Source organism: Notothenia rossii, assembly GCF_949606895.1.
Source record: "Notothenia rossii genome assembly, chromosome: 1".
Lineage (NCBI taxonomy): Eukaryota > Metazoa > Chordata > Actinopteri > Perciformes > Nototheniidae > Notothenia > Notothenia rossii.
In genome coordinates, this window is record NC_136912.1 from 50,111,091 (window position 1) to 50,183,179 (window position 72,089).

The following is a 72,089-nucleotide window of genomic DNA, read 5'->3' on the forward strand; positions in this document are numbered from 1 at the left end:
AATATTATGAAAATATCATGGAGGTCAAAATATGAAAACGGTTACTGTATACACCAGTATGTTGAAAGAATCCTAGTCATAGTATAGTATTTCATATATTTAATAAAAAAAGAGTCACAGTGTAGAATGTCTGAACATTTATTTTAAAAGTATTGTATGTCAAAAGTATCTTGAAAAAAGTCCAAGTATAGTATGTAGTTAAGAAATATATTATATAGTTTGTCTGTAATGTCAGTATAGGATTTATAAACATATTAAAGAAAGTCATAGTTTGTCTAAAAGTTCTTGAAAAAGTCATGACATTGTGTGTGTGTGGAAATGGTTTTGAATAAAACACATCATGTTAAAAAGTCAAATTGTATCAAGTGCATCAGACAACTCAAATTACTCCATTCAAACCATATTTCTAAATAAGTAAAGAAGGGTTATAGTATATAGCCGGGCTATTTAATAGTTTTTGAATGGGGTCAGTTGATGAACTGATCCAAAATAAGGGCTCAAGAAACGAAATATGAGCAATCATGTTAATAGCTACAGATAAAGTAGTGTACTACAACAACAACAACAACAACAACAACAACAACAACAACAACAACAACAACAACATAGGATTGCTTATATTGTATGTTGTAAAAGCATGACACAAAAATCAGGGAACCACATGCCCAAGGCATTCCTACATTTAGATGACATTCAGAACTCAGTACATGTGAACCATTAACTCATTTAACTATCAACATCAATGTAAGTGCAGACACCAGTGCAAACTACACTAAACTAAAAAACAGGCCTGTGTGCATTATGGTTTTGAATAAACACATCGGTATTTGAAAAAAAAGTCAAACTATAAAGTGCATCAGACAGCTTAAATTACTCCATTTGAACTATAGCTAGAACTTCACTATTTTTAACTGAAGTAACTTAACCTAAGTGAAGCCAACCTAAGGAGTGGGCAATACAGTCACAAACTAGTTTACTTTTTAACATTCTACTCAAAGGGCCTGTATATATATTACCTCTGCCAATCGCATAACCCTGGTATATGTCAAATAGTCATTATAATATTTTCCAATGTATCAACAACAAAAACTAAAAAGTACTAGTATGGTATATCCAGGTATCATGGCCTATTTTCTTTAAGTATTTGCGGTGGGGCATCTTGGATATGTCTGGACATATCGAACTACTTGAATCTTGGAACTGTAAACTGTGTTCATTATTCTCCCGTCCAGGAGAGAAGCTTTAAAAGGAGACTAAATGGAGTCTTTGTGAAATTGGGTACTTTAATTAAAAAAGGCGCGTGTTGGTCACAAGCATGATATTGTTCAGTCAGACAAACAGCTGTGATCCACTCCTCGTTAGGGAAGAGAAGAGACCCGATCCCTCGTCCGGTGCTGTTATATATCCTCTGCTGGCTCCTCCCCGCGAGCCGGCTCGCCTCGCCTCTAATGTCCGTTGTTGCATTTAAACAGAGGATTGGTACTTTTCACCTTCAACATATGCTTAACACGCCTTTTCTCCTCATATTCTCTTTCATCACTTTTCATGTAACACATTCTAAACGCTGTAATCAATACTCTAAAACATACAGAAAATGCTTCACGGCTGGTTTGGTTTCTGGATGTTGTCACATGCTACTCTCGTCTGTAAACAATAATGTACTCAAATAAACTGTACTTTCATTTAATATTCAACATGGTAGTATCTCGACATCTATAGTTGTAGTGTTAAATCAGTAGGTTTCGGTTTGCACCACTCCATGTCATTTCGCTACTCAATTCACCTCTTTAGGAAATCGTATATTAGCCACATGCTACATGCTAACCGTAGATGAAGGATTTTCAGAATAAAAGCTTAACTGCTTGTGCACAAGAATTTCAGGTTTTTCAGAATAAAAGAGCGTTTAAACTGACGGTATGTTTAAGCTACATTATACCATCAAAACATTGATTTTAATTTCTAACAGTAGTGATTAGTAAAATATGCATGAATAATACAAACAAAATGTTAACTAGGTGAAAAAAGGTAAGATAAACTTGTTGAGAGCTAAAACTAGTCTTTGCTGTTGCCTCAAAGAGGAGCAGGGGGGAGAGGAGGGAGACAGGAGAGGCCGATTCAGGAGCCCAGACACACTCACAACTATAAATGAACCAAAAACAAATAAATAAACAAGTTTCAATGTTTTTTCATATTGGATATTGTATGTTATTGGTTATGGCCATGTACTTATGATTTAATGATTATTTAAATGTATACATTTTTGTTTCATATGGGTGTAGTCTCTTTATTTCCCCCTCAAAATGCACCAGATTGATGCATTTAAGTCCAACATTTAAAAAAAAATCTTACCGGGGGACCATGCCCCCGGACCCCCCTAGAGGATTTGAGGCCCGGCCCCACTGTTCCCAAATAGATTTGAATTTGTTTTTAAATAGTAACCCATCTCCATATGTTTCTTTTTGGGTAGTAGATTTAAACTAGAGGGCTATCACTTTGTGCAGCAACGCTATTGACAAATAAATCCAGCAAAATGGCACAAAAAACTGGTAGTGGCCTCAGGGACGAGGAGTCATTTAACCAGCCAGTAGGAGTCAAGCTTTACTTTCTTTTATATCCATAAAGAAAAAGTAAATCTGTTTACAGTTGTTTCATTATGGATGTTGAGAGGTATCCATATATCTCTTCATTTTGCTCTCAAAGTGCACCAGATTGATGCATCTAACTTCAATATTAAAAAATAAATGTTCCCGGGGGAGCATGCCCCCGGACCCCCCTAGACTAGAGGGTGTCAGGTCCACTCCCCACTTATAAAAATAGCACTTTACCACTGCACCCCCTCTAATCTCAGATGCACCCTGAGTCATTTTGTTTAAGTACAGTGAGCCTTTCTAAAATATACAATAAAGAGACAAACCCACCAGCATTATAGGATATACTATGACTTTGTGCGAAATACTTGTTGCTGATTTAGAGTACTGGCACCTTTTTTATTCCAATTCAAGCACTGACTAAGAGTGAACTAAGAGTAACGCGCCGTTGCTATGGATTACGTCGATTCTCGTGCATGAGTTTAGAAGCGGTCAGTACGGTGATTGGTTGTTCAGAGCAGGCGGTCACGGTGAAACTCATCCGCAACATCCCACAAACGAGCCCACTAAAACAAGGAAATAGCCTAGGCTAGAAATGTATTCCTATCAAATAGTTATGGACAGTGCAGTTAGCAGAATACACGCATGATGACAAGTTTGTGCAGACCACGATAATGACGTTGTATATGCACGTTAAAGAGAAAGAGCAAAAAATAAAAATACGTAAATTGCATTCAATCAAGGAGGCAATTAAAAGCACCCCACAAACTATTATCCAATGAGCATATTTCCAGCACTTAGACACTTTCAATAACAGCCCATACCGCCGTTAAAGCCCCTCTATCATGATGAATGAAAACAATCTGCGTGTTGATGGAATGTACTTTCTTTCTATTGACGAACACGTCCTCATCTTTTGAGGGCGCAATTATTTGTATGTGCGTCCCGTCAATAGCACCGACCGCACCGGGCATACCTGCAATTGCCATGAAGTTGGCTTTGATCCTGTGTAGTTGTTGATTGTCCAAAGGAAACCGGATAAACTGTTGGATGATATGTGGTCTAGAGAGCGCGTTGATGGTTTGGTTTATGGCACGGCTGACTGATGGTTGCGATATTCCTAAATCGTCGGCATTGCAAAGTTGCATTTTCCCTGTTGCTAAATATCGTAGTGTTGCCAAACATTTTATTTCCGGACTAATCGGGTTATTCCTGTTAGTCGGGGATGTTATTGCATCCCACACTAATTCCACAACAAGTTTGATACCCTCACGATTTTGCCTATATCTCTTGATCAATTCACAGTCTTCCATTGTCTCCAAAACATTTCGTCTTGCAGCCATTTTCAGATTCTTTGTGAATAGGTCTTACTGAGTTAGGAGTCCTCTCGAGGACTTTTAAGCTCTCCTAAACTTAGGTGCTACTTTTAGGCCTAAAATACTTTGTGAATTGCTCTTATAGAATACAATTAGGAGTCCTACATTTAAGACTGACACGCCCATTATGTTTAGGAGTTTCTCCTAAATTCGCCAGTTAGGAGCTACTTTTAGCCCTAAGATCCTTTGTGAATACGGCCCCAGGTGTTCAAATGAAGAAGAATCAGGGATGGGGATTATGGTAGCTTTTATTTCCTTTCTGATAATAGCAGCTATACCACCACCCCGCCCTTGTGGGCGAGGTTTGTCAATGTATGTGAATCATGCTGGGGTGTTTTGATTTAGAGAAAAATAGTCCAGGGGTTTTTGCCATGTTTCGGTCAGATATAGAAAGTCCAGGTTATTGTCTTTAATGAAATCATTCAGAATGTGGCTTTTATTGTGGATGGAGCGTGTGTTGAGCAGGGCTGCGCTGAGGTGACGTTGCATTGGGGGGGGTTGTGTGGACCGGGGGAGTGGAAAGAGATTGGTCAGATTCAAGTGTTTTTTGTTGTGATGGCGTAGTGTGGGCGTGTGACAGGACGGGATGGAGTGTGGAGACGTGGAATGAAATAAAAACTTACAGCCAGAGCCTCTGTGTGGAGGACGGAGTTTGCGGAGTATTTCATTATCTGCGAGGATGTCCATGCAGTCCGGAGGCAGGCGGTTATTAAAGGAGTGGAGATCTGACAGAGAGTAGAGCGGTGGCATGATCAAGTGAAGTGGCGCTAGCACGGAGCTAGCTAATGCTGGGGACCTGGGCAGCAGAGACTAGGAGCCGGATGACCGTGGAAGGAGGGGTGTGAGTCCAGATAAAATGAGAGTGATAATCCACAGCATATCAGGAGAATGATTCCAGTGGTTTCCGGAGGAGAATCGTACGAGGGGCTGACAGCCTGGTGCAGAGTGGAAGCCGGGTGACCAGCCTACTAGTTTGTTAGCTAGCTTGAAAGCCACCGGCTGTAGGCGGCAGGGAGAGACGATGTCAGCGGGAAAGCCGGCTGATCGCAGCGGGATGGGAAGACCCACACGAGCCGCGGAGTTAGGGTGGAATTAGGGTGGAGTTGGGGTGGAGACAGAATTGTTAGCTCAGCAGACTTCAGGGAGCCGAGGAGCATCTAGGTAGCAGCCTGCTAGGTCCGATAATGCTAGCTAGCTAGCGGGCTAGGGACCGATGAGCAGGAAAGAGCCAGCAGGTAGGAGATGACAACACAAAGATCTGTGTCGATTCGATATGGAGATGCTGCTATTTTTGCTGATGACTGACGTTTCAAAAGTAGAGAGCCAGACAGGAGAGGTTCTGATCTGGACTAAAGAACAATATTTGGGGCAGAGGAGCGGCGAACAAACAACGCCAGCATCCTCGGCAACCCGGGAAAAGATAGACACAAAAAAGAGATTTGGGGGAAGCTGGGTTAATCGGAACATGAGAGTACACAGGTACAAACAGACAGAAAGACGGAGTAAGCGAGCAGCTAAACTAACGTGTCTACATGCACTCCCTTAGGATAGGTTGAGGGAAAAGGGTAGCAAGTAAGAAGTAGGAAACAGGTGGAAAGGCACATGCAGGGAGAAAGGTCCCCACTGGAACCTTAATTGGTTAGAGGTAAGGAGTAGTGTCTACGTTCCACACTCCACATTTGTTCTACTTCAAAAATAAAAATGCAAGAGCATTTGCAGTAACTTCAAGCCTTGATCTCCTTTTTTATACATTTGGGTGATGTTTAATTTTTTCAAAGTTGAGTCAGTAAGAAGTTTAAGGAAACTGGTGAACTTGTCATTATAATAAGAGTTAGAAATAAAAAACACTAGTTAGTATGAAAATGTAAGTGCAATTGCTGCCTTGTCAACATAACATAACTTGAATTTGTGAATTGGAAACAAATATAGTTACAAGTTCTCCTTGCTTAGAATTGGGAGTTAAGATAAGGTAGAATTTAAAGTTGATTTGACTAGATCATGAACATTTCTTGATTCACTAATGTAGAATTGTAAGTTTTTTTAACTCAAAGTATTAAGTTATAACAATGGATGATCATTAATAAAACAAATTGTATAACTTAACTTAGTGAGTTGAAACAAAGTACATTTTTACTTTAAGTCAACTCATGTATATAAGGCAGCTCTTGAACTTAGCTTTTTAAGTTAAAATACCCTGTTTATTTTTACAGTGTACTGTAGGTTGGTTTGCGTATTTATGTACAGCCTTTTTCAGTTTTGTGTGAAGATTTTTGTTGATTTTGAATTTTTTTTTTTCTACAAAAATAATTCAAAGGACTTTTTGTTGAGCTAAAATAAACTCATTATTATAGCCATTTTAACTAGTAGAAAACATGCACATTGTGGCATAGTTTCCTTTGTTGTTGTCTGCTCTTGGCAGTGAATACTAAAGAAGGCCATTGTGTTAACTGATTATTTTGTAGAAGTCTGTTGAGTATTAAACAATTGCGTGGGTGTGAGGGTATTACAATGAATTGGTTGGTAAGTCAGAGATGTGCAACTATATTTAACTTTTTGTTTTAAAACATTTTTTTATAAATTATTATGGGAAGTGCCCTTTTTCTCACTTGAGCTCCTGCCCTCCAAAATGTCTGAGCATAAAAAACTGTTAAGATGATGACCTTGTATGCGTGTATTTTTTTTTTTTAGTGATAGTGGCATTCGTTCCGGTGCACTCCGACAGCACTTAGCACTAGCCTACATGTGTAAATGACTGTTCATGGTAATTTGAAAACAACGTTTCCATAGCAACAACAACTTCCTGTCAACAGCATAAACTTGCCTTCAAAATAAAAGCATCTAAATAAAACAGGAAGTTAACCTAAATTACATTTAAGACATATACAACTGCAACGAAAGTAACACAAACAATGTCATATTCTTTTTCAGTTTCACAGAACACAAATTGGGTTATTTACACATCATGCGCCCAGATGCTATGAATCTAGTTCAGGGGTCTGCAACCTTTTTGACCAAAAGAGCCATTTTGCTCCTTTTTCCCAAAAATTTTTTGTCTGGAGCCGCAAAACATATTTCATAGCTTGATAGCTAATAAAGTTGTATTTATTGTTATATCAGACAAAAACTACAGTTTTCTTGCATTTATTAGGGTATTTATTACATTATATAAAACTGTTAACCTCTAATAAGAAACAAAGAACTCCTATAAGGAGAATTAAAAATAATACACAGGCCTACTTTAAAATAAATTAAACACAGCACTTGGGGAGTCCTCTGCACATTTGAAGGAAACATTTTTTTATTAAAATGGGCCCACTTTGAAATAAATAAAACATATAGCTGCACCCTAAAAAGAGTTAAAGGTAGGGTAGGTAAGAATGGAGAAACCAGCTCGAGTGCGCTAGAATTTGAAAATACACAACCGGAAAAAATATGCCTCTTCCTTCAGACTTCCTCACAGAGCCCCTCCTCCAACACACAAGAACGCGCACATGACCAATGAGGGCACGAGATAAATGTGTGCAGAGATGGAAGGCTGACAGGCTGACAGGCAGGTAGGCCATCCAGTTATTTTAGCCGGGCCGGCTCAGAAGATTGGTCGTGCTTTTTACAGCGCTACGGCTTCCAGAGATTAATTTTTGTATGTATTTATTGTCAAAGCATTTAATATATTCATTGCTATCGGGATGTTAAGAGCATTCCATGGAATATAACAAAAAGTGTTTTCTGAAATAAATTCCATACCCCATTGAATTATGACTGAAGATCGTCAGCTGTCTTCCTCTCCGTGTTGTTCCCGTTGTTTCTCGATACATAAAGGCTGCAGTGCAGCACCTTTGACAACTTCTCTACATATCAAACATACCGGTAAACCAGCATCGTTTGCTGTGAAAGCATATAACTCTGTCCACACAGAATTAAATCCTGTGTTCCTCCGGTACTTTTCTTTGATTTATCCATAGTTCGCTCATCGAGCCGGGGCTCAGGTTATTCACCCGCAGGAAAAGTCGCTCGCGCGGGACCGTAGCAGGATGTGACGCATATTTTAGTTGACCTAATTAAAACCGTTTAGTTTTTTATTTATGTGTCACAGTATCACCTCAAAATACAAGATACGAAACATTTTCAACCGTGCAACAAAATATAAATAGTCCTACAAATACTTTTATTTTATTTCCTTCTTATTTTTTGTCTAAGCTCAAGGGAGCCAGAGCAGAGGGCTTAAAGGGCCGCTTGCGGCCCGAGGGCCGCGGGTTGCCGACCCCTGATCTAGTTCAACCTATCCTGGATATGTTTTGAATTATCTGGTTGACTTAAAGGTGATCTATCATGCAAAATGCACTTTTGTACGTCTTTTATACATGAATATGTGTCCCCGCTGTTCCAGGGAACTCACCAAGTGTCAGAAAACACAACCCTCTCTATTTTCCTCCATACCCAAATCTCTTAAAAAGGGGCTGCAACGGATCTGATACAGACTGATCCAGATTTGAACACTTCTATGACGTCACTGAAGTGGCGCTACGGCTATTGGGCCAACTCCACCAATCAGGAGGAGACAGCCAAGGACATTGGAGACGCTGTAGTACATATTCCAGGCCTGTAGATGGTGCTGTTCTCACAGAATCAGCCCATGAAAAGACAGTGTTAAATTGAGCGAAATGAGGAATGGCTAAAATACATGATCTGTTTGGTATTTTGAAAAATAAAAAGTATAAATATGCCTTATATAGGTATGGTCCTACACTATATTATTCAGATATAACATGATAGGTCCACTTTAATCCAAAACAAAGCCGCTCTCGCTAAACTGTCCTGCAACGCTGGCTATCAACTTGTTTGCTCAAGCCAGCCGTATCCTATCTAGTTAGGTGCGCGTTCACATAAAAGGGGTGGTATTTGGAGCATTCGACTAATCACAAACATGGACAAGGCTAGAGCAGCGTACTTCACAGCGAATGAGCCGCTTTGAGGACTTCAAGCACATCATAAAGGTTAAAAGCAACACGGTTGGGGCTGCCAAAAGTCTCCAAAGCGGTTGGCAACAAATTGCTGACTCCGTCAATGCGTAAGTAAATTACGTCCTATGTAACAGCGTGCACAGCTGCACATCTTTAAAAAGTGTATTGGACGGCAGTCATGTCACGCTTCCAGATTAATTTGGTAGTTTAGCGGATAAATAGTCATTAAAATACCAAATTGATCATTGAGTGGCAGCCTTTTTGTCTTTATAATATCATCGGCCGAGGGTCACAAATGGACTTTAAGCCTAATATTTGTTTTAATCCTTTTAATTTATAGCATTGTTTTTAATTCAAGCTGTACATGACATTTTTTGTTTCGTTTTTCAGATGTAATCCCGGCGGCTCCAAAAGGACCTGGGAACAGACCAAAATAAAAAATAAGAACATCCTTCAATCTGGTAAATGTCCCTCTTGAGACTGTTGAGATCATCATATCAAGTGAATACTTAAAAAGAAAGTTAGTTATAATCAAATATGATCAATCATATTATTGTATAAACCTATAATGAAAATGCTTGTTGATGGTTTTTGAATATGTATGTATTTTTACAATTGTATCTGTTGCTGTGTTGATAACTTCGCGTTTTAAAAAGAGGGTGTTGAGATCTTCATAGTATCAAGTGAATACTTAAAACGAAAATTAGTTATAATCAAATATAATCAATTACATTGATTATAACCCACAATGAAAATGTTTCCTAAGTTATGTTTTTCTATATTTACAGTATAAATAAAGTGGTTTGTTAAGTTGAGTGTAAGGCCTATAATAAGTTATGGGTGTCACTGATAAGGGAGAAGGCAGTTTCTTCCCTCTCTCCCTACAGCAGTGCACAAGGAGGGGGGCTCCTGACTTAAGGAGAAAAACATTGAGGCCTCAAAAAGGTGGTTATGTCATAGCTGAGAATAATATTTAGTAATTTCTGCAGGGGTCATGTCCTTTTTTACACAAACATGGGAAGGTGTGTCTTATGCCATAGCCAATAGAATATGTCCAGTCCTGTACATCAGTGCCCATACCCACTTGTTTTCATTGGTTGGGTATGGAGGAGGTGTTTTTGGGGTTTTCTATCCGGTTTTTGGAGCATAAAGAGACTGGCTTTTTGGAGAGAGCGAGAGAGAGAGAAGGGGGGGGGGGGGGATTCCCCCGGTATATTCTCTCCCGGTAAAGGCTCTGTCCCTCAGAGCTGGGTTTTTGCTTTCGGTAAGGTTCTCTCGAGCTGTGTAACTATTGCTTAAATCTCTGTGTATTGAATGCTGAGAAAACTTCTTAGCCAAAACATTCTTTAAATGTGATGAACTTCTTAGCCAAAACATTCTTTAAATGTGATGGACTTCTTAGTCAAAACATTATTTAAATGTGATGGACTTCTTGAACCAATAATTAATAAATGAGTTGGAATTCTTAAGCGTACCATTCTTAAATGTGTCAGGATTTTAGAACTAATTAGAGAACCTTCGCCACCACGAGGAAATTCCTTTTGAATTTTGTCGGAAGACTTTAATGGGTGAACTATGAATTAAGGTTTTAGATTATAAAATAACCCCAGCATGATATGTTTAGTATGATTAAAATGTTGTAAAGAGAGAAGGTAAAAACCCTGTATTAGTTTGGACCTATTTTTCTTCAAATAAACTGATCCCACCTTTTGGATTGGGAAAACTTAAAAGACATCAGTGCTCTCCTCTCCTGCTTCAAAGGTAAGATTGCACCCTGCCACACTCACATTTAGGTAGGACCACACCTCATTTACTGATATCAAAATCCTTCGGGATCGCTTAAACAGATTTAAGAGAGTTGTCTGAATTGAAACAGCAGTTAATTGAACCTGGTTCTTCGGGGAGTTAATAGAGGTGAGATCTTGCTGACGTTGGTGGATCTTAGCCAACCAGTAAACTTACATAGACTCAATAACTTCGGTTAGGTCAATTAGTAGGTCAGAGTAATTTCCCGGAATAAATTATCAGGACCTCCCAGCTCCCAACAAGACCTTGAAAATACATATACGTTTTGTATTGCTTCAATTGGTCTGTGTTTCATAACTGTATAGGAAAGCGGTCACATTTTTCCCAATTCTTGCAGCCAACAAGAAAAAAAAGGACCAGAGGAAGACAGAAGGGGGTTCTCCTCCAGCTGAGTTCACCCCTGCCGAGGGGCTGGCCCTCAGCAACAATGAGGGTCGGCCCTTGATGGTAGGGGTGGAAAGGGGGTTCTCTAGAGACCCTGGTGGCAGCAGCTCCCACCACCTTTGTATACAGGGTAAGAGTCAGGGAGCTTTAAGCAGCTGGGATGCTATAAAACACAAATATATATTATATGAATTTTTTGGGGAGTAAGTAACATGTATTTTATTGTTCTGCTGATGATGGGAAGAACGTGGTGTTGCTGCCCCCCCAATCAACCACTATACCTCATATAGAGGTAACGTAACCTTTGGTATGTCACCTTGAGCTGAATATGGATAAAATAGACAATTTACATTGCTTCTTTTTTTCAGGGGGGCCTAGATGAGGATGACACACTGTCAGAGAGCGCAGAGATGGTGTGGACACGTTGCTTTAATTGATTATTTCTGTTTACTTGCACATGGTGGTGGTCTGCACATGGGACAAATAACTACTATGTATTGAAAAGATATTTGCTTTGCTCAATTTGCAGAAAGAATGAACTCTTCCTCCCCCGCAGCTACAGGTGGTGATTCCTCCCCGACAGCAGATGCTGATTCCTCCCCCACAGCTACAGGTGCCGATTCCTGCCCCACAGCCTGGGCCCTAACAGATATTGTTCTAAACTGTATTAAAGTAAACATGTATTATTTTTAAACTGTATTGAAGTGAACATGTATTATTTGGGACTGTTTTCAAGTAATCCTATATATATAACCTTCTCACTTACACTCACTGACCCAGTTACCAGCACATACACATATTCTTTTCAAGGTTCTTTCTGGGGCCAATATATCTTTGTACAATGTTTGATTGTCTGGAAAAGAATAGTTTGTGTGAAATATTCCTTGGGAAAGTAAAGGAGTGAATTCAGGTGCAAGATAAAGATTGATTCTTTCCTTGTTTACTTCCGAAGCTCTCACGCTCTGTTCAGAAATAAAATACTTTTTCCCAGAACTCTGATTCGCTGTATTGGGCCCGACCAGAAGTGAATCCAACCAGTAAGAACACCTAGGGGAGTGAGCAGCCGACACAACTCCTCCCCACGGACTCTCTGATTCGCTTATGAGTTAAATCGACCAATTCGAGATTTGGGGGGGAGTGCTCTGTTAGGGGGTACTCTGTAACTTGTATTGGTGTTTTTTTTTACCATTAAAATCAGATTATTGTTATAACTTTTATTCCGGTGTTTTGAACTCCTTCTTTTATTGATCTGACCAGGCTCATCTAACGGACGACGCGGAGCGGAGGTTGGCTTTAAGCCACCACCACTGTGTTTGCTCCTACAATTCTGGTGACCCCGACGTGATGAGTGCTGGTCTCTAGAAGGACCACTGGCAGCCAGCGGATGGAATTTATTCCAGGGGAGGACACCCCGACACCACTGACAACTAAACCAGGGTGCCCTACATAGATACAAAGGTAAGCAGATACCTGTTGATTACCTAAATCTGTTATTTGGCTATACTACAACATTTTTTAGTTGTCAGCGGCGTTCTCAGTGTTCTTAGTCACGGTAACAAATACAATACATATTTTAGTTAAGTTATAAGTGTTTGTAAGAGTCGGGTAGCGCATTCCCGTACCTTAACTCACTAAAGAAAGTGCTTAGAGTCGGGTAGAGCATTCCTTTACCTAAGGCACCAAGAGAGTTATAAGTTATTAAGTGTTTGTAAGAGTTGGGTAGTGCATTCCCGTACCTTAACTTACTAAAGAATGTAAAGTGAATCAGCGAGGTCCCCGTGAGGTAGTCTACTCCTGCACGAATGTATAAGGGAATAAACTCTGTGTGATTTTTTGCGTCGAATCTGTGTAATAATTGAGAGGAAAGAGCAGAAGTATATAGTTATTGTCGACAGGAGACAAAGTTTGCAGAGCTGAGAGCTTTATCAGACAGAGGAAGCTCATTCTTGGTCAGCTGCTGCCCTCTGGTGGCGAACAGGGTGTATAACAATATTCTGTGTTGTTTGATGCTGGAAACTTTGAATTTTGGATTCAGACTATGTGCACGTCTGAATTAAGGACAGGGCAGTCAAATAAATAGAATAAGGACATTAAGAGTAACGACAAGAATTGTCCAGTGTATTAATAAATAGTATAAACCTATATCAACCTAGTCAGATAAAAAATACGAAGTCATAATGGAATGAGAATTTGAATGAGAAGAGCGTGAGTTAGGAGCTTACGAGAACAGTGGGTTCAAGCAGAAAAATTTATTAGCAGTGGGATTAAAACGGCGGATCGTAAAAAGTCCTCCATAGATCTCAGTTTCCTACTCAATAAAATGATAGCAGAAGACAGAGAAGGAGCCAACGAGACATTCGGATATTTGTCTGTTGATTGTTCTGTCTGTTGGTTGTCATTGTTGATTAGTAAAGGTCTTGTTTTATGTTGATAGATGTTTTGGTAATAATCTGTTGTGAATTGTTGAAAGAAGCCCCCTTCTCTTGAAAAGGCTGAGAGCTCCAGCCGGGGGGTGTCAGTATTTGTCTGTGAAAGTATCCCCCCCTCTTTCTGATTCTGTAGAAGAGGAGATCCTTTGTTTTATCAGCCACAAGAGCAGCAGTGTGTCTGCTTGCTCTTTTCTCTGATGCCTGAAAAAAGGAGTGGGTTTAAATAAGGAGTAAAAGATCAATGAGTGATCTGAAGTGAGAATGAATACATTGAAAATGTACCAGCACACACACATCAATGAGTGATTTGAAGTAGTAGATATATTGAAATAAATAAGAAACTATAATTTGTTGTGTTTAGCATAGTTTTTGTAGGATACAGTTACGTCACATTATGGTTTTTATGAGAAGTTTTGAGAACTGATTGTTACCATTGCATTGCATTGTTAATTTCATGGTATTTGTCATTAACTTAGAATTGTACTTAAATATATTTCAAAGAAAACATTATATTAGATACAGTAACATTAAGGGAAAGTAAAAAGAAGTTTACTGAGTATATGAAGTACATTAAGGGTAAGGTTTTATTAAAATTAAATATAATAGTGGATTTTCCCACCTAGTGTGATTTATGAGAAGCTTGTGGACAGGAGCAGCTGCAGGGTGCATGGAGGAAAGAGAGAGAGACAGGAAAAGTGTTGAGGATATGGCATTCCACTAAACTTGAAGAATCTCGTTTAATTTGGCATATTACTCTCAATGAATATAAGAAAGCACTGCGTAAAGCGAGAGCAGCCTACTACTCTTCATTAATAGATGAGAAATGCAAGATTTCCTTTCAGCACTGTAGCCAGGCTGACAGAGAGCCACAGCTCGATTGAGCCTTCTATTCCCATAGCACTCAGTAGTAATGATTTTATGTGCTTTTTTAACGATAAAATTGTTACTCTTAGAAACAAAATTAATGACCTCTTGCCTTTGACCAGTATAGTGTTATCAAGAGCACCCGGAAACCTAAGCTCTAATATTACACTAGATAGTAAACTAGAATGCTTTTCAGCCATAAACCTTGAACAATAAAATTCAATGATTCTCTCTTCCAAACCATCAACGTGTATCTTAGACCCGATTCCAACTAAGCTGTTAAAATACGTTTTTCCTTTAATTAGCACTTCTTTATTAAATATTATGAATATGTCTTTATTATCAGGCTATGTTCCACAATCATTCAAAGTAGCAGTGATAAAACCGCTTCTTAAAAAGCACAACCTCGATCCAGAGGTTTTAGCCAACTATAGACCAATTTCTAATCTTCCGTTCCTCTCAAATATTCTTGAGAAAGCAGTCGCAAAACAGCTGTGTGATTACTTAAAAATCTATGATTTATTTGAAGATTTTCAGTATGGCTTTAGAACACATCATAGCACAGGGACAGCTCTGGTTAAAGTCACAAATGACCTTCTAATAGCCTCTGACAAGGGACTTCTCTCTATTCTTGTCTTGCTCGATCTCAGTGCTGCATTTGATACTATCGACCATGATATCCTATTGCAAAGACTAGAGCACTTAGTTGGCATACAGGGAACTGCTTTAGGCTGGTTTAGGTCCTATCTTTCTGAACGCTCTCAGTTTGTACGTGTCAACGATGAATCTTCCACGCAAACCAAAGTTAGCCATGGAGTGCCACAGGGCTCAGTGCTCGGACCTATTTTGTTAACATTATATATGCTTCCGTTAGGCAATATTATAAGGAATCATTCTGTAAACTTTCATTGTTATGCGGATGATACTCAACTATATTTATCAATCAAGCCTGATGAAATTAATCATCTAAATAAAATTCAAGACTGCCTCAAGGACTTAAAAACGTGGATGACCTTACATTTTTTGATGTTAAACACGACCAAAACTGAAGTTATTGTACTCGGCCCAAAGAATCTACGAAACAAATTATCTAAAGATATACTAACTATGGATGGAATTAATTTGGCCTCCAGTGAGACTGTAAGGAATATTGATGTTATATTTGATCAGGATTTATCCTTTAACGCCCACATAAATCAATTTCAAGGACCGCCTACTTCCATCTACGTAACATTGCACAAATCAGGCACATCCTGCCTCAAAACGATGCAGAGAAACTAGTTCATGCATTTGTTACTTCAAGGCTGGATTATTGTAACTCCTTATTATCAGGGTGTACCAAGAAGTCAGTCAAGTCGCTTCAGCTGATTCAAAATGCTGCAGCTTGTGTACTAACCAGAGTTAGGAAAAGGGACCACAGTACTCCTGTTCTGGCTGCCTTACACTGGCTCCCTATAGAACACAGGATATAATTTAAAATTCTTCTTCTCGCCTACAAAGCCCTTAATGGGCAGGCGCCATCTTACCTTAAATAACTCATTATACCCTACTAGGGCATTGCGTTCCAAGAATGCAGGGTTGTTGGTTGTTCCTAGAGTCTCTAAAAGTACAATGGGAGCCAGAGCCGTTTCTTATCAAGCTCCACTTTTGTGGAATCAGCTTGCAGTTTGTGTTCGGATGGCAGACACCCTATTCATTTTTAAGAGTGCGCTTAAGACCTTCCCTTTTTGATAAAGCTTATAGTTAGGGCTGATTAGATTCAGCCCCTAGTTTTGCTGATATAGGCTTAGTTTGTCGAGGGACATCTTACTTCTTCCTTCTCTCTGTCTATACCTGTGTAGTCTCATGTTCCGATTAACCCAGCTTCCCCAAATGTCTTTCTTTTTGGTGTCTATATACGCCGGGATCCGTAGTCATGGATGATCCTGCGGTCCTGTGTCATGGATCGCGAGTCCTGGATCTTGAGTCGTGGCTGTGGTCCTGGATCATAAGTCCTGGATGGATATCCTCGTGGATTCATCTTCCTATTATACACACATGCATTTCCAAACATTTGGTCTACCTATGCTGCAAATGTATTATCTTTTCAATATACACACGGCATCTATTGCACGTCTGTCCTTCCTGGGAGAAGGATCCCTCCTCTGTTGCTCTCCCTGAGGTTTCTCCCATTTTTCCCTTTAAACTATGGGTTTTCTCTGGAAGTTTTTCCTTGTACGATGTGAGGGTCTAAGGACAGAGGGTGTCGTATTGTCATACTGAAATTCTGTACAAACTGTGAAGTCCACTGAGACAAATGTAACATTTGTTTTATTGGGCTATATAAATAAACATTGATTGATTGATTGATTGATTGATTGATTGATTGATTGATTGATTGATTGATTGATTGATTGAGATGTTCTCAAGAGTGGGAGTTTTCACAATGCTTTTTAGTTTTTATTTAAAGAATTAAGTGATAAGGACAGAAAGCTGTTCCGTGATGATTTATTTAGGTTTCAGCTTTAGTAATAATGAAGATTACATTTTGTAATAATTGGTTTAAGTGTTCCAAAAAGATATTCATTAACTGTAATCAGATAACTTGTTTTTTTTTAAATATAGCGCTAAATACAGTTAGTTTTGTATTCTGTTACAAATCTAACCATGCTTGTAACACAACTTAGATAAACAATTTGAAAATGAATAGAATAAGCAAGAAGATTAAAGATTAATTTATAATGGTTAAGGAGGGTTTCCTTGTTTTGCCTATTAACTTAGAACTGAAGTAATAAAGAATACCATTAGTTGGTTTTAACATTAACATGTTTCAGCATTCCTGACCATATAGACACTCAGCTGTTTTATTTTGTAACCCGTTGGGGGACAGATTTAAATTGAGTCTTTCTCTAGTTGCTGATTTGCTGTGATTACAGCAGCATTGGATAGTTATGCACCACCTTTGGGTTTTACTCGGAATCAGTGTGTTGGTGGAAAGTTACTCACTCCAGAAACAGAAGAACTGTGCAAAGAACGCATCTCTGAGGAGGTTTTGACCTTTTGCTTGTGCCTCGTTGTCAAGGCAACTGTGGTGTGAGGAGGAACTGCAGTTTTTGGGGATTTCAACTGTGCAGGGGACAACGTGTGTCTGCTGATTATACCACATTGATCCAAGAGTTTCCATCACAATACCAGAGAGAGTTTCCTTGAGCTCACTCACCAGGGCCGTTTCTAGCTTTTTGGGGACCCTGCCACTGACTACAGCTGCAGAGGACAACGCATCACTGACTGTTCTCATGATGACAAGATCTTGAGACAGACTTGTCTCAGACTGTTCAGACTCTGAATAAATCATGCAATGATTTTACAGCATAACTGTGCAAGAGTTTCCAGAGGGTGGTGTAGAACATTATGCTTAGTGTTTAAGAAGAGAGGCTGATTGTTTAAACGATGGTTTGGAATGCTGAAAAGATTAAAGTTTAATATCCTTGTTGAGCAAACAAGACATCTGATTATTATGTCACACATAATAATCTTGACATAGAAACTAGCTATGGGTAAAATGTGTCGTTATACCATTGTTATCATGAACAAAAAATAAATAGGGAAATAGTATCTGCTTAAAGATGAACGGATTTCATATCCTAGAGAGGATTAGTTATATTGTGAATACTCCACAAGGTATTTACTAATGTATTTTAAAGAACCAAATTTAAAGAAATTGAATTGACTTGATAAATAAGTAAAGATAAAAAGTTGTATTACCCATTAATCAATCAATTGGTAAATTAAAAATAGCAGTAAAGAAGAAACTATTAAAGTAAAACGAGAAAATAATCCTAACACACACTGAAGGTACGGTGGGATAAAGGGGGAGACATGATGGAAATATTCACTACACTTTCAGCAGTGGGTGTTTTGGAGTTAGGAGTATAAGAGTAGAACAGATTCTTCAATCTTTTCATCATTTCATCTTTTCGAGTTTTTATTCATGTGAGAATTGGGTAGTGTTTTAAGTTGTTACAGTATTCATCTACAGTTTAAAGGGAGAGTTTTAGTAACCACTCAATAAAATCAGACAAATATTTATTTATATATGTTGAAGGGAAAGCTAGTTCTAAACAAAATGTAGTATTTCAATTTGAGGTATTGGTTTCACCATTGTGGCATATATTACTACAGGAGAACTTTTTATGGGGAAATAACTGTTGTTTGTAGTCCAATATGTAGAGTTTAAAATAAAATTAAAATTAAAAACAGCTAATTTAATTTTGGAAAAACAATATAATGAGTTAAGAAATACATGGTAGAGCTTTAAAGATCCTAATGATGTTTTGATTCAAGAAGATAATGATATGCACAAGTTTCTGAAATAGATCTATTAGACATTTTAATATAGATTAGGTGTCAATAAACAGCAGTAGTAGTACTATAAGGAAGTTACATTTTTGGCTAACAAATTTCAGGAAATGTGGGAAGGAGCTGTCCCAATGAAAAGTTAGAGATATCTTAAAAATTAAAGTTGTAATCGTGAAGTAGTAAATGATGGCGCTCCATATATGACAGATTTTTGTAGACAAAGGATACTGGCCTATGCTGAAATTGGAAAAAGTCAGAGCCGGCCCGAACCATTAAGCGACATAAGCGGCCACTAAGGGGTCCCCTAGAAAAAAGAAAAAAAAAATTAAATATATATTTTTTATTTAAAAAAAAAAAAGAATCCCAGTACACAGTCACCTTGATAAGTATGTTTAACTAATTGTGTTAATATGCCTAGATTGCCTACTCTCAAAGTCACGTATTATATTATTGAGTCAATAATATCATACATTAACCGTGCTTTACCTGAACCTCATCATGAGAGAGGACGGGAGGATTGTAATTTCCCGTGTTCAGTGAATGCAACAGAGGCAAGACACCAGACCAACCAGAGAGTTGAATGGAAATAAGCATCTGTCTTATTGGCTGACAGATACCTATCCTGTGAGCTGTGACAATGTTTAAAATAAACTGTCAGTCGGACTCAGAGTTTTTGAAAATGGACATAAGAAAACATTTTCTTAAAAAAGACGACAATTCATGGTGGCTCACACAACAACCCCAGAGCCACCACTTGAGCCAGGTAAACAAGGTATGTAAATGTCAGTAAACTTCCAAGTTACGCGAACATGTAAGCAAAGCATAAATTACAGCTACGCTGACGTTACTTTGAATCGCGGGGGTAAGCTAAACCGTTAGCAACTAGCTATAGCTAGCCAGATATATTAAATAAACACTTTGTCATACAATCTACATTTTATGTTTTTTAGCGTTTTCAAAGAAAGCTCTGTTGACTTACTGTTCGACATGAAGCTAGAAGCTACCTTACAGTACACAGTTGATCCGGAGTCCTGTCAGTTAAAGTGTTTCATAGTTAGCTTAGCTAAGCATCAACCTAGCACTGAAATACATGGATGTTATGTGACAGTATTTCTGAGAAAAAGTCAGCTGAAATGGTGGCATAGTTGCTACTGTGTGTCAGCAGCATGTTTGAACTTATTTGCAGCAGTAAATGTGGCTGTTTGGCCACTGACGTTGCCATAACAACACCTGCATTTAAATGTGCAACCTCTTTTTGTGACAGATTTTTGCAAGAAATTATCATTCTTCTGAATGATATTCCTATTGAAGGCTAGTTTCTATGTGAACATTATGAGATGGACAGCCAGAGAGAATAAATGAAAAACAGTTATGAAATACTATATGACAAAACAAGAATACAGTTTAAGTGATTTGTAAAATATCAACAAAGAAAAATATGTTTACAGTTCTGTTTCATATGGGTGTTGAGAGATGTATCCATAGATCTCTTAATTCTGCTCTCAAAGTGCACCAGATTGATGCTTTTAACTTCAATATTAAAAAAAAAAAAAAGCCTGGGGGAGCATGCCCCCGGACCCCCCTAGAGGAGGTGAGGACCCCCCTAGAGGAGGTTAGGTCCACAGTGTTTACATGCTTATTTATACAATATGTGTGCTTATGCTAACATCATAAGACAAAAGTTGGTTCGTGTTGTGTGTAGTGAGAACGCGCTAGAGTGAGGGGGGCCCCACGCCAAAGCTCGCTTAGGGCCCCCAAAAGTCTAGGGCCGGCCCTGGAAAAAGTGGAAGTGATTGCAAATGCATGTCGTAAACAAATTGATAAAATTGATTATTGTTATTGATTAATTTGGAATATTAATGTAAAAGGCCGTTATCCGCAGGTTCACTTAAGAATGCCTTTCATGAACATTTGTCAGGCTTTGTGTTTCCTAGCGGCAGTACATTAATAAAGTTTATTTATAATTTGTTTGTTTAAACATCTGAAGAAAATTGTGCTGCAAACACAGGAAAAACTTTGTTGCATTGTTTGACATCAACACAATTATGTCACTAGTAAAAACTCCAGCTGGTAGAATATCAAAGTGCACTATAGGACATGAGATCTCGAGACTGACTTTGCAAAGACTGAATGAATGTGAATTGATTTGTCAATTCCTGACTGTTACAGTAACACTGACCCACTGACAAAACAGGATTTTATTTTGGCAATGGATTTTTGACTATGCCATATTAGTTGAAGTTCAGTGTATGTTTTGGTCATTGGATTTTCTTTTCACAAATGGATATTTAAAAACAAAAAACGACTGGATATTTTATTTTCGTTTTCAAATTGAAAAACCAAAATTGAAATAGAAGGCGTTTTTCTTTATCATGGTCAAAGATTTATTTATTAAACTTAAAAAACGGGATTATTTCAATGTTCTACTTTTCAAAACAAAAAATAAAATCACTAGAAAACAGAAACCAAAAAAACCCAGTTTTTTCATATTCTGCTACCGGAAGTTGTCTTTCAAAATAAGAGCGCAGATGAGGACGGTCAATCCGTCTATCTACGGTCCATTTGTTTTCACAACGAAAACAGCCAAGACAGATTTTGAGCCCAGAAAATGAATATTATCAAGGGCTGTAAATATAATAGGCCTATGTCTAAAATGGACAACATTGTTTGGAGATTTCAACTAACAGCGATTCTGCACTGGGGTCAGCTCAGCCGTCTCTCGAGTTTGTTATTATTTTTTCTGCCAATAGTTCTTCGTGAGATCGATCCTGTTGGACTCAGTAGGCTAGTAGTGAAACTACTCCCACAACAAGTACTATGAAGTACTTTTTGAATAATCCTCTGTCAATGTCCCCTCCTGAGAACAAGAATGCATGTTTCTCTGCTATTTTGAATCAGCGTTGAAACACCTTTCTTCATGAGACTGATATTGTTGAACAGAGTATTTTAAGAGGATATGGTAGACATGATATCAGCAATAGCCTACTTCCAGTCAGTACTCCGGCAGTAGCATTTTTACCCCTCGGAAAGATAGTGCCTTAACCCTCTATTTTGGGAGAAAAAATATGTTTCACCATGTGTTTAGGAGCTTAGGGGTCCCTGATATTATATCAATTATAAAAAATGTGTGTGTGTGTGTGTGTGTGTGTGTGTGTGTGTGTTTGTGTGTGTGTGTGTGTGTGTGTGTGTGTGTATGCGTGTGTCTGTGTGGGTGTGTGTCTGTGTGTATGTGTGTGTCTGTCTGTAAGTGTCTGTGTGTGTATGCGTGTGTCTGTGTGGGTGTGTGTCTGTGTGTGTCTGTGTGTAAGTGTGTGTGTGTGTGTGTGTGTGTGTGTGTGTGTGTGTGTGTGTGTGTGTGTGTGTGTGTGTGTGTGTGTGTGTGTGTGTGTGTGTGCGTGCGTGCGTGCGTGCGTGCGTGCGTGCGTGCGTGCGTGCGTGCGTGCGTGCGTGCGTGCGTGCGTGCGTGCGTGCGTGCGTGTGTGTGTGTGTTTTAATCACCATTAAATAACATTTCTACCTGAGACTGATATTGTTGGACAGAGTACTTTAAGAGGATGGTAGACATGATATCAGCAATACTTCCAGTCAATACTCCAGCAGCAGCATTTTTACCCCTTGGAAAGTCTTTAGAGTCTGGCCTGGATAGCTGGACACAAATATCCTTCAGCAAAGTGACACATCTGTCACATAGTTGGTCTCTTATGATGCTGCTGTCTTTTAATATATAATTATTCCTCAGCCGCAGCCATTATATGAGGGTGGGATAAGTCCCCCCCACTTTTTCAAATGATTAGTTTAGACCCCCCCACTTTTACCATATGGAAAGTCCGTGAATCGGTCTATCCACTGAAGTATTATTTGAATTATTTGAAGGATTAAAGTAACATGTTATGGCAGGAAAGTTCAATCTGGTATATTCATTTTAATGTCACCTTATATAGAATGTGTGTTAAACTTGTGATTTCTGCATTGAGTGACTTCTTCCTAGCAGATACCAAAAAGAGGCCCCTAGGGTCTCTCTGTTAATTATCAATAGTCCTTGCAATCAACAGGGGAATTCCCTGATACATTTTCAGATATAAGGCAGTTAAAGTCTTGTAGAATTAATGATTTATCTCCTACACATCCTGCAGGCCTTGAGACTTGGGTCACCCAGCAGTAAACGAGATAAACGTCCTTTTGAGCTTATCAATAAAATGTATTCATTCCTAGTAAGCTGACTTTGGGGTGAAGGGAAGTTCAGGGAAGCCATTAAGCCACAAGAACAATTAACTTATGTTGGTTGACTGATGCGGTGACTTTCATGAGACGATGGCGTTTGGATATTTACAAATATGGCTTTCATAGAGAAAAACAGGTGACTTTTGTCTGATAAGATACATGATAGGATGTGTGTTTGATGTTTAGGGGGGATGAGTATGTGTCCTGTCAAAGAGTCCTCTGTCATGACTCCAACTCATTGATTGGGACACACACACACACACACACACACACACACACACACACACACACACACACCCCCACACACACACACACACACACACACACACACCCACACCCACACACACACACACACACACACACACACGCGAAACTCCTCCCCACCTGTGTATAAATGTTGTGATCATTTTGAAGATCGGCGCTCTTGTTTTTGACTTGCCGTTCCTGAGACGTGTCTCACGCGGTGGTAGAACCTGAGCCCGGAGTACTCTGCAGACTGCTTCGTGATTAGGTGATGTATTTGTATGTTTTTGCCATTAAAGCAGATTATTGTTTAACCCTTATCCTGGCTGCTTTGGATTTTTCCTTCTTTTGAGAACCCGCTCATATAGGAACGGCGCGGAGCAGAGATTCTGCTCCAACACCACTCGCCGCACTTTGTAGAGCGCTGTGTCAGTGCTTCACTATCAAATCCATTCCACTTGCTTATTGAGAGAATGCCCAAATCAATGAAACTCCGTACCATGTTTTCACTGCTACTGTGTACCAAGGCAGATTCTCACATAGCGTGCGCATGTTCAAGGAGTGTTGTCATAGTTGGACAGCTCAGGGGCGTCATTTATAAAGCCGTGCGTAGGATTCACGTGGGAAGGTTGCTTACGTAGTAGAAATCCAAAAAATAGGTACAGAAATGTTCCGACATTTTCCGATTCACCAAACATTGCGTACCGGCGAGGAAAGTGCGTACAGCACTTCAGCCGGTTTCCCTTTATAAATCACAATCGTCTCGATGCGGTGCAGCTTTTGCGGGCTTCACGTAACGCCCATATTTGCTGATAAATAGTCAAAGAAACGCCCATTCATTCATTTTGACTGACTTTATGAAGAAGATAGCAGGAAATGACGACTAACAGCTAAAAAAGACATCTCACACCGTGTCAGATTTTGGTTATTTTGGGGAGGTCAAGATAAATCATAATGTTTGGTGGATGCAGTTTGAACCAAGGTAGCAGCATGGAGGTCGGATCGTCACCAAAATAAATAAATAAGTGGTCCTTACAAAAAAAATACACATAGCCTTCCTCAGGCGTGTGTTTGTACCGGGGACAGGAGACAACCCCCTTATGAGAAACTGTAAGAAATGATCGGGGAATTCCTCCGGAGTGGAGTCATGACGACTGGATCTGAATTATGTTTTCGTATTTGGTGGTGTGTGTCCCAGCTGTCGATCAGCTGTGCGCAGCGTCTCCACTGCAGCAACTCTATATCCACCAGTTAAAGGAAATATAACTAATGTGTTGTGTTATATTAGCTGTACAATTGACCACATATGGTGTTCTTAGTTTCCATACCTCCTGTGTTTTATGAGCGACTTATCAAGTCTTGGCAAACGGCATAAAACATGATTAAACATGACAGTATATAAAACCATGCTCGTATCTACAAGATATAGAAATGCAAAACGGCGCCAGTTTAGACGTAATTCTGTCCTCCTGCTTACCGCATCATTTATGAGAAAACATTTCATAACATTAACACAACATATTCGAGGTGGTTTTAAATAACATATCCGTATTTATTTATTTATCCCAGTTATGTTTTTGTGTGCACTGAGGAGTCGCAAACAGGCATTTGTTTAATCATTTTAAGATTGGCTTTGATCAATGTTTGAAAAATGAATTCTTCATATATGATAAATGAGAGGTAACATTTTATTTATGGTATTATTTCCACATATTTCTCTCCATTCTTCCTTCTGCCAACGGTGTCGCAGTTTCTCGTCTCTCTCGTTTTTGTGCTTAGTGCGTACGCATGGGTTAGAGTTTGTGTGGAGGACCACACGTTTTCCCGTCAAGTTTGTATTTTATAAATCGCAAACATTGCATAGAAACTGCCGTACGCCATTTTTTGAGCGTATATCCCTTTATAAATGAGGCCCCAGATCTGTTGTATGAAGCGATGCCGGTAGCAGAGGTAAGGCACACACACCAAGTGTTCAGGAAATGGTTAATACAGCGAAAATCCAAGCTGACGATCTCTTGGTTTGATATGTTTTCTCCCCCAGACAACATGGACATAAGAAAAATCTTTTCAAAGAAGAGGAAAGTAAGTCTTCAGCTGGTAGCAGTTAATCAGTTAACAGTGATGGCGGCGGCAAAAGCGTCTCACTTCTGGAGAGGAGTTTCGTCTTTATGCCATGATAGAGAGATATAAATACTGAATAGTTTAGAAGAGAAAAGGCATCAAAATGCCAGGTTACTAGTATTTATCATGTAAACAGGGAACATGAATAACCCGATCTCTCTGTGCTCGTGTGAACACCATGATGTCCGTAGACGCAGTCAGTGTGTTTTACTGGAGCCTCAGGTTGATAAGAGATTATTTTAAGAGTTCTTTAAGGTGCTCTCTGTTAAATATGTTCTTTATTCTCGCGTCCAGGAGAGAAGCTTTAAAATGAGACTAAATGGAGTCTCTAAAAATATTCAAATGGGATACTTTAATTAAAAAAGGCGCGGTAGTGTTACAGACAGAATATTGTTCCGGCAGAAAACAGCTGTGATCTGGCTCTCCTGAGCAAGAAGAGACACGAATCCCCCGTTCGGTGCCGTTATATATCCTCTACTGGCTCCTCCCCGCCAGCCGGCTCACCTCGCCTCTAATGTCCGTTGTTGCATTTAAACAGAGGATTGGTACTTTTTACATTCAACATATGCTTAACACGCCTTTTCTCCTCATATTCTCTTTCATCACTTTTCATGTAACACATTCTAAACGCTGTAATCAATACTCTAAAACATACAGAAAATGCTTCACGGCTGGTTTGGTTTCCGGTCATTCCGGATGTTGTCACATGCTACTCTCGTCTGTAAACAATAGTGTATTCAACTAAACTGTACTTTCATTTAATATTCAGCATGGTAGTATCTCGACATCTATAGTTGTAGTGTTAAATCAGTAGGTTTCGGTTTTCACCACACCACGTCATTTTGCTACTCAATTCACCTCTTTAGGAAATCGTATATTAGCCACATGCTAAATGCTAACCGTAGATGAAGGATTGTCAGAATAAAAGCTTAACTGCTTGTGCACAAGAATTTCTGGTTTTTCAGTATAAAAGAGCATTTAACTTGACAGTATCTTTAAACTACATTATACCATCAAAACATTGATTTTAAATTTCTAACATCTCTCTCAAAATGGTAATGTACATTATGTTTTAATTATACTTCTGATCATTCAGAAGCTTTTTGTGTGAGTTTATGTTTTACTGAGTGCTTATAGGCAATTTCCATCCCAGTATTCATTTAACTATTTATTTTCTGTGCACATTACATAGACTAGCTAATATTCTACCTACTGGTTGGGGCTTTGAGTCTTCAAAATGTCCAATGTCACAGACTGGGACTTACTTTAGAGTCAGTTGTATGCATTCAGTATGACTTGAGAGTCATAAAGAGTATACTGATCAATAAATAATTATCACTTCACCACCTCTCTTGACATCTAGGCGCTTGAGAGTGAGTCAGAGGCAGAATACAGGGACAATGGAGAGAGGTCCATTGCTGAGGTGTGTGATGAAAGGGAAATTACAGTTTAGAGTCAATTGTGATGTGGACTCTCATCCCAGAATTTTAAGGAAATCAGTGGGGATATTTAACAGGAAACATTTCAGTCAAGGGGCATCATAGGATCAATATAGACAGAAGAGCCACATTTATTTGAACATTTAAGTCAATGATACCATTCCTAGGTGAACTTAACATCTGTATGGAGTCAGATCAGTCTCAATATTAATAAATGCTCACAGAAGGATTCACAAATGTATTTTGCGATTTATATATAAATGACTCCACAACAATATCTCTCAATGCACTCACAAATATAAATTTTTTATATAAATGTACAAAAAATGGGCATTTAAACTGCTTTTTATTAATTCAAAGACGGCTCTGACTTAATAATCAAATATTTTTCCGTTCTTTACTACTGGATGAAATTACAAAATGTACCCATCATTTTCCTCATGCTAGTATAGCCACAAAAAAGTATCAAACCAACTGTTAAAATGCACCAGAATACAGGAAATCTATTTTTTTCTTTCGTGGTGGGGGACCCCCATACCCCCCGTTAAAAAAGTCTCCCCCACATTCAGGATGCTTCCTACGCCCATGATCCTGATGCTGTAAGGGTGATGCCCCATGATCACAAAATGACCCCTCTAGAGTCTGAGTGCCAAGGACCTCATATTATGTCTGTCATTAATGTTACATCACCCATTATAACAATTTTCTTTCCTTTTTTCTCTTCTCTTAACTGAATAGTCCTGTCTTTAAGTATAATACAATGTAAACTCATTTTCCTGCACCATTTTAACGCTTCAAAACAGGCATTTTTACTGTATGTGTTTGGAGAAATGACACAATCAATGGCCCAGAATTGTACTTTATAAACTATGAATCTTGTGGTGCTTGAAAAAATACACACTGGCTAAGCCGGTCAGGATAAATGCCTTTTTTTGGAGCCCTTTTTTGCAATATTTATTAAAATGTCACTAGTTATTTAAACAAACCCCTATCTGAGGATAATACAAGCAATCATAAAACGCCCTTTATCTAGAGAGCCATTGAAGCCAAGAATGTATCCTTCCACAAATCTTTTCATCTGCTGTATTCATAAAGCTGCCACGTGTTTTCAAATTTAAGTTAAGGCACTATCTGTGCAGAACATTACAAATATTCTTCATTTGCAGTATTTTATTTTAAAAGTGTTCAGAAAGACTGCATCAAATATGCTATATCTATAGAATATCAATATTGTTATTAACTTCAATCAAAGTCCATTTAAATAGCGGGCAAGACTTCCGAGGGGTAAAAATGCTGCTGCCGGAGTACTGACTGGAAGTAGGCAATTGCAACCCAGTCTCACAAAAAAACGTGTAATAACTACGTTGGTCCACAACGTAGGACGTAGTATTTCTACAAAAACGTCTCTGAAATTGTAAGATCCCTAAGTTTCTTTTCACCATTCATTCCAATGGCTGGCGTCTATGTCACGTGATCTTCACATTTCTCCCTGCAGAAAAAAAAAACACGGCCGAACTTCGTTTTATTCTCGGTGTAAAATGCCTATTTTAAAGTTAGTTTGGCCATTAAAATGCGTTTTAATGTCATTTGATGCAATATGAGTTGTTATTTCAGATTATGTGTGCAGTGGATGAACATGATCTTTAGTTTGCTAGTTATTACGAAGATTACTTCAGGAAATGGTGTCTATACAACTGTTTCATTGTTACCAAGGTGGTTGCTAGGGACGCTGCTATCGATATTATTTCTGTTATGTTGTGTAACTGTTTAATGGTGTTATCTTTATTGCTACCCCCTTCCCCGTCAATGCATAGTGTTCGTCCACAGCGCAAACGTATTAGTTTAACAAAATCTGCATCTAAAATGGTGGCATAGATACCAGTGGCGTTTTCTCCTGGAGGCCAAGGGAAGCCAGGTTTCCCCTGTTTTTTCGGATTGTAGTTATCATTTTAATAAATAAATAAAAACACTTTGTTTAGTTTCGGAAATTCTTTGTTGTGTGTTGCTGCCGGCCCGTCTCTCCCCCATTCTCATTGAGTATTTTACAAAGAGTGAAACAGCGCCCCTCTAGATGTTATGGTGAAACAGTAGATTGCACTCTCTGTTGCGAGAGGAGGCCAGCCGAAATTTGCTTCCCTTGGTGAATTTTTTTTGAGGGATTGACCAATCAGATGAGGCTTACGTCATGCCCCTGCCAACCTGTGATTGGTCAGGGCCATGCCAAGGGAAGCCAGAGGCGGCTGGCTTCCCTTGCCTCACAATCCAATCAAATCGCATCAACTTAGTGGTGCAGTCACGCGTCCCAAAAAGCGGAAGTAAGCTGTGCTCGGTTTCCCTCGACAAAATAGCAATGGGATTTCTCCACAGGGTTTTGGAAAATAGCTTGAAAAAAGGTCAGTGGAAAACGAACCTGTTAGGTAAATGCACGTTTTGTTCAGTCGGATAATATCCACATGTCTACCTACTTTTATAATTTTCGAATCATAAATCTAATCGATAGAAGATAGATAGCGTCACTGCACCACTCTCACCGCCGTTAGAAAGAGGCAAGCAACTGAAGCAAGTGCAATTATGGAGGGTGGAGATTTGGAGTATTTAATCAAAAATAATTGTACTAAACTAATAACAAATACAATCTGATGACAGGCCAATGCCCAAACTGGAGCTGCGTACAGCAAGGAACAAAGGAGCGAACCGGACGTAAAACGTTAAAGGTCTCCTGATTTAGTTTGTGAATGAATGCTTATTAAAGTTTCGGCTGAAGAGTGCTTGCGGACCTGTCGGTTAGATAACAGGCGTGTGTAAGTCCTGCATCTGTATGATACAAATGGGTGTAAAATGATACCGGGCGCTGTAATCACTCATCTGGTTACGTTATTACATTGACCACCACACCCCCCCACCCCAAAATAAAGGACGTATTATTGGCTTCCCCTAATCTTTTCCCCAAGCCACGCTACTGATAGATACGTTATTTTCCCCTGTGCAATTCCAGTCTCACATGTCACATCTCACATCACATCTTCATAAACAAATACCGGAAACAGACCGAAAACACTTTATTCCGAGTTTGCTTGCTTTTCTTTTTGGAGGTCATCACATAACGGCATTGTAATACACGGTTCGGCTGCATTAAATGTTACATATCTGCCGTAGTTCTCTATTTATAGAGCCCTGATGAGAAGACTTCTAGACAAACATGAGGAACTTTCCGAGGGGTAACACTGAAAACGTGACGTGGATCATAAATATATCAGCAATTAAACAACATATTACATTTATTTTCACACAATACATCTCCTTGCAGTATAAACACTAATTCGGCTGACTTTTATATTTGATCCAATTGGTAGATAGGCTGTATTTACACCATAAACGTGCACCCCTGATATAAAGGGACACCTAGTGGTTAAAGCATGTTATTGAATTTCATTATTTGTATTATTAGATATTAATAGGATCCCTATAAAGTATATTCATTACTTGTTATTCTCTTCTAATAGTTAATTAAAGACTGTATAATATGACTATCTCTTTCAAGATTTCAAGATTTTCTCAGGTTTATTGACATATATACACATGTAGTTATGCAATGAATGAAAAACTTTGTGTATACCTCCAGCAATGTTAACTATGTTGAAGCCCTTATTTTAACTGATATTATATATATGTATTATACTCTTATATAAGATGTATGTAGATAGTATAAGAAACGTGCAGAATATGACAGTTTAATGGTGGAGGTATACATAAATATTGATAGATGTCTTGTGATGCACTGTTGAGGAACCTGCGACCCAAGTTTTTCATCTCCGGCCTTGTCAGGTATTGAACAATCAATAAATAAAGAACACAGAATTATTAAATATAAAACACAGCATTTGTGTGATTATACTAAATTATTTACAAATAAACACCACTGCATATTTACAACTGTTACACTTGCTGATGTAACGCAAATATTTCCAACTTGGGATCAATAAAGTATACCTTATCTTAAGATGGTCGATGGCTACTGCCATATTTGCAAAATGTGCCTCTGAACCTTGACAATTGCATGTTACAGGCTTATCAATTAACAACAGGAGGGGTCACAAACATAAGACTAGCTGTTAAATAAAGCTCTTCTGAACTTAGCTGTCATGTGGGTATATATTAATGCTGCCCATTATGGGCACAAGCAATTTTCACCCATTTATTAATTATATGTTTTAAATGTGAGTGTTTCCTATCCCCTAAACCTCCAGGGATGTACACAGTTTAATACTGGCAACTTCTTATTAAGGGAAATACAAAAACCTCTTTTAAAACTACAACTCCCAGTAGAGACGTGCCATAGATAGAGAACATGTTGCGAAACACAATAGCCAGCATGTGTAGTTCTGGGGACAGGATGGGAGAGGGGTGGACGCGGTGGAACCGTTCAAATCCAGTTTTGGACAGTCTGCTGTGGTTCCATCCCATTTCAAGTGCTGTTCGACGCTCGGCGTAACCCTCGGAGCACACTCTCCAATCACAGAGCTTGCAGACTATCACGGGGATTGTCAAGCGAAGCGGAGAGAATACTTACTTCCGGGTGTAATATTCTTTAAAGCAAATGAGCTGCTCCGACACTCGGTCCTGACGGACTCCAACTTGTGTTTATTAATCAAACAAATAAATAAACACAAAGATAATTATGTGTTATTGTTGAGTAAATGGAGAATTACACAGGGGAAAATAACGTATCTATTGTGGTGATTGACATTATTCACCCACTATGGGTTCTGCACGGACATTTTTGTGAGCCGGACTTCCTGTCTCTGCTAGTCTTCGCTTGTGTTTTGAGGTGCTAAATAAAAGTCTAACTTGTACCTTTAATACCCCGCCTCCAACTCCCATCTCTCGGCACCACACTATGCCTCAATTTTAGATGCGGATTTTGTTAAACTAATACGTTTGCGCTGTGGACCAACACTATGCATTGACGGTGAAGGGGGTACTAATAAAGATAACACCATTTTACACAACATAACAGAAATAATATCGATAGCAACGTCCCTAGCAACCACCTTGGTAACAATGAAAACGTTGTACAGACACACTTTCCTGAAGTAATCTTCCTAATAACTAGCAAACTAAAGATCATGTACATCCACTGCACACATAATCTGAAATAACAACTCATATTTCTCGCATGAAATGACATGAAAACGCATTTTAATGGCCAAACTAACTTTAAAATAGGCATTTTGCACAGAGAATAAAACAAAGTTCGGCCATGTTTTTTTTTTCTGCAGGGAGAAATGTGAAGATCACGTGACATAGACGCCAGCCATTGGAATGAATGGTGAAAAAAAAGTAGGGATCTTACAATTTCAGAGGCGTTTTTGTCGAAATACTACTTCCTACGTTGTGGACCAAGGCAGTTATTACACGTTTTTTTGTGAGACTGGGTTGGCTATTGCTGATATTGGCAGAGAAACATGCATTCTTGTTCTCAGGAGGGGACATTGACAGAGGATTACTCAAAAAGTACACAGTAAGTACTTCATAGTACTTGTTGTGGGAGTAGTTTCACTACTAGCCTACTGAGTCCAACAGGATCGATCTCACGAAGAACTATTGGCAGAAAAAATAATAACAAACTCGATAGACGGCTGAGCTGACCCCAGTGCAGAATCGCTGTTAGTTGAAATCTCCAAACAATGTTGTCCATTTTAGACATAGGCCTATTATATTTACAGCCCTTGATAACATTCATTTTCTGGGCTCAAAATCTGTCTTGGCTGTTTTCGTTGTGAAAACAAATGGACCGTAGATAGACGGATTGACCGTCCTCATCTGCGCTCTTATTTTGAAAGACAACTTCCTGTAGCAGAATATGAAAAAACTGGGTTTTTTTTGTTTCTGTTTTCTAGTCATTTTATTTTTTGTTTTGAGAAGTAAAAAATGAAAATCATCCCGTTTTTTAAGTTTAGTAAATCCATTTTTGACCATGATAAGAAAAACTTTCAATTTCAATTTTGTTTTTTCAATTTGAAAACAAAAATCGAATATCCATTCGTTTTTTGTTTTTGAATATCCTTTTGCGAAAAGAAAATCCAATGAACAAAACATACACTGAACGTTGAACCATTGTGAGACATGACGCATGAACTTTGTCTGACTCTGCATGATCCCTGCATGGCTTGATGACTATGTAACTTGATTTTTAACATTGCTGATTCTTTTTGACAGGTGAAAGTTTTCCTGATGATGAGTCATAGTACTTTGAAATAACTTTGTAGGTGAAGATGAGTACTCTGAACTATCTTATTTGGAAAACATGGTCTCTATAGTTTGGAGGACAATGTTTCCAGGAGTGGTATAATGGGTTTATTGTTCAATTTAGTAATTTCATTTTAAGAACCATGACCTACGCACAGTAGAACAGTCCTTAGGACTAAGACACAGTTTCGGAGCCGTCTATCACCCCCAATCTCAGGGAAAGGTAGAAAGGAGGAACCAGAACATCAAACAGAAACTCAGCAAAGCATGTGAGGAGACAGGCATGAAATGGTTAGACGCCTTGCCTCTGGCCCTTATGTCAATCAGGAGCTATATTAACCGAGGGACAGGTTTCTCCCCATTTGAGCTGACCCATGGCCATCAGTTCCCGGGCCCAGGAGCCCTGAGCGTAGGAAAGGAAGTAGAGGTCATGAGTTTGAAACCTTATTGCCAGCAATTTGAGGGGTGGGTAAGACTTCTCCACACAGGTTGCTGACGCCAAAGGGGGACCCGAGGAGCAAAGGGCCAACACAGCGGAGTTCGTCCAGGCCTAGGTGGCCCAGCTCCAGGTTCTCCGGCCCCCACCGAGTGACCCAGAGGACATCTCATGCCGTCCGCCTAGGAGGAAAGGGGGACAACTGGTACCACTGGAGCCAGTGTGCGGTCGGGAAACCTCCGGCTAGGACCTTGGACGACATCAGGACGGACCTGGCTCTCGTCTAGGACTCTACCCGGAAGCCGCCATCAGTGGACTGGAGGAGCAGGATCCTGAGGACATCCATCCAGCAGATGGCCCAGAAGCCGCGGTCAGCGGGCTGGGGGACATCACGAGGAAGCAGAGGAGTCTACTTCTCTCCAATCAGATTAATCAGTTCCACCATTGAAGGAAAAGCTGCCCCTCCCCCTCCGTACCAAATGTCCTTGTTGGCTTGTGCGGAGGGAGAGGACGATAACGATGACTCAGCCGAAAAGGACAAAAATATTTTAAACATATTTTGGTCTACCTCCACTGTCATAAGAAGTTGTTATGGTGGACTGTTCCTAAAGTTTTAAAGTGCTCTAAATCCCAGCTTCTGATGGATTTATATAAATGGTGGGGGACAGACACAGTAAAAAAGAATGACAGTGGTTATGTTTCAAATGCTGTGTATAAGTTGATCTCTTGAGGTGAGATCAAAAGGGGGAATTAAAGTTAACAGATATTTTTCTAAACTGTATTAAAGTAAACATGTATTATTTTAAACTGTATTGAAGTAAACATGTATTATTTGGGACTGTTTTCAAGTAATCCTATATATATAACTTTCTCAATTACACTCACTGACCCAGCTACCACCACACACACATATTCTTTTCAAGGTTCTTTCTGGGGCCAATATATCTGTGTACAATGTTTGATTGTCTGGGAAAGAATAGTTTGTGTGAAATATTCCTTGGGAAAGTAAAGGAGTGAATTCAGGTGCAAGATAAAGATTGACTCTGTCCTTGTTTACTTCCGAAGCTCTCACGCTCTGTTCAGAAGTAAAATACTTTTTCCCAGAACTCTGATTCGCTGTATTGGGCCCGACCAGAAGTGAATCCAACCAGTAAGAACACCTAGGGGAGTGAGCAGCCGACACAACTCCTCCCCACGGACTCTCTGATTCGCTTAGGAGTGAAATCGACCAATTAGAGATTTGGGGGGGGGGGGGGGGGGGGCAGAGCAACTCTGCCCCCAAATATGTCTATGTATACTGATATTTATTCATGCACGATGCCCCCTGTTTCTGACTGGCTGGTCCCGATATCTTTATCGCACGGCTGTAGAGCGGGGAGCCCAGAGTGCTCTGTTAGGGGGTACTCTGTAACTTGTATTGGTGTTTTTTACCATTAAAATCAGATTATTGTTATAACTTTTATTCCGGTGTTTTGAACTCCTTCTTTTATTAATCTGACAAGGCTCATCTAACGGACGGCGCGGAGCGGAGGTGGGCTTTAAGCCACCACCACTGTGTTTTCTCTTACAGCCCTCATCTAGGCCCTTATCTAGACACTCATCACGACAAGTATTTAATTAAACAAAATGTAAAAGTATAGTGAATTTTTAAATGGTCAGCCTTCTTGCTGTGAGCCATGCTTGAATGTTAAAGCAACATATATGTGTTTCATGTGTTTCAGGCTGAAGCAGACACTGTGCGGGCCCTCTATAAAAGGACCCTAGTCCAAAGTATTACTTTGAATGACCTCCTCATAGAGCACCAGAAGCTGTTGATGAAAAAAACACAGCTGGAGGTGGAGAAATTGGAGAGAGAAAGACGGGTAATTTTGTAACATTCAGTCATTTATTTTCAAGTCAAATGAAAGGTGCATAAGGGGACCTTTACATCTTTTATGATACCTAAAAGAGAAATCCCTTTTCTCTTTACAGAAAAAGTAAACCAGAAAATATGTTGTTTTCTCTTTTTCCTTCAGGAATGCCTCACAAAATAAAAACCTACATAAATCACCCAAGGCCTCTCTCTCTCTGTGTGTTATTTTTGTATTGGCCAATACAACATGCAATAGCATCTCTGAGAGCCCTGCTAGTAGGGTGGTCCAGGGTGATGGGGTCTACCACATCAGGAGGTTGGGGGATTGCAGGAGGGGCCCTCTCATTCCTCATGGTTGCAATGTCAGGCCGTTATGATGGAAACCGCTCTTTCAGGGGCCACTCTGAGCCCCCGCAGGCAGGTGAATCTGGCCTTCAGTATTCCAAAGGTAATTTCTATCCTGACAATGGTTCTGGAATGAGCCACATTGAAACGGGTTTGTGGCCTTTCACCAGGGTCAGGATACGGGGTCATCAGGAAAGGCCCCGAGCAGCACTCCACTGAAGACTCCTGGAACATTTCCATAAGTATACACAAAAGGCAGTTTAAGAAGCACAAAACAATAAGAATGTACCGTTGCCATACGCTGCTCGAGTTTGTGACACAGTGATGACTCAGAGAAGATCCTCAAGTCATGGACTGGCCCAGGCCACTTTGCCTCAAGGCTGGTGATTACACACCTGAAGTCACAGGTGGCCTGCAAAAGCATGTGGGGTTAACAAGCCTACTTCCACAATAAGAGCAGTGTAGCATCGATGTGCATTTGAAATGAGTCCATGTTATAGAGAAACATAGTCCAAGTTTGAAACATGTACTGTGTGAATATTTAAATGTGTGATTTCCTTGAATCACCCAGACTTCAATGTGTGTTCTAGGGAATGTGCAAGATGTATACCTGAATGTTGAGGCTATGGAAGGATTTGCGATTAATATAGTCGCCTTCATTTTCTCCCAGGGACGCAGAGATGGGTACAGTCTATACGGCCAAGCACCCTGGGAAACCCTATGAAATAGTAGGCTGCATTTATTATTCAACAGTGTACGGCACAGGGACACAAATTCAGCCCGGGACGTTCAGACGCACCGGCCCACGCGTGCGGACCACCCTTTAGCCCGTTATAGCTTCTGGTTGGCTCTCTAGGTTGGCATTCTAGCTTCTGACTGGCCATCGGGACCTGTACGTCATAGGAATAACATTCACTGTAAAGATATAATCACATACCTGCCAAGCTGTAAAATCCCTCTTTGATCATCTGCGTGGGACATGTGCCAGGAAACACAACAAAGGACTATGTGAGCCCTGTCAGAGCATGTGTGACCTTATGAATAGCACTGCAGACAGTATTTTGCTGAGGTTCTCTGCATCCCCCATGGCATACAAAAAACTCCCGCTTGCAAAAAATCGCAAAGCAATACATACAGTCTGCGGCACTGTAAGTGCACAACTCCTATGTGTGGCATTAGCAATATGTGGCTCAAGGAGCTGAAAAAGATAAGTCAGCCCTTCTGACGAGAACCTGTATCTTTCATACAAATACTCTTCAGAGAAAGCCAAAGGGTTTAGTCTGTCCCTAAAGATCCTCTTCCGCCTGAGAGCGCCTCTCACGAGCTCCTAGCTCCACAGTGTTATCGAGAAATGGCGACGTCTTTTTCACAGAGATTTCATTGGTCGATAGAGCTTTTATTTTCATTTCCAACCTTTATTTAATCAGATTGGTCCCTTGAGATCATAGATCTCTTTTTCAAGGGAGACCTGCAGCATTTAGGTTCCACATGAAACATAAAACAATAAAGGACATCATACATTATAATTACAGGATACATTTACATAGTTAGAGACATTTACAAGTGCCCATAGTATCAACAAGCATTTCATTTAGCCTAGCTTTAAAAACATGCAAAGGAATGAGATTGCTCAGTTTCAATTCTTGCTGAAGATTGTTCCAAGCAAGTGGAGCTGCGCACATGAAAGCTTTCTTACCTAAGACAGTCCTTGCTCTTGGCAGATCTAACAATACTACATCATGCGATCTCAGACAATAGCTGCTTGCAACTCTCTGTGTTATCAGAGAGCAGATATAATACGGGAGTTTACCCAACAAAGCTTTATAAATAAACGTGTACCAATAACTGAGCCTCCCCTCCGTACAGTATGTGATGGCAAACCTGCCTTGGCATACAGGTTACAGGGATGTGTAAGTGCTTTACAATTTGTGACAAATCTCAGAGCGCTGTGATAGGCGGAATCTAACTTGTTCAGGCAATGGGCAGGTGCATTCATATACAACAAATCACCATAGTCCAGCACAGGTAAAAAGGTCACAGTGACTAGCCTTTTCCTGGCCTCAAGTGAGAAACAGGACTTGTTTCTGAAAAAGAAACCTAGCCTAACCCTCAGCTTTTTAAGCAGGTTATTGACATGAAGTTTAAAAGTAAGACAATCATGAAGCCAGATACCAAGGTATTTATAACCGGTCACCACTTCAAGTACTTGTCCTTGCATAGAAACAATATCTAAAACAGGCTCTGGTGTCTTTTTAGCTTTTGAAAATAGCATTACCTTGGTTTTATCAACATTTAAACGAAGCTTAAGCTCAGCGAGCTGAGTCTGAATTATGTTAAAAACAGCCTGTCATTTAACAACAGCCTCCTGAATGGAGGGACCTGCACAGTACATCACGGTATCATCTGCATACAAATATAAAGTAGCTTCATTCACATTTTCACCTAAACTGTTGATATATATGGAGAATAAAAGTGGACCTAAAACAGAACCTTGAGGAACACCATTAGTAATGTTTAACCACTCAGAAGACAGCCCATCAAAGTGAACACAAGATAAAAATAAGACCATGCAGTTTCTACATCAGCACACAGATCGATTTTTCCCCAATCAAACCCAAACAGATCATGAACAAAACCCTGCTCCACAAAATATTTTATGTCTCTCTTAATAATGATACGAGGTTTAAGCTTTTGAACCTTAGTGTCCCTAATTGTGGCTACAGCACAGTCGTCACTCACATCATTCGCAAATACTCCCACAGATGAGTATTTGTGGGGAACATTATTTAGAATGAGATCAATTAGGGAGGATTTATTAGGGGACTTAATGTTAGGGCGAGTAGGACTGTCAACAATCTGAGTAACATTCAAAGAGATACAAAGGTTTTTAAAATCCTCTGACACTGCAGTTAACCAGTCCCAGTTAAAATCACCAAGTAGCACTATTTCCTTGTAGTCTAGCTGCGATAAAAGATTTGCTAGCGAAGACAAGGAGTCCTTGACAGCTGAGGGGGGTCTTTAACAGCCCACCACCATGACCTGTTGCCCCTTCTATATTTAAGGCTAGAAATTCGAATTGCTTACTGATAGATTTGGAAACTAGTGTGGTTACACTGAACTTATTCTTAACATAAATGGCAACGCCACCACCTTTATTAGGCCGGTCGGAACGATACACATTATAAACATTTAAGGCAATGTCAGAGGCCAAAATAGATTTATTTAGCCATGTTTCTGATAAAACAATGACGTCAGTGTCAGTCGAGCTCACCCAAATGCGGACAAAATCTAGTTTACCTAACAGACTGCGCACATTCAAATGGATGAAACCCAACCCAGACTTAGCTTTAAAATTAGCAGGAGTAGCGATCTGACTACTACTACTGGGCGGACCAGGGTTAGGTTGTACATTTCCTGACAGTAATGGCAACAAAAAAAACAGGCATCTTTTCCTCTTAATCGACACACTGTCATCTACTCTAGAAACACCGGAAAAGTCTGCGAGAGTGTGATTTGAGCTTAAGAAGCAGTCCTGAAGAACAATCATCGCAGGAAAACAAAAAAGACAAACATATTTTGTCGAGCAGATTGTCTGTGACAGGGCAACCGGTAATTGTTTGTGCAACACATCCAAACCTTTGCAGGGGATGCACACTGCGGGTGGCAGAACAGACCTGAATCCAGTAGACTTCTCAGAATGACTAGAGATCTTCTCAGCGTCCAAAACAGTTAACAGGCACAGCAGAATCCCGATATGGGCCATTTTCCCAGACCAGCACACAGTATCCGCGATGTTCCTGGAGCAAATCAGCACAGCAGCAAAGGACAGGCGAAAGCAGCAGCGTGGAAGCGCTCCGGTCCCTCCGTGGTATCCCCGGGGTGAAAGCAGGCCTCTGCAACAGCAGAACCAGGACAGGTGGAAAGCAGGCCCCAGCCGTGGTAAAATTCTCCTCCGCACAGCAGCACACGCCCGGTGGAAGCAGGCCAAGCCCGAAGCGTGGACCCACTCCGACGACTCCGGGGTAAAAACCTCTCCAGTACAGCCGTACTCTACAGGTGGGAGCAGGCCTCCGTAGATCGCAGATCGCAGATCACAGGCAGCAACAGGCGGAGCCGCAACGTCTCTTCGCGACGAGCAGGCCTCCGTAGATCGCAGATCACAGGCAGCAACAGGCGGAGCCGCTCTGTCTCTTCGCAACGTCTCCGGGGGAAAAACACCTCAGCACAGCCATACTCGACAGGTGGGAGTAGGCCTCCGCAGATCGCAGACAACTAAAACTACTACTTGTATAAGCAGGGATGGCTAAATGTTTTTCTGATCAATGATGACATGTATAGCCGCATGTCATCATTTCAGCACTGGTTGTCTTGGTGGTGCCCAGCAAACAATGTGGGCTTCGTAAATAATTGGACAGTCTTCTGGGGAAAACCTGGTCTGATTAAGAGAGACGGCATTCATCCTACTTCGGAAGGTGCAAATCTCATTTCGGCAAACATTTCAGGGCTTTGTGGACTTAATCCATGACAAACTGGAGTTGAGACCAGGAGGCGGAGTCGCAGTCTTACACGCTTCTCTGCGCTCTCTCCTAGGCAGTCATCCTTAGGAATCCCGAACCCAATAAAATACCCAATATTAACGGTGTGTGTGTCTGCCCAAGGACAATTTAAGGTAAAACCTAATAGAGGTGTCATACATAATAACCTAATAAAAGTAAATGTAACAACTACTACAGTGCAACAAAACAGGAAGATTAAATGTGGTCTCTTAAACATAAGATCTCTAGCATCTAAAGCAATATTGGTAAATTATTTAATATCAGATTATAATATTGATATATACTGTCTCACTGAAACTTGGTTGAGACATGAAGAATATCTCAGCATAAATGAGGCAACTCCACCCAGCCATATCAATACTCATATTGCCCGAGGCACGGGCCGAGGAGGTGGAGTTGCAGCAATCTTTGACTCAAGTTTACTTATCAATACTAAACAAAAATTAAATTATACCTCCTTTGAAAGCCTAGTTTTTAGTCTTATGCATCCGACTTGGAAAACTTTGCAGCCAATCTTATTTGTTACAGTGTACCGTGCACCAGGTCCTTATTCAGAATTCTTATCAGAATTCTCTGAGTTTTTATCAGCTTTGGTACTTAAAACAGATAAAGTAATTATCGTAGGTGACTTTAATATTCATGTTGACGATGATAAAAATAGCCTTACTGTTGCATTTAACTCTATATTAGATTATGTTGGTTTCTGTCAGAGTGTAAATAAACCAACCCACTGCTATAATCACACTCTCGACCTTGTTCTGACTTATGGTATTGAAATTGAGCAACTATTAGTCGAACCGCATAATCCTGCTTTATCCGACCATTTCTTAGTAACTTTTGAAGTACTGCTACTAGACTACAAAGCATTAGTCAAAAGCTCTTGCAGCAGAAACCTATGTGTTAGTGCTATAGCCAAATTTAAGGAAGAGATTCCACCAATACTTAACTCGATAGCATGTCTGCATGTAAGGGAGGAAACTTATACAAAATGTACACCACCCCAAATTGATCATGTTGTTGATAGTGCTACAGATGCGCTGCGAATAAAATTAGACTCTGTTGATTCTTTGAAAAAGAAGAAAATAAAACAACATAGATTAGCTCCATGGCATAATGCCGAAACTCGCAAAATAAAGCAAAAGTTGAGACAACTTGAAAGGATATGGCGTTCCACTAAACTTGAAGAATCTCGTTTAATTTGGCATATTACTTTCAATGAATATAAGAAAGCACTGCGTAAAGCGAGAGCAGCCTACTACTCTTCATTAATAGATGTGAATAAGAATAATGCAAGATTTCTTTTCAGCACTGTAGCCAGGCTGACAGAGAGCCACAGCTCGATTGTTCCTTCTATTCCCATAGCACTCAGTAGTAATGATTTTATGTGCTTTTTTAACGATAAAATGGTTACTCTTAGAAACAAAATTAATGACCTCTTGCCTTTGACCAGTATAGTATTATCAACAGCTCCCGGAAACGTAAGTTCTAATATTACACTAGATAGTAAACTAGAATGCTTTTCAGCCATAAACCTTGAACAATTAAATTAAATGATTCTCTCTTCTAAACCATCAGCGTGTATCTTAGACCCGATTCCAACTAAGCTGTTAAAATAAGTTTTTCCATTAATTAGCACTTCTTTATTAAATATTATGAATATGTCTTTATTATCAGGCTATGTTCCACAATCATTCAAAGTAGCAGTGATAAAACCGCTTCTTAAAAAGCACAACCTCGATCCAGAGGTTTTAGCCAACTATAGACCTATTTCTAATCTTCCGTTCCTCTCAAAAATTATTGAGAAAGCAGTCGCAAAACAGCTGTGTGATTACTTAAAAAACTATGATTTATTTGAAGATTTTCAGTCTGGCTTTAGAACACATCATAGCACAGAGACAGCTCTGGTTAAAGTCACAAATGACTTTCTAATAGCCTCAGACAAGGGACTTGTCTCTATTCTTCTCTTGCTCGATCACAGCATTTGATCGCTGCATTTGATACAATCGACCATGATATCCTATTGCAAAGACTAGATCACTTAGTTGGCATACAGGGAACTGCTTTAGGCTGGTTTAGGTCCTATCTATCTGAACGCTCTCAGTTTGTACGTGTCAACGATGAATCTTCCACGCAAATCAAAGTTAGCACAGGGCTGAGTGCTCGGACCTATTTTGTTCACATTATATATGCTTCCGTTAGGCAATATTATAAGGAATCATTCTGTAAACTTTCATTGTTATGCGGATGATACTCAACTATATTTATCAATCAAGCCTGATGAAATTAATCATCTAAATAAAATTCAAGACTGCCTCAAGGACTTAAAAACGTGGATGACCTTACATTTTTTGATGTTAAACACGACCAAAACTGAAGTTATTGTACTTGGCCCAAAGAATCTACGAAACAAATTATCTAAAGATATACTAACTATGGATGGCATTCATTTGGCCTCCAGTGAGACTGTAAGGAATCTTTGTGTTATATTTGATCAGGATTTATCCTTTAATGCCCACATAAAATCAATTTCAAGGACCGCCTACTTCCATCTACGTAACATTGCACAAATCAGGCATATCTTGCCTCAAAACGATGCAGAGAAACTAGTCCATGCATTTGTTACTTCAAGGCTGGATTATTGTAACTCCTTATTATAAGGTTGTACCAAGAAGTCAGTCAAGTCACTTCGGCTGATTCAAAATGCTGCAGCTCATGGACTAACCAGAGTTAGGAAAAGGGACAACATTACTCCTGTTCTGGCTGCCTTACACTGGCTCCCTATAGAACACAGGATAGAATTTAAAATTCTTCTTCTCGCCTACAAAGCCCTTAATGGGCAGGCGCCATCTTACCTTAAAGAACTCATTATACCCTACTGTCCTACTAGGGCATTGCGTTCCAAGAATGCAGGGTTGTTGGTTGTTCCTAGAGTCTCTAAAAGTACAATGGGAGCCAGAGCCTTTTCTTATCAAGCTCCACTTTTGTGGAATCAGCTTCCAGTTTGTGTTCGGACGGCAGACCCCATATCCGTTTTTAAGAGTCTGCTTAAGAACTTCCTTTTGATAAAGCTTATAGTTAGGGCTGATTAGATTCAGCCCCTAGTTTTGCTGATATAGGCTTAGTTTGTCGGGGGACATCTTACTTCTTCCTTCTCTCTGGCTATACCTGTTTACTCTCATGTTCCGATTAACCCAGCTTCCCCAAATGTCTTTGTTTTTGGTGTCTATATACAGATTTAGCGTTTCATTTCAGACGCCTACCCGTGCGGGTCCGTGATCTGCACGGGGTGGGCCCCTGCTGAAAAGGAAAACCCCCCCGCAAGACTTGATACACCCCCTTGATAAATAAATGTAATTTTAATGAAACCAGCTGCAATGGATCATGGATCCACCAGGGGGAGCCGTGAAAAGCTGCCACACTGGAACTCATGTGAAATAAACAGCTGATAGATCTACAGGTGTCTGATATAGCGGATATTTGTTAAGATCCATATGTCACGGATAGGATCATATTATGTGCTAAATAAGAGACATGTAATCATTTACAAAACATCACCATATTTTTATTTAACAAAATAATGTTGTTTAATTCACGTAGGTGTAAGTACAAAACCATCACTATGTTTTTTCATCAGGAAATGCAGCCCGGCTCAAACAAACGATTTTCAATCATCATCCTCACGATCATTTAATGTATCATATGTTTGCGAATTGAAATGAATGCACTAATACATGTACCGTAATTTTCGGACTCTAAGGCGCACCTGAATATAAGCCGCAGCAGCTAAATTGAATGATGTGTACATATATAAGCCGCACTGGACTATAAGCCGCAGGTGTTTTAATGTTTAATTACCATATGTAAGGGTTCGTGCACAGAGGGGATTGTCGGGAAAGAGATGGCTGTTTGAGGAAGCTCCCATTTATTAACATTTCCACAAACAAGTTGCATATTTGCATAACGTATTCAAGTGTTACCATTTAGTGCAATAGTAGCTACAGAACATGTACTGTGCTGTGTAAACTGTACTGTATCACATAGCGTTTCAGACACACACATTTTTCAACTTTCAAACTTAAACGGTGCGCTCCCAGCGCACGTACCGGCAGTGATCTACAGCAGTGGTTTTCAACCAGTGGTACAGGGACAAACTGTCTCGCTCTCGTAATGTCTGTCTGTCTTGCTCTCTTTCTGTCTCTCGTACCACTCTCGGTTCCACTTTTACTGTCTCACTCTTTTCCGGCCTCCAGTTTTTCCTGCTGGAGCCCGCCGCTTAAAGGTGGGGGTCCGCGGACCGGCCATAGAGCCCATAGAGTTAAAGGTGGTGGACTGTAACCTGTAAAATCCATAGATTTAGGAGGTCCCCTAGTGGCCGTTAGCTGTAAAAATCCATAGATTAGCCGCACCGTTATATAAGCCGCAGCGTCAAAAAATGGGAAAAAAGGCGCGGCTTATAGTCCGAAAATTACGGTAGTTTAATCCACGTGAGTTTACAACAACAAAAATAATCGCTTTGTTTTTATATCACATCCGACCGGAGGAAAATGCAGCACGTCTCTCACTACCGATAATCCTAATCCCACAGGCAAACAATAATATGTACAGTCTTAATAGTTTATTGTATTATTAGTGTTTAATATTACTGCTATAACAATCACACATTGAGTTATTAAAATCAGACCGTTGTTTTTTTTTAAACAGTTTGAATGTAACGGCAGCGCTCAGGTGATCAGGTGTGTGTTTACCAGTGTTGGGACTAACGTGTTACAAACTAACGCACACAACTACCTTTTGCGGTAACTAATAATGTTACTAGTTAATTATTCCCATTCAGTAACGCCATTATAGTTAATGTGATTTAAATGGGTGCGTTACTGCGTTAGATTATGTGATCCAACTGAACCGAATCTCCCTGCGGATGTAATTTAGGCGAATACAGCGATGTCCTCTCACAGTACCACAGTACCATGGAAAAGTGAAAGTGACCAGAGAGGAGTGATGATTGGTTAACGCGGGGTAACATTTCAGGGTAAGCCAATCAGAGACAGAGTTGGGCGGGTCTTGCCTTATGGGGAAAATACAGAGACACACAAACACTTGCTAAGGCTAACACACACACATACACGGCAACGCCCACCACCAGCACACCCACACTATGGCAGATGCAAGTATCAGCGAGAGCAGCAGCGCATTTACAACTTGGAGATATAACCACTATTTTCAATTTGTGGGGATAAAGGACGCACAAAATATTACGGTCAAATGTAAACTGTGTGCAGGACAGAAAGCATTGTCCACATCGAATAACAGCAATGCCGATCTCCTGAAGTCGCCAAAGACCCCACCGTCTCCACCACCGGCAGTGACCCAGATGGAGCAACACCATCTAAACAGCCAAAAAACGATTTTTTTAAATCGCCACATGTCACCCAGAGTCAACTAAACAGATTGATTGCTGAAAATAGTTTGTTTGTCTTCAGTGTCAGTCTGACCTTTTATTATTTATCTAATTGTTACTGCCAAAAGAGTGTAGTTCTTGTTTAATTGTTACACTGCCAAAATAGTGTAGTTGTTGTTAATGTGTGCACTGTGGTGATTGACATTATTCACCCGCGGATCTATGGGTTGGGGCATTGTTCTGCACGGACATTTTAGTGAATTGGACTTCCTGTTTCCGCCGGTCTTCGCTTCCCGGGCATGAAGTTGTTTACAATGGTTTTCAGATGCTAAATAAAAGTCTAGCTTGTACCTTTGATACCCCGCCTTCGACTCCCATCTCTCGGCACCACAACACTGCCAAAAGAGTGTAGTTGTTTTTATTTCATATTGCATTACTTAGAACTTGATTGTTGAGGCCACAATAAAGATGCCTGCTTTATTGTTATTGCACAGATTACAGGTACTGAGACAACAAAATGCAGTTTAGCTTCTAACGGTGCAGCAAGCAGTAAAGTGAAAAATAATGTACACAATCTACAGAATAAAATATAGAATTAATTGAATGATGAATAAACAGTGAGGGGTATGAATACACTAGATATACACAGCAGCCTGTGAGCAGTATTAACAGTGTGTATGAATATGCTAAGATATATAAAGTATAAAAACGGTAAGCAGTGCAAGTATAGCATACATGCAAACCTTTCCAAATCCAAAAGAGGTAGGTTTGCGCGTGGCAAATGTGCACGCCCAAATGAGGTAATCAGAAGAAATGGAACCCCAGTAATCAAATGTGTAAACCATGTATTTAAAATATATTGCATAATTTCATGCATTTTTCAGAAAAAGTGGTAGTTTGGTAAACAGTGACATCAACGACATGTCTGGTCTGTAAAATGCCCGAAAAGTAAAAGAATGGGAGATAAATATCCCAAAGTCTCCACATTTTATTATATTTTTAATGTGTTTCTGGTCCTCTTTCAGTTGAGACAGTGTAGATGAAGGATGTGTCAGGATGTAGAACTCTTGTGTGAACATTGGATAAAGCCAGGTTCATATTCTTGTTTCATGTTGTTGACATATTAGAGTCAAAGGTTTGCACAGAGCAAAATATCTTTGTGTTGCGCCATAAATCAGAAAATACTGCATTCAAAAAGTCATTTCCTGCATTTTTATACTGACAAAGTGTGATATAAATAATGTACAGGCTTTCAGATTGCTGTAGTTCACTAAACACATTAACGACATGTTTGGTGTTGAAAATGTCAGAAAAAGTGAAAGAATGGGAGATAAATATCCTCAAATCTCAAAATTGCATTATATTTTGTGTGAGTTTGTGGTCCTCTTTCAGTTGAGACACTGTAGGATGCTTCCGAAAAAGACCAAACACTGGATGTCTTTCAGTCGCCAACATGTGTTTTCGAGACACTGATATTAACGGGGAAATCCTGCAGGACTCAAATGCCTCGTCGGGGGTAACGCTGCCTTTCCCGCAGCGTTACCCCGGTCTGCACATTGTTTCTTTTTCAGAAACACAGAGGACTACTGTTTGTATGATGCGATCACGCTGCAAACGGTGTCCACCAAAGGTCGAGTCCAGTGTCTATGGAGTGTCATTTTTATTTGTTATAGTTGGGAAGATTGAAAATCGGTAGGGAAAGCCAGCTAAGTCGGTAGGCGGTAGAAACATGTCAAAAGTGGTAGACTACCGCCCAAATCGGTAGGGTTGGCATGTAGTATAGTATACAAATATATGGATATTAATTTCATGATAAACATTGTGGAACAATGATGAAAAATGTGAATGAAAAAAACTGACACAAAACAACAACAAACTTTTGCTGAGCCAATGGAGAGTTTCATCAGCAGCGGGTACAAACCACCAATGAGCGCTCAGCTCGAGATACCAGCGAGTCGAGAGAGTGAATTATATCTGCATTTTCTCTTTTGAGAAGCCCCCACCCCCCATGTTGCAAACTCTTTGTTTAAAGCTAATTAGCCATCGGAATGTGTGGAGTAAGTCTCCCAAGGGGGATACTCACATTCCACAGCTCCCCCCCCCCCACCCCCTCCAGTGATCTCCCGACCCCCAGTCTGTAGGATTGTGTTTGCTGCAGCATGTCTGTTAGGCCCCGCCCCCTGCACACAGAGAGACACAGGGAGATCGCTCTTCTGGAGTGAAGAGAGCGGAAATAATGATATTGCAAGTTAGAAACGTAAGATGCATTTTGACAGACAAGATGGCCAGTCCGCCACTGCACCCAGCCTAGCCCACGTAAACTGTCAACGGGGGGAGCCTCGCTGCTGGGGGAACGGTGGACCTAGTGTCCCGACCGGAGTGGGAATAATAATAGTAATAATAATCCATGCATTTTATCCATTAATTTCCCCAACATTGTGGTAAAAAAAACACACGTTTAATCCATGTTGGTGTACTACAACTACAAAAGCATCGGTTTGTTTTCTGATCAGGAAATGCAGACCGGCTCAAACAAACGATTTTTAAATCATCTTCCTCACGATCATTTAATGTATATATGTTCGCCGAATTGACATGAAAGCACTAATAAATGTATTTTCATCCACTTGAGTTTACAACTACAAAAATAATCGATTTGTTTTTATATCACATCCTACGGGAGGAAATTCAGCAGCTCTCACTACCGATTTTTAATCCTAATTTAATCATCATCTTCACCACGATCATTTATTTTTATGTTCCCCGAATTGACATGAAAGCACTGACAAATATGAATATACTGTAGTCAACTTCATTAAAACGTTATTAACGTTTCTCATTATTATTATTTTTATCGCTCATCTTATTTTTGATTCTATTAATCTGTGTGAATCTGTGCTATCCTGTTTTTCACTCTTACCCTGTTGCTGTTTGAACTACTGAATTTCCCCACGGGGATTAATAAAGGTCCATTTTATCTTATCTTAATGTATAAATTGATTTACTTCAATCTACTGTACTGTGTAAAAAACACCCCAACAATATTACAAAAAATATACTGCATAAAGCAAACTATATACTTTATTTGATCTAAAATATTGATGTTTTTTCATTATAGTAGCCTGTGAAAACCATAACAAATAAGTGATTAAATGCTACAGTATTCAGCAAACACAACTGCAGAGCTGCAAACATTGCAAACAGAATAAATTCTACAACACCCAGTTGTCTTAGTGTATTTGTGAATGACAGAGGGTGTCGTATTGTCATACTGATATTCTGTACAAACTGTGAAGTCCACTGAGACAAATGTAACATTTGTGATATTGGGCTATATAAATAAACATTGATTGATTGATTGATTGATGGTAAGCAGGAGAGCTAGATGCTAACAGATGCCAGATGCTAACAGGTAGTTGGAGCCTGTAAAAATTGCGAGTGCCTAGGTCAGGGGTGGCCAACCAGTCAGAGGTTAAGAGCCACATTATTTCTATGTTACTGCAAGGAGCCACATCAAACACACAGTCACTTATACCGCTTGTTTCAGTTTTTTGTTTTCTGGAGAAGATTTCAACCACGTCACTGATGCATTTTTGTGGCATTGGGATATATATATTTTAAATCCTCTTATTATTGTTATTGATTAATCCATCAGTGTTTCTTAGGGTCAAAAACACTAAACTCACAACTTAAAATGGAAGCGTTTAGTTTATTTAATAAAAGAGCACATGTTCAATGTGAAAAGTGACAGTAGTTATAGATTATTTGCAATTTGGTGCTATATATACAGTATATTTAAAAAAAAATTATATATATTTTTTAAACACCTTGAATTTCAGGGGGGGCGCGGGGCTCCGTTGGCGGGGCGCAGCGCCCCTCCAAGACAATTGTAGGGGAAACACTGGATAATGTTTAATCAACGATAGGTTTTCCCCCCCTCAAAGGTGATTGGTTCACTGCATCGAAGGTATTATTGTGATTGGCTCTTGGGCCACATCAAAATTAGACGCGCTGTCATCCTCTCATACTGACACCTGACAACACACATACACACGTAGGAAGAGCCGGGACGAAAGTAACACAAGACGAAAGTAATACGAGACGAAAGTAACACGAGACGAAAGTAACGGAGCGATTTTATCAGAGCCCAAACAACTTTGACCGGCCAAATTACGTCAGAATTATCAGCATTCAATACTTAACAGACCTACTAAATATCAGGTTTAACTGTCAGGAGTAGTGTTGTCACAATACCAACATTTTGGTTTCGATACCAAATCAAGAATTGCGATTCCGATTCTTTTTCGATAGTTTTCTTAAAAAAAGGGAAACAGTCTTAAATGTAATTACGTTGCTTTACTTCACACCAGAACCATAACACACACTTTTAAACAATGAGAACAATAAATAAAATAAATTATAATAATTCATATTAAATAAAATAAATACATGTCTTACAGACAGGCCTCGTGGTGTCCGTAGGCTTGCCCTCACTGTCAGAGATATAGCTAAAATACATCAACATTTCGCTTCTGGCGTATTTTTTGTTAACAAGCCGAGGCGCAGCAGCAGTGGCACTCCCACTTGCAGCCATGCTTCTCGTTTTCTCCCATGCTCTGGCAGCTAGCGCGTGCATGAGAGAGGGGAGGCACTTGAGCGCTTGAGAGGGGAGGGACTGCAGGCACGGCTGCAGTGCCGGGAGTGGAAGCAGAGCGCTGAACACACACGGCTCTTATTAAAACTGCGCTTTCTCACCGGAGTACTTTCCCCCGTCATTCTTAAAGTACCGATACTAATGAAACGGAGGAATCATAATGTTTTTAACGGCAGGGTATCGCGGTATACCTTTCAAGTATCGGTACACCGTGCAACAATAGTCAGGAGTCAGTGTCTCTCCCCCAAACTCACACATATAAAACTCAATATGAACTGAAGAGCCGCATGAAACTAGGCAAAGAGCAGCATGCGGCTCGAGAGCCGCGGGTTGGCCACCCCTGGCCTAGGTGATCAACTGATCTCTTATCCTGGAACATATCCTGCTTCGGAGCACAGACTAGGTTCCAGGATAAGTCACCATGGAGATCTAGACCGCTAAAAAGTGAACCAGCTTCGAAGTACCGGAAATCCCAGAAGTTATCTTGCTAAACGAAAATCCTGCTTCGCAGTATACCCCCCTGGTGACCGGACATATCCTTCATAAAACGAGTAATAGGGGGAATAATTGGGCAGCCTCGATCTCTATTCAGCTGTTCTAATGAAGGTAAACATAGTGAAGGCGCTGCGTAAAAGACACAGCCCTCTGCGCGCAGATAGCAGATACTGTGAGAGTCAAGGACATGGCAGACTGGTTCACAGACTCTCCTGTTTTGCGAATCCGGTGCTTAAATAAATAGCTCTACACCTCTGGCCGAAATGTCCCTAAAATGAAGTCTGAGTTTGAAATATTTCTCAAATAATGTATGAACTGCCATTTCCCCACATAAACATAACAGTCTGCAATGAAACGATTGTCTCCTGTGCGCTCCACTTCCTACTTGGTGCACCGGTAACTTTCTTGTGCGAACGAGAAAGTATCTTGTGCGCACGAAAAAGTATCTTGTGCGAATGAGAAAGTATATCGTGTGCAATAATTAATAAAGTGTGGCCTCGTTTTATTTAAATTGTGGCCACAAATTACATCTTGTGCGCACAAATTAATAAAACGTGGCCTCGTTTTATTTATTTTTCTCTCTATGAACCCTCCAGGGCTCCGTAGCATTCTACTGGATAATAACTGCAGCGATGTGTATGTTTTAGCTGAATACACGTTTTTTAACCCAAACTGATGTAGTTAGTCACTTCTTTAATGTTTGTTCTTTCTGATGTAAAGTCAAGGTTGTAACTTTGCAATGAAGTCGTGGGGCGCTAAACTATTCCTTCGATTCTTTTGATATATGATGGTAATTACTTGTCTTTCAAATTTGAAGGAGGGTGAGCAAGCATCTTGAGGAACATTCATCATTAACTCCTCCAAAAAATATAATTTATTTAATAATAACACTGAATATGTGAATCATAACAGTGATTGACAGCTGATAGGAATAATATGATTGTTAATAGTATCATATTAATTCAGACAAACATCAATGAGACAGTTAATTCAGTGAATTCAGAGAGGGCCCAGCAATAGTAACTGAACAAGAGAGTGATGTCAAATGATAGTACAATTGACCAATAATATCTTCCCTCTAAATGGGTGGGTTTTATTATCGCAAAACTGTTCTTGTTTCCATAGCAAAAACAACTTCCTGTTAACAGCTTAAACTCGCCTTCAAAATAAAAGTGTATGCCACCCCTCAAATTCTCCTGCCACCCTCTTGCCACCCCATTAATATTTGTTCTAGATCCGCCCCTGTCTGTAGGCAAACTGCAGGGGGTCCAGAGAGTCAGGGAGGGAGGAGGTGATGAAGGTTTTGACTAACCGCTCAAAGCACTTCATAATGATGGAGGTGAGTGCTACTGGGCGGTAGTCGTTGAGGCTGGTGATTTTTGTCTTTTTGGGGACAAGAACGATGGTGGAGTGTTTGAAGCATGTGGGGACTACAGACTGCAGCAGGGACCTGTTGAAGATGTCTGTGAACACCTCTGCCTGCTGAACTGCACACACTCTGAGAACACAGCCAGGGATGCCATCAGGTCCAGGAGCCATAGGCGGTGCGTGAGGCTCAGGTTTGGGAAGGCTAAATAACTTTTTTTTTCCTGACGCTGCCCGCCCCCGGCGTCTATAGAAAAGAGATCAACTCAGTGAAAGCACCGCTTGCTGACCAATCAGAGCTCAGTGTGCGGAGTTTAAATCTATCAAGTCATATTACAGGAGAAAGGAAATACAGTTTAAACTGCCGTATGCAGGGAAGACGCTGACGTGTCGCACTTATCTTTCATATCACACTGATATCACATCATCAATCAGATCATCGATCATATAATATCATCATATTTCCTTATCTGAGTCGGCTTCTCGAGCCGTATCTGGCCGTGCAACACTTACAGTGTCACATACTGTATGTAGACGTATTATTTTAAGCAACACATTAAGTTGACGAAACACTCAACTCAAATGTAATTAAAGTCAGATCCACTCGTTTCTATGGGGCAGTGATATCATAAAACTGTTGTACGCTTTCAAACACTTATTTTTTAACCAGTTGTTCTATATTCACCTTGCAGGTGGAACTATGTGGCTTGTATCCTGGATTATATGTTTAAGTCATGGATGTTTAAAGTTCATATTTGTCAAATATTAGTTTACTTTTCTCTAAAAACATTCTTAAAATGTTTGGTGATAGCAGTGTTAGAACATTATGCCCTCCTATTTTTAAAACGTTTTCAGCGGGAAGTTTTTGTTTGGTTCCCAGAACGTTCTTCTGAAAAGTAGGATAACGTTCTGTAAAAACATTCTTAAAATGTTTGGTGATAACCTTCTTCAAATGTTTTTGATAACATTGTTAGAACATTATGCCCTACTATTCTTAAAACGTTTTCAGCAGAAGCTTTTATTTTGGTTCCCAGAATGTTCTTCTGAAAGGTAGGATAACGTTCTCTAAAAACGTTCTTAAAATGTTTTTGTTGACATTGTTAGAACATTATGCCCTATTGTTCTTAAAACATTTTCAGCTGCAAGTTAGATTTTTTATGTTGCCAGAATGTTATTATTTTAGAGAAGGATAACATGGTTTATGTTAAAAAAAAAAGTATGCAAATGTGCTGTGGTAACAATTTACTAAAATATGTTTACATTATTAGAACATAAAGACACAATATTCCTGTGATTGTTCAACTCAAAATTCCTGGGTAAGTGGACTGACCACTGTGGTCATTAGGATGATTATGATAGTTTACTTAACTATTGGAATTTGACTATTAACACATGTAAAAGGATGACTCGGAATCAGCTGGTGAAAGTAACATGTGGAGTGGAGGTTGGTTATGGCGGCAGTGGGAAACAGTTGTTCCAGGGTGGGTAGAGAGGCCTGGCTGGTCTTGGGAGTGTGGAAGGCCTTGGACTCCTCCTGGGAGAGACACAAAGATCAGTGTGAGGCAAAAGCAGGCAAAGTTGTCAAAGAATATGCTGGTAAAAAGGTAGAGCGGCACGCAACAAACCGTTCACGGCAACAATCCGTTCACGGCAACAATCCGGCAGGGAATGAGTGCAGGCTGCAGGTTTTCATAGTAATAATAATAATAATAATAATACATAATATTTATATAGCGCCTTTCACGAAACCCAAGGTCGCTTTACAAGTCGGGTATGGGGGGGGAGTAGGGGAAAAGAGGCAGACAGTTTATATCTATCAAACTAACTATATAGTGGGGAAAGCCTTGGTGAAAAGGTGCGTTTTGAGGGCTTTTTTGAAAGTGTCCAGGGTTCGGGCGCTGCGGATATCGGGGGGGAGAGAGTTCCAGAGGGTGGGGGATGCTACACTGAAAGCTCTGTCACCGAAAATCCGCAACCTGGTGCGGGGTGTAGAGAGGAGATCCTGTCCAGACGATCCTAGCTTCCGGGATGGAGTGTGGTGGCGGAGAAGGTCAGACAGATATTGGGGGGCGAGGGCATGGAGGGATTTGTAGGTCAGAAGAAGGAGTTTATACGTGATACGGTGCTTGACTGGGAGCCAGTGGAGGTGGATGAGGGTGGGGGTGATGTGCTGCCAGGGCTTGGTGTGAGTGAGCACCCTGGCAGCCGAGTTCTGCACACACTGGAGCCTGTCCAGGGCTTTACTGGGAACCCCGAACAGGACTCCGTTGCAGTAGTCCAACCAGTCGTAGACGAATGCATGGATGAGGCTCTCGGCCACGGAATCGGAGAGTGATGGTCGTAGACGGGAGATGTTCCTGAGGTGATAGAAGGCAGACTTGATGACGGATTTGATATGTAACTGAAATGAGAGAGTGGAGTCAAGGATGACACCCAGGTTACGGACTTCGGGAGACGGGGAGATGGAACAGCCTTCAATGTGGAGGAGGAGATCCCCAACCTTCCGGAGCAGTGCCTTGGGGGCCACAACCATGAGCTCAGTCTTCTTACTGTTGAGTTTGAGTAGATTTGCTGTCATCCAGGTTTTTATGGCATGGAGACAATTGACCAGAGACTGTGGAGGGAGCTGGGCAGATGGTGAGGTGCTGAGATAGAGCTGAATGTCATCAGCGTAGCAGTGGAAATTGAGACATGTAAATGGTGAAAAGTAGGGGACCAAGCACGGAGCCTTGGGGGACACCATGATTGACTGGGGCCGGGGGGGGAGGATGAGCCGCTGATGCTGACAAACTCAGACCTGGTTGAGAGATAGGACTGAAACCATGACAGAGCTGTGCCAGTGATGCCAAGGTTGTCGGAGAGGCATTTCAGGAGGACTGTATGAGAAACGGTGTCAAAGGCCGCAGAGAGGTCGAGGAGGATGAGAATACTGATTTGTCCGGAGTCAGCAGCGAGAAGGAGGTCATTAGTGATCTTGAGGAGGGCGGTCTCTGTGCTGTGATGTGCTCTGTAGGCTGACTGTAGGGGTTCGTAGAGCTCATGGTTGGACAGATGTTGATGAATCTGGGCGGCGACTGCTCTTTCCAAGGTTTTACTAAGGAAAGGAAGGTTGGAGATCGGTCGGTAGTTGTTCAGCTCCTCAAGGTCCAGACCAGGCTTCTTGAGGATGGGAGTGATGGAGGCGGTTTTGAAGCAGTAGGGAACTATTCCAGATGACAGAGAGGAGTTAATGATGTCTGTTATGATGGGGCAGAGGGTGGGAAGGCAGGCCTTGACCAGCACCGTGGGCATGGGGTCAAGGGAGCAGGTGGAGGCCTTAGCATTGGTCACCAGCTTCGAGACCAGTGGAACATCCACCGGGGAGAAGGAGGAGAGAGAGCATTGGGGATTGAGCGGTTGAGCTGGGAGTGTGCATTTCTGTGTCAGGGGCCAGTGCAGAGAGGGGGAGGGGGCGGGCACCAGGAGTTGTTGATGAATGGAGATCACCTTAGCCTGAAAAAAGTTGAGGAATTTGGAGCAGAGGTCAGGAGCTTCAGCAGTGTACGTGGCAGGGAGGGGGCGGAGCAGTCGGTTGATGGTGGAGAACAAGGATCTGAGGTGATTTTGTTGTGAGGTGATGAGGGAAGAGTAGTAGGCGGTCTTGGTCTTGGAGAGAGCCTCCTTGTAGGACCTCACATGGTCCACCAAGGCCATACGGTGGACGGTGAGGCCAGTTCGTCTGGAAAGCCGCTCCAGCCGACGACCAGTTTGCTTCATTGTGCGAAGATCAGAGGTGAACCATGGTGCTGGGCGGAGAAAAGACACCGTCTGGCTTCTGAGGGGAGCCAGAGAGTCCAGGTTGAGAGAGAGGGTAGTGTTGTAGCGGGCCACCAACACGTCCGGCGAAGTGTCTGAGAGAGCCGGGGCCATGTGGGTTATGAGGAGGTCTGATAGGGCTGATGCAGTCACTGATTTGGTGTCTCTGAAGGTGATTGTGCGCCTGGGGCGCTGCCTGGGCAGGGGGATGGGGATAGTGTACTTTTTATTAATAATAACGGTATGTGTAGAGGAAGCTGGAAATATGCAATGTGAAACCTTTTATTTGAAATAAAGATTCTGCAGTGAATATTCTTAAAGAACAATAGCTCAAGTGTCTGGAAGAGCTGCAGGCTAAATGAGTGTGCGGTACTTTTTTACTGCTTGAGATCAGAGCTGATGTTTTCCTCTTGTTATTATTGTTTGAGGTTAAGGTAACTCACATGTGTTATTTGTATAATCCAACTATAAAAAACTATATCTTAAAACTATCTTTATAAAATGCCAAAAGTATGTGAAACTTGCAAGGAGGGGTTGTTATTTCGAATGTAAGGGTCGCCTCTGGCTCGCGCTGATTGGCTGTCTTTTCTAAGTGGATGACCCCTCGGGGCCTGTGTTTTCTTTAGACGGTCTCTTTTCTTCAAACTGACCAGATCCGTAAGATTGGAGGAAGAGCAGGAAGTACTTCCTTTGTATTTGTTTTGTTACTTTTTATCATTAAAACAACATTATTGTTTAACTTGCATTCAGGTGTTTCTTAATCCTTTCCTTTTTACGAATTTACCCAGCTTACCAAACGACACGCGGAGACGAGGTTGGTTTTAAACATCCTCCAATCTCCAACAAATGGTGACCTGACGTGTCTGAGTGGGGTGTTTCAGGGAAGAGAACACCAACGGCAAGCGGACGGAATAGTCCAGGGCTAAACATCTCGGCCTCTTCTGACAACTAAAAACAGAGCTCTGTACAATACCAGGTGAGCAGATACCAGTTCAATTCGAAATTTGTGATTTGACCATATTCCAAATGTTAGGGTTGTCAGACGAAGTTTACAGTGTTTTTATAGTAACAGTACAAATACATATTTTAGATAGGTAGGAAAGTTATATAAAATAAAAGTGAATCAACGAGGTGTGTAAGACGAAGGTGAAAGGCCCCGTACTTTTTGCAAAAGTAGACGGCTGAAGACTCGTTGGGGGATGTTCAGTGGCTTTTTTCAGACGCCATCCGGAACAAATCAGAATAACAATTCTTAGGTTCATAGGAATCAAAGTTGAGTTATAAGTAAATCCAAAGGAGAGTAACGCAACCTTCAAAAAGCTATTTTGAAGTGACCGGACCTCATTAATCCTTTGTTCTGTTGGGGTTGAATCTATAAAGCCAAACGTCACGATAAAGAGTTCTGTAAGCCTGGGTTACGACTCCATGTCAGCGTCACATCGTTGAAAGACGGTGTTGAAGCACGCTGATAGGCTTGCTAAACTTGTTGGAATAAACATCGGACAATAAAAGCTGAATAGACTGTACGGGGAATATTTTTCTGTGAATATTTACTAGTAACAAAGACAGAAAGTCAGATAAAGAAGCGAAGTTTTAGCCTGCTGCTTTCAAAATAATTTCTCCCCTCAGTGAGGTGGAGCTCATTCCTAGTCGGGTGCCGCCATCTGGTGGCCAACAGGGTGTGGCACAGAAAAGACAGACTAGCGGTTCTAGTATTGCTTAATAGTATGGTTTGTTGGCTCCATCTTCTGGACGTATTTTGTAGTATTTCTTGCAATATTGCATTACATTTGGATGGTGCTTTGATCCAAAACAACCCACAATAACTGCGTTTCACCAGGAACATACAATCAAAGAACACAGGATCATTCAACTATAATCAGGTTTCATAGTTCCAAAACATTTCAAGTGCTACTCAACTGGCTTTCAATAAGCCAGTCCGCTGTTACTATATAAGTGCTTTATTAGTACTTTTCTGTTATTAATTCTATCACTCAAGCTGGAGTTGAAATACATGTGTTTATACACTCAAACTATTTACACGTTTAGACAAAGGCAGGGCAGTTAAATAAATACAATAACTACATTAGGAGTGACGACAAGCATTGTCCAGTATATTACTAATTACTAGTGAACACACATTAACCTAGTCAGATAAATACACGCAAAGTCAATATGGAAGGGCAGTTCCAAAAGAATGATTTAGACATCCCAATTCCCGGAAGTTTCCAAGAACAATGGGGACAGATTGAGGGATTGATTCTAAGTGGAACAAAACAGGGAGACAAGAAGAAGGCTTGTGCCGACCTTAAGTTCCTGCATAATAAAATGATAAAAGAAGATAGAGTGGGAGGAGATGAGACTCTAGGAAATTTAGGCTCAGCTCTGAATCTTTATGAGCGACAGCTTGTAAAGAAACTGGGAAACCTAAACGAGCAGAAGCCCGGATTATTTTGCCGTCAGAAACTAAAGGAAGAGAAAGAGGCGGTAGATAAATTGAGGAGGATTTCCCACAATGCAGCACTTGTCATGAAGGGGGTAATTGTTGTTCTCCCCCCAGTCAAAAATCCCCCAGTCATGGTAGCAGCCCAAACAAAGGGGGGGGGGAGTTTCAACGCTCTAGTGACGTTGGCACTCTCCTGTTCCCCCAGGACATTAAGGAAACGTGCATGCTGACACCACCACCCACAGATGACGACATACATCAATATGTTGCAAAACGTATCAAAGTTTATAGGGATATGACTCAAGAGGACACATCTGCCTCAGACAGGGGGAGACAAACTCTCAGCAGTGCTGTAAATGACGTGTGCACTGCAAGGAAGGATAGTTCAGGAGAGAGGTCTCAGACAGGAACTGTAGAGGATCAGTATGCCTCAATTCATTCCCCCCTGATTTATCCGGATTTATCCAGTGTATCTACACAACCGCCTCCTTACTCTTCCCCTGTCCTAAACGCACCCCCCAGGTATAATCTACAGATGCTACTGACACCAGTGGGCTCTGGGTCAGACCAAGAAAAAGCAAGTGTAAGTGGGGGGAACTTTAAAATGGTGGGAAATGTTTCACTAACTCCTTTAAGGAAGACCTCCATTAAAAAGGGCGAGAGCAGCCCCACACCGGAAGAATTGATGGCCATTGTAGAAAAATGTGAGGAGAGGGAGAGAGAGGAGAAAGCACGGGCCGACGATTACAGAAAGCATCTGGAGGAGAGAGCAACTGATGAGAAAAGCAGAGATGATGGTAGTAAGGACAGTCAGGATGGTAAGGGGGACTATCACCAGGAAGCGGAATAATTACTGAGACGGGAGAAGGAAGAAATAGAACGAGAAAGTCAGACCAGAATGAATAGAGAGCAAGAGGGCAGCTTGAGTGACCTGCCGTTCCAAGAACGGCAGGCACAAACAGGCCATTACTCCACCAGCAAGGGAGGGGCATCCAGGGATGACAGTGGTGAGTGTTCCTCTGGAGCAGAACAGGTAGAGGTCGACGGCAGGGGGCGCAAGAGCAAAGTTAAGCACATAAATATGACAGGAACAATCACTGAACTGACTGATACACAGGTTCTTGCACTTCCCCGCATGAGTTTGAGATCTCAACACACCTCAGAAAACCCCACACCTCTTGCCTTTATGGCTCCAGTATTACAGGCTCCTTTGGTGGCGCTCCCCAATGGGAATACCGCTTACCACCCTTTCTCACTAGGAGATTTGCATGCACTAGTTGACAAAATGCCGCTACCTACTGAGGGAGGGAGACATTGGATGAGAAAGTTTGCTGATATGTCGGTAGGGCAAACAATCTGCCTTGGAGATTTCAGGAGGATATTAGCACAACAGACTTCCAGCCATGACGTGAAGAAAGTTGAGGAAAGATCAGGAACAGTAAGAATGACCGATAACCAACCTATCTCTTCCAACAACATACACAGCTTGCTGAGCTTGGCAATGAGAGAACATTTCCCACAGACAGGAGGAGGTTACGGCTCACTATCTTTCACGTTCACACCGGGAGAGGCCGCAGCAACCATGTTGCTCAGGTCACGCCAACAATACATAGTAGCTACTGACCTTAGTCCAGAAAGTAGTGACCAACATATGCAGATGTTCCGTAAAGCAATATTGGCAGCAGTACCTGCCGAGATTAAAGCTCTTATGGAGGACAACCCAGAAGTGGATCTACTAAGCACGCAGACATGGGAGTGTCATCTGGGCCATCATTTAGGCAAATTTAACAAACAACTCACAAAGAATAAAACCGAGGAGGAAGAGTTGAGAGTGCAACTTCTCCGTACTCAGCTAGAAATAGCACGTAAAACAGTTCAAAATGAGAAGAAAAGTGCCAAACAGCTGATTGTTCATCCTTAGGCGCCAGCAGAGCAGGCACCGGGGCCGCAAAACCCAAAAGGGGGGTTTTCCCAACCAAGGTCCATTCTATAACCAGCCCCAATACGGCTACAATAATGGTTTTCAGCAACGAAGGGGCGGGTTCAGAGACACGGCTAAAGGTATAGGAGGGTTTGGAACAGCTCCTGGAGTGATCCAATATCAGCAGAACGTGTGCTACATCTGTGGACAGGCCAACCACTGGTACAGGCGATGCCCACAGAGAGGGCGGGGACAGAGAGGGCAGGTACAAGGATACAGAGCAGACATGCAGTATTTCCAGAAACCCCATGAGGCAGCCCCACAGGCCCAACACCAAGACCAGGGTCACGTTGCACCAAATGCGATGGCTGTTCCCTATGGCCAGCTTGTCCAGTACGAACAAGACTGTTACCAACCACAATGAGGTCGCCCAGGGAACCCTGCATGTGCCTGGCGGATCCTTACATGGACATGACTGTAAAAAACTTGAAATTACCATTCCTTGTTGATTCAGGAGCTAGATATTCAACTATCAACTCCCCCGTTTTCAACACATCCAAGTCCAGTAACAGTCTCAGTCATAGGGTTTTCGGGAGAAATAGAGCAAGTACCGCTCTCTACGCCATTAACCACCAGAATAGCGGGCCAGCTATTTCTTCATCAGTACATTCTGGCACCCCAAAGTCCGGCTAACCTCATGGGGCGGGATGTTCTTATCAAAGCTAACGCCTCCATCCTCTGTTCCCCCGACGGACTAATAATATCATTCCCAGATGGCACTCGCCTCAATTGTTCACTATCAACCATAAAGTCAGCTTATCAAATGATGTTGGCCCAATCCACTGCAGCAGAAGCAACTCAGTATGCCACTATATACTGGGGGTTGCTCGACCGGCCCCAAGACAAGACACCGGGAGTATTTTCCATTTTTCAACAATGGAAGCCGTGGATTAATCTCCTCAGGCCTTATGGTTCCCCTCCAGATCCTCCCCATCTGACGCTGAATTATGATAGAATGGACGACCAAAGTTATGCATATGCGTATGGCGCAGAGGTGTCTATGTCCATTTGGGACGTAGCCACAACCAATTTATTTGTGGGACAAGCGGGGGTGGCTGCATCTGTTGAACTCACTGATGAACAACTCTATTGGTACCGTATGTCAGCTGAAGCCACACCACACATTTCATTAGCTATCGGGAAGGGCTATGAAGCTAGGGAACTTGGTCCTATGGTAAAGACACTGCTAGAAGTCGAGGATTGGGAACCAACACAAATAGCAGCACTCACATACTCTCCCTCACACAAAGCTTATGCTCTAAAAATCTGCACACAAGAATGCATCTTCATGGAGAGACACGAAGTGGAGATATATCACGGTAGAGAAAAAACTGACAATTCATTCACTGATGACTTGTTGCGTGACCTCCCACCTGACTTGTGGGCATCTGACTCTTATGACGTAGGTTTCTGCTCAAAGGCTACACCAATAACATTTGAGGTGAGCAGCACTATGCTTATACATCTATCACAGTACCCTGTTAAACCACAGGCCAAAGGGGGTATCAGCAAGGCAGTTGAGGGACTGAAGAGAGCGGGGGTGTTGGAACCCTCACAAAGCGAGTGGAACACTCCAATACTCCCGGTATCAAAACCTAGCGGGGAGTACAGAATGGCTCATGATTTAAGGACCATTAATGCTATTACAATTACAGCTCTGATACCAGTTCCTAACCCATACACGGCTATTTGTAATATCACACCTGAACATACATGGTTCACCTGTATTGACCTGGCCAACGCTTTCTTCTGCATACCTCTGGCGGAGAAAATGAGGCCTATTTTTTCAATTACAATGGGAGGGGAAAAACTACAGTACACGAGACTGCCCCAAGGCTTCAGTCTGTCTCCAGGAATATTTAACAAAATACTCAGGGTACAGCTAGATGGCGTTTCATTACCAGAGGGGGTGGTGTTGATCCAGTATGTAGATGACCTTCTCATTGCAGCACCCTCCGCAGCCTCTTGTTTAGAGGCCACCAGGAACCTACTGGTTCGCCTCCATGCAACAGGGTTCAAGGTCTCCAAGAAAAAGCTACAATGCACCCGTAAAGAGGTGACATTTTTGGGCAGAGTTATCTCTCCAGCAGGTACAGGCATGTCAGTAACACATCAGGAGGTTATATTGCATCACCCAAAACCCAGGACAGTCAAAGACATGTTATCTTTTCTGGGTCTCACAGGCTACAGCAGACACTACATCCCAGAGTATAACCCAAGAATAGCTGTACTGAGAACACTGATCAATGAGAAAGGCATGCGCAACCTCACTGCCAGACTGGCCTGGACACAAGCTGCAGAAGCTGCGTTCATTTCTCTCAAACAATCCATGTCCCAGGTCACCTCTCTCGCCTCTGCATCCTATGCATTGCCATTTTTCCTTGATGTTTCTGAAAATGAGAACACAGTAAATGGTGTTCTATTTCAGAAAAAGGGGGGATGTAGGTCAATACTGATGTACATTAGTGTCACACTGGACAGAGTGGAGAACAGGGAACCTCCATGCACAAGACATGCAGCAGGTACAGCACGTATCTTAAACAACATTTCACACATTGTGATGAGACACCCTTTGACAGTACTGACAACACATAGCATTGTCTCTTTTGTGAACTCAAGTGCATTCACAATGACTTCCACAAGACAGACCAGGTTAGAGAAAACTCTGACGCAAGCACACATCACCTACACACATGAAGGAGTTAACAGCGCAGACACCATTGGCAGCGGAGAACCCCATAGGTGTGAGGAAAGAATCATTCAGGATGTGAAGCTAAGAATAGATCTCAGAGACGAGCCGATGCCACATGCAGAAAACCTGTTCACAGATGGATGTTGTTTTAGACACCCTACCAAAGGGCTCCAAGCGGCTTACGCAGTCGTGAGTCAGAGAGCTGAGGGAGAGTTTGAGGAAAGATCAACAGGAGAAGTAACAGGGAAAGTCTCAGCACAGTTGGCAGAAGTAATGGGAGTCATTGCAGCATTAGAGCTATCAAAGGGAAAAGATGTAAACATCTATACTGACTCAGCATATGTTCATGGTGTCATACATGTGGAAATGCGCCAATGGATGCGAGCAGGATTTGTAACATCCACCAATACTCCCATCAAACACAAAAAAGAGATCAAAAGGCTTGCAGAAACAGTAATGTTACCCAACAAACTAGCTTTACTTAAATGTAAAGGTCACAGCACGGCAGACAACTATTTGGCTTGGGGTAACAATGCAGCAGACAAGGCAGCCAAAGCCAAAGCAGAGTATATGCCCCAGTTTCAAATGCTGGTCTCAAAATCTGCTGACTTACTGATGATGTAACAGATGATACTCTTAAAGAAGCTCAAGCAGCAGGGTCTCCTCAAGATAAGACAGTATGGTTAGACAGAGGAGCTACCAACAAAGACGGGATATGGTACTCCCCAGATGGGAGACCAGTGATACCCCCAGGATGGGTAAGATCAATGCTTAAAGAAGCACACGGCCCAACACATTGCGGCAAAACTCAAATGAGCAGACACCTGACTCACTGGTGGCACCCCTACCTACCCGACATGATAGCTAATTACCTAGAGGAATGTGTAATTTGCTTAACCCATAACATCAGAGCCACTGTAAAACCACACCAGGGAAAGTTTCCTTTACCTAAGATGGCAGGAGAAGAAATCTTAATTGACTACACTGACATGATTGACAAAGTAAGAGGGTTCAGATACTTACTAGTTGTAGTCGATGCATACACAGGTTGGCCAGAAGCTATGCCATGCAGGAGAGAAGATGCAGACTCAGTGATCAAGTTCTTAGTCACGCATTACATTCCACTACATGGGTTTCCTAGGAAAGTGAGGTCTGACAATGGCAGCCATTTCAAGAACCACGACCTACGCACAGTAGAACAGTCTTTAGGGCTAAGACACAGTTTTGGAGCTGTCTATCAACCCCAATCTCAGGGAAAGGTAGAAAGGATGAACCAGAACATCAAACAGAAACTCAGCAAAGCATGTGAGGAGACAGGCATGAAATGGTTAGAGGCCTTGCCACTGGCTCTCATGTCAATTAGGAGCTCTATAAACAAAGGGACAGGCTTCTCCCCATTTGAGCTGACACATGGCCATCAGTTTCCTGGCCCAGGAGCCTTGAGTGTAGGAAAGGAAGTAGAGGTCCTGAGTCCGAAACCTTATTTCCAGCAGCTTAAGGGATTGGTGTCAGGGTTTTCCACTCAGGTTGCTGATGCCAAAGGGGGACCCGAAAAACACGAGGCCAACACAGCGGAGTTCGTCTGGCTGAAGGTCATCCGGCCCAGGTGGCTCAACCCCAGGTTCACCGGCCCCTACAGAGTGACCCAGCGGACATCCCATGCCGTCCGCCTAGAAGGAAAGGGGGACATCTGGTACCACTGGAGCCAGTGTGCAGCGGGGAAATCACCTGGAAGGACCCTCAACGACATCCGGACGGACCTGGCTATCATCAACGAGGACATCCCTACAGCAGACGACTCGGAAGCTGGCATCAGCGGACTGGAGGAGAAGGACCTTGCGGACATCCCTACAGCAGACGACTTGGAAGCTGGCATCAGCGGACTGGAGGAGAAGGACCTCGCGGACATCCCTACAGCAGACGACTCGGAAGCTGGCATCAGCGGACTGGAGGAGAAGGACCTCGCGGACATCCCTATAGCAGACGACTTGGAAGTTGGCATCAGTGGACTGGAGGAGAAGGACAACGAGGAAATCCCTACAACAGACGGCCCAGAAGTCGCCGTCAGCAGGCCGGAGCACGAAGACACAGGACTTCACGGGAAGACAGAGGAACCTACTCCCCTCTGATCAGGTTGCTATAAGCTACACATAGCACCTCATTTACTAACCCATTTTTTGAGGGAAGTGGTATCTTAACCCACAGTTTAAAGTTCTTTTAATAACCCATTTTTTGAGGGAAGTGGTATCTTAATCCACAGGTTAAAGTCATTTATTAACCTATAAGAAGACCCCATTTATAAACCCAAATTTAGGGAATTTTTTTTCTTGTAAACTCGCATTTAGGGAGTTATTTTCTAAAAACCCATATTTAAGGGATTTTTCTTTCTTTTTACCTCATATAGTACTGACACAGGGACCAAAACATTTCAGAGAAGAATAGAAAATGTCTGAAGGAGCCCTGAATTTCCTGATAACCTGTTGGTCGCTACTAGTGTTAGGAGTAATAATCTACTTGTTCGCCCTACTGTATGTACATTGTAACCTTTAAAATCATGGTTGAGTGACCCAGTGGTCCACAGCATTTTGAATAACTTGGGTTTTAACACCATACGTTAGCATAGACGTATACTGACACTAGAAGGGTTGGAGCTAACAGTATAACTATGTATGGTAACTGGAAATGTTTAGCAGGATTAGCCCTGGTTTCTACTGTGATTGTTGCCATTATTTTAATCTTATGTGATTACATTGACCACCCAGACTCCACTCCCCCGCCAAATGAATCCATAACTAGAGTCAAACGGGGCCATTATGAGACAGTAGTTACCCCAATGTCTCCAAGACAAACCTTCACTCTCCAAGCAGGTAGTGATGGAATAATACAACTCGACCTGTGCAAAATTGCCCCCTGCAGAAACCTCGACAGGACCTATTCCTACCTAGCCAAATATGTCTGCTTAGCCCCTGCGGTATGTAGCAGAAGCATCACAGATACGGTTAAAGCTGCTCCTTACATTAACAGAGGCAGTACATACAGGACCAAAGGCGACCCTTATGTGTCCGTCACATACACATACGGTTGCGCCTGCGAGTCCTGGTCCGGTGTCCTAGCAAATTCGGGTCCTGATGACTGGGGATACACGCCACCTTACCGATCGGCGGAAATTGTTAGATCCCTCAAACATAGAAGGAAAGTGATTAGGAGAAACCCAAACGTCCCGTGCAAAAAACTGGTGCCCACGGACCCTAAAGCCACCCTTAACACCAACCTAATCACTCAACGTAGGAGACACGCGCTGTCCAAACGCCACGCCCCAGTTTCCTTCGATTTGTCTGTCGACTCTCCCACCTACATCGATTCCATCGGAGTCCCACGAGGGGTCCCTAACAAATACAAACTAGCTGACCAAATAGCTGCAGGGTTTGAAAGTTTGCCAATTATCTCTGCCTTCTTCCCTGTGACCCCTATCAAAAATGTAGAAAGGATCAACTATGTACATTACAACATACTCCGATTGGCCAATCTCACTAGGGACGCGGTAGAAGGCCTGGCTGAACAATTGGGTCCAACGTCTCTTATGGCTGTGCAAAATAGGATAGCGTTGGATATGCTTCTGGTGGAGAAGGGTGGAGTTTGTGCAATGTTTGGGGAGATGTGCTGCACATTTATTCCCAACAACACGGCTCCGGACGGTTCCGTCACAAGGGCTTTAGAAGGCCTTCGCACCCTATCTAAAACTATGCATGAACAATCGGGGGTACACAATTTCTTAGAGGAGTGGTTTGCTAACATGTTTGGTCAATGGAAAGGTTTAATAATGTCTCTTTTTATTTATGTAGCTACTTTTATGGCCATTTTAATAACATGTGGTTGTTGTTGTGTGCCATGCATCCGCTCCTTGTGTGTCAAACTAATCATTTCCACCATTGAAGGAAAAGCTGTTCCTCCCCAACTGTACCAAATGCCCTTGTTGGCTTGGGCAGAGGGTGAGGATGAGTATGATGACGCGGCAGACAAGGACGCAGTTTGTTAACATATTTTGATCTTCCTCCACTGACACGAGAAACTGTTATGAGGAGCTGTTCCCAAATGTTTGAAGTGCTCTAAATCCCAGCTTCTAATGGATGTATATACTGTTGGGGAGCAGACACAGTGGAAAGGAATGACAGTAGTTATGTTTCAAATGACTTATGTAAATTGATCTTTGATTGTAGATCAAAGGGGGGATTTGTGATATAATTATTTTAATGTCACCTTATATATTCGTGTGTGTTAAATTTGAAAATACATTTTTACTCTTTAAATAATAGAGAGGCTTTTCATATATTCCTGAAACAATGTCCCACTACTTAGTAATAATAAATTAAAGCAATAGTCTTTTTCTTCCACTTTTTATGTGTAATCAAAAGGGTGGTTTTAGGACCTTTGACATCTGCTTTGCAGTTCCCAGCAAGGAAGGGGCCCTGAGTCTCTAGCTTCCTCTGCTAATTGCTAAAACCTGTATTGATTAGCCCAAAGGGAGATGTGCCTCAGATACAAGACAGTAGAAGCCTTGTAGAATTAATTTATTTACAAGACCCCTAAAGAGGCCTTGAGAATTGAGTCAAACAGTTACCGAGGCAATAGTCTTTTGTTCTCGTTGATGTCCGTATTCATTCCAGTAAAACGGACTTCGAGGTGAAAGGAAGTTCTAATAGGGCCTTAAGCTACCAGAACAATTAAACTTCTGTTAATCAACCAAAACTCATGACTGTCAGGGGACAGGACATTTGGACCTATAACAAGGGTCACTTCATAGAGAATATGTGTGTGTATTCCTTACTGTGATCATATGTCCTGTATAATCATTTATCAACTATTCCTGTATTGGTGTTTTATTTGATTCCTCTGTTTTTATTCTTTCATGTGTGGGTACTAAATGGCTACAAACATTGTGGAGAAATTAGCTTAAACATGTTTTATTACTCTATAAGAAATGGAAGCAGCTTTTATGACAGGGACGAGAGAGCTGGGGGAGGGGACACTCAGAATGGAGGCAACGCTTTGAGCGGTACAGATTCGCTACGAAACTCGACAAAGATGACGGGAGAGTGCAGGTGAGCTGCCTGATTTATGCCATGGGCAACGAGGCAGAAAGCATATTCAAGACGTTCACTTTTGCCGAAGAAGATGACGGCGATAACTTTGCCGTTGTGGTGGGAAAGTTCAACGAGTACTTTCCCCCGAGGAGGAAAGTTATCCACGAGAGGGCATGTTTCCACCAGCGGGTCCAGCGGCCAGGGGAGAAGGCAGAGGGTTTCATCCGAGCCCTGTATGATCTATCTGAACACTGTGAGTTTGGCGTAAACCGAGATGAGAATATCCGCGACCGAATTGTTGTCTGGATACGAGACAGAGAGCTCTCGCGCAGGCTGCAGCTGACAGCGGACCTAACACTAGCACTGACGATATGGACCGGACAGAGGAGGTCGCAACACAAGTGAGTCTGCAGGAAGACACAGTGGGATCAGTACAGGAGGTGAGATTCAAAGAAAAAAAATAACAAATGGAAACCTCAACAACATCAAGGCAAGTCAAAAGACAGAAAATGGGGGGGAAGTGAAAGGAAATGTGGGAAATCACAGCATAGCAAGGAAGAAGAGTGTCCTGCAGCTAAAGCTACATGCCACAAGTGCAATAAAATAGGACCAGAGTGTGCCGAAACAGCAATAGATCAGTGAATGAGGTCACAGGGACTGTACAGGCTGAGCAGACCCATTATTTCTTAGGCTCAGTGTGCAGTGCAGAGGAGAAAGAGCAGTGGACAGTACAGCTCCAGGTGGATTCTACTCCAATGGAATTTAAAATTGACAAAGGAGCTGATGTCAGCGTCTTATGTGAGGATGCATTTCACACACTCACTCCACCAAAAACACTGAAACCAGCTGACATCCCATTAGACAGCCCAGGAAGTGAACTGTTGTGTCTTGGACGCTTTAATGCTACACTCTAAAAACAAATGCCTTTGCTCAACAAAGAAAATCAACGCAACAGTTTGCATCGATGTTTATTGAGTTAAGACAACTTCTAATGAAATTGTCTTAAAGCAACAAAGTTATTTGAGTTAGGGGAGAAGGCTTTTCCTCTACAATCAGAGGTGTTTTTAATTACCACTTACTTAATAATTGGTATTATAAACACAACTTTTGAAGTTAATTGCTCCAAAAATGAAGTTGTTCCAACTTGTTTTACCGTATGATTTAAAAGGAATTTTAAGTTTTATGTACTTAATTACCATCATTGTGAACACACGTTTTTAAGTTGACAACCATTTATAAATTAAGTTTCTCCAAATAAATTGTATTCAATAGTTTTATTTCTTAGCTTTTTCATGTTTTGGCCTATAAAGAAATAAATTAATTGATCCCACAACAAAAATATTAGGCAATTCACTTTTTATTTTGAACTGCAGTGGTTTTTTTCAACACATGATGTTTCAATCAGGAGAGACTTCATTTTGTTTGAACATTTATTGACACATGCCATATGATAAGGTGCATGAACACCTGAAATCACAGCTGACTGCAGGAGAGAGAAATTACCTAAATTAATATATTCTGAATGGGTGACTGCCAACAACTTGCATTTCAATGAAAACTCTAAATAACGATCCTACCTCTAAAAGCATGTCCTTGATCTGCTTCACCAAGATTCATTTTTAATAAAAAGCGATGTCACAATAGCAACCAAAGTATTTTTACACTCACAGTAGCCTCTACTACTTTGTATCCTCTCACAGAACTATTCACAGTTCAAAGGCTGCTAATTTTGGTCAAACAGCAATTTGCCTATCGTGCAACTACAAGGCTATCTACTGTATTTGAATGACTAAGACACTTACCTTAAAATGTCGTTTGTATATTTCTATTTGTCTTAACTGTCGGAACTTGTCCAGGCATGTTAAGTGGAAGTGGACTTGAAATCCTTAACTCAAGGTGTAGAACAATTAAGTTATCAAGCCAATTGCATTACTTGCTACAACTTGAATTTAGTTTTAAGTCAATTAACGCAGAAATCAGAGTTCAAATTACACACAATATTAAGTGTAAAGTGATGTAATTACCAACATTATTACGTCAACACAACTTATAAATTAATGTTTGCAACTTAAAATGTTTATCTAAAACACCTAACTCACATTTTTATCTTGCAACCATGCATTTAATTAAGTGGAGGTGAAAGGTCGCCTGAATTCGTTTTTAGAGTGTACAGTTAGTTACAAGGGAAATGACTACCTATTTGAAGCATGTATGTCCGTGGCCAGAGTGTCAATAACCTACTCAGCCGAGATCTGTCAGTGGAGATGAACCTGATGAGGCGTGTTTATGAAGTGAAATTCACTACCAGTGAACACCTTCAAGCCTATGGTGAGCACGGCACACTACATTACATTACATTGCATTTAGCTGACGCTTTTATCCAAAGCGACTTACAAAAAGTGCGTTCGACCAACAAAGTACAAACTTGAAGAAAACAGAATCATATAAGTACATCAGGTTTCATAGAGCCAAACATTTCAAGTGTTACTCAACTGGCTTTAGATAAGCCAGTCCTTTATTAGTATATAAGTGCTTTGTTAGTAATTATATCGCTCGAAGTGGAGTCGAAAGAGATGAGTTTTCAGTCTGCGCCGGAAGATGTGTAAGCTTTCTGCTGTCCTGATTTCAATGGGGAGCTCATTCCACCATTTTGGAGCCAGGATAGCAAACCCACGTGTTTTTGCTGATGGGAACTTGGGTCCCCCTCGCAGTGCGGGTGCAGCGAGCTGTTTGGCTGATGCAGAGCGGAGTGCACGTGCTGGGGTGTACGGTGTGACCCTCTCCAAGTTACCCTGTAGGTGCGGTCTTTGAGGTATGAGGTGAGGAGGGAAAGTGCAGTGCCTGAAACTCCAAGTTCTTGGAGAGTGCGAAGGAGGATCTGACCTGCAGCAGACAGGTCCAGAAGGATGATGACAGAGGAGAGGGATGCTGCTTTAGCAGTGTGCAGTTCCTCAGAGACAGCAAGGAGAGCAGTTTCTGTTGAGGGACCTGCCTTGAAACCAGACTGGTGCGGATCCAGAAGGTTGTTCTGATGGAGATAACAGGAAAGTTGTTTAAAGACAGCGCCTTCAAGTGTTTTAGACAGGAACGGGAGGAGAGAGACAGGCCTGTAGTTTATAACATCAGACGGGTTGAGAGTGGGTTTCTTTAGGAGAGGGTTTACTCTTGCCTCCTTGAGACTGTTTGGAAAGTGACCAGAAGTTAGAGAAGTGTTGATGAAATGGGTGAGAAACGGTAGAATATCAGGAGCGATAGTCTAAAGGAGGTTTGAGGGGATAGGGTCCAGAGGACAGGTGGTAGGGCGGGCAGAGGTAACGAGGGGAAGCAGGCGGGGGAGAGATCTCTCGTCTGAATTGGGAAGATCGAAAATAATTATAGACGCATTTTGTTGTCATATTGCGTATTAGAAACGGAGTTGGCGACACTAAGACTGCGATATAATGTTTATGTAGCAATAATGCATGACATATGTTTTAAATGTCTCCTGTACCAATAAAAAAGAGCGATAACGTTGGAGGTTTACGGGGTGTAGAACACATGTGATGACGTCACCAACGAATCGACGACTGAATTAGTTGCCAACTAATTTGGTAATCGATTTTAATCGATTAAGTCGATTAGTTGTTGCACCCATACTTGAAAGACATGTTTCATGTATTAATGTGAGGAAGGTTACATCATCCTCAGCTGTTTAAGTCACATGCTTCATGTTACGTCAGGATTTATTCGCTAAGTCTGTTTCCGCTGCAATTCGCTGTCATGGCCTCCACCTCTGTCTAGTCTGATTTCTCACATTTAGTGGGACACATAGGCTACATTATGTATGAATCAGAATCGGTATGCACACCAGATTGGAGGCAGCAGCTTGTCCATTCGAAGGGCTGGAATTCAAACGGATGTAGTATTTTTTTGAATTTGTATTGTGCTAAAATGCATTGTTCTTTTATAGTGGAAATGGAATGTTGGCGATTTGC

At 41.2% G+C, this 72,089-nt stretch overlaps 2 long non-coding RNA genes across 2 annotated transcripts; both read left to right on the plus strand.

The window, feature by feature from the left end:
* Positions 1-11,084: 11,084 nt before the first annotated feature.
* On the plus strand, positions 11,085-16,449 carry LOC307014306. Its single transcript, XR_013801211.1, has 6 exons — positions 11,085-11,245; positions 11,360-11,407; positions 11,484-11,528; positions 11,645-11,728; positions 12,373-12,573; positions 16,322-16,449. It is a non-coding gene; the product is annotated as an uncharacterized lncRNA (long non-coding RNA).
* A 23,288-nt stretch (positions 16,450-39,737) lies between these two features.
* On the plus strand, positions 39,738-57,909 carry LOC307037447. The gene is made up of 3 exons (XR_013807683.1): positions 39,738-39,893; positions 56,542-56,596; positions 56,704-57,909. It is a non-coding gene; the product is annotated as an uncharacterized lncRNA (long non-coding RNA).
* The last annotated feature ends 14,180 nt before the right edge of the window (positions 57,910-72,089 follow it).